Raw genomic sequence first — 55090 nt, 5'->3', positions numbered from 1 at the left:
TTCCTAGGAATTTTATTTCGTTTGTATAGGAAAGATTTTGATTCTCAAGCGTGAGATTTGGTTTATCCTCGATACGTTTTTTTGAAAATATTATACATTCTGTTTTATTAGAACAAAAACTAAAACCGGTGTTTAAGGACCAATTTACTAGTTTATTTAAGTGTTCCTGTAATGTTGACGCCATATGATTTACGTTTTTTCCTTTGATATAAAGAATCAGATCGTCAGCATATAGTCGTGCCTGAACAGGTTTCGCCATGATTTTTACTATATCGTTTATTGCTATTAAAAACAGAGTAGGGCTGATGACTGATCCTTGTGGGATTCCGTTTTGTTGTTCTCTAAGATAGGACATAGCACCATTCGCTCGGACTTGAAATGTTCTTTGAGTTAAAAAATTGTTTATATAGGCTAAAATATTTCCTTGATATCCAAATTTGTTTGGAATGCTCAATATACGATGTTTCCATACTGTATCAAATGCTTTAGTTATGTCAAAGTAAATCGCCATACATTTTTGGTTATTTTTAAAAGCTTCGTGAATAGCGTTTTCCAGATCGATAATGTTGTCGTTTGTAGATCTGCCTGGTCTAAAGCCAGCTTGTTCGATAATCAGTTGATCATTGCGTTCCAGGTTCCACATTAATCTTCTGTTGACTATTTTTTCCATAAGTTTACATGAGGAACACGTTAGTGATATAGGACGATATAATTCTGGGTGTAATTTATCTTTATTTGCTTTAATAATAGGAATAACAATGGCATTTTTCCAGATTTTTGGAAATGATTTTTGTGCGCAAATAATATTGAAAATTTGGAGCAGAAACTCTTTTGCTTCCATGGGAAGTTTTTTAATGAATTGTATTGGTATGTCATCTGGACCTGGTGCAGTGTCTTTTATGGTATTAAGTGCATCTTCAAATTCCCCATAACTGAGAGGTATAATAATAGCGTTAAATTCGTCGGAAATTGTAATAGGTACTGCCTCCTCCTCTTGTTTGTATGTTAGGAACTCGTTACTGTAACTTTGGTTGGATGAGAATTTTTGATAGGTATCAGCCAGTTCATTTACTATATCCTGTAGCTCAGTTAGTAGCGTTTTTTCTTTTTGCAGGCTCACAATTTGTTGGTAGGTATGCTGCCCTGTTATTTTTTTAACTTTTTTCCAAACTGATGATATATTTGTACTACTGTTTATGCTAGATATGTATTTCTGCCATGATTCTTGTTTGCTTTTTTTAACTATTCTTCTTGCTTCAGCTCTACGTTTTTTGTACTCTATTAATAGATCAATATTTTTGTATTTTTTTGTAGCGGTTCCAAATTGTTTTACTTAATTTAATAGCGGCTTCACATTGTGAATTCCACCAGGGAACTGGTTTGCGTTTTTTTAAATTTGAGATTTACCTATGGTTATATTAGCCGCATCCAGTACAAGCTGATTGAAGCTCCTAAGTGTGTCATCAATGGAGTCTGAAATTTTAATCTGATTCATTCTGTTTGATACAATTCTCTCAAATTCAATCCAATTTGCCTTTTTTAGTTTCCATTTTTCAGTTGGTATTGTATTTGTGTTTAAATTTACTATATGCTTTATTAAGATTGGGAAGTGGTCGCTACTATATAAATCTTTTAATGCTGTCCAGTCTAGTTGGGTGATCAATGAGGGTTCACATATGGAGAGATCAATGGCGGAAGAAGTTCCAGTAGCCATATTGAATCTTGTTGGCGAGCCGTCGTTAAGTAGGCATAAGTTCATAATGTTCAAAACGTTTTCTAACATATTTCCCCTCGTTGTTGTTTTATTTGATCCCCATGTAATATTATGGCAATTAAAATCTCCCTTGATTATTCGAGGGGAAGGAATTTGTTGGAGAAGATTAAGTAGTTCGGGTTTAGTCAGAGTCTTGTCTGGTGGAACATAAATGCTGCAAATATTTAACTTTAGAGGGGCAAGTATTGTTACAGCAGCTGCTTCGATATTAGTTGTGAGGTTTATATTTTGAACAGGTTTATTTGACTTTATATATAGAGCTACTTCTTCACTGGCGTAGTTCTGATTGGGTCGATTGGTGTAAAATCCTGTGTAACCTTTCAGGTTGTGTGTTGAGTTATTTTTGAAGTGAGTTTCTTGTAACGAAATAAAATCTGGTGCATATTCTGAGATAAGAAGCTGTAACATGGTTAAATGGGTGTAATACCCATTCAAATTCCATTGTAGTATACTATTGAAAGTGACTTATTGTTTAGTTGAAGCACATGAATCACTATGGGGTTCAGACACTTCATGTTGTAATAGTCTTTCTAGCTTTTTGCGTAGTCGTGTGATTCGATTTTTTAATTTTGAGTCAGTAAAATGAGGATGAGTGTCTACAAGCATTTTAATAAGTAATGGTAAATCTGGTGTATAATCCTTAACAATATTATAGACATCTTTAGCTCCGCATGTCTCATTTAGTAACTCCCGAAGTTCATCGTAATTTAAGACATATGATTTTGAATGTTTATTGATAAATCTTTTAGCAGCTTCTTCGGTTTCTATTGTTTCCTTGGTTATTGTGTTAATTTGATTTTGTAATTTCTGATCATCTTGTATCTGTTGTTTTTGGGGTGAATCTTGAGTGGGTGGTATTATGTTTTTTTCGGGTTCAGAATTGTTGTCGGCTCTTATTTTTTTGGATATAGGACTACTTTTATGACATGCTTCGCTAAATATATTAGATGCTGGTTCTTCTGTTGAAGATGGGGTTTCTGATAAATGTCTTTTGGTTGATGTTGATGTTTCTGTTGTTGAAAGGGATATATTTGACACCTCCATAGAATTTATTGGAAGAAGAGGGCTTGATGAATTATTTATTTGGTTATCTGTTGTAAGAATCTGCGAGGTGATATTTTGAGGTGGATTAAAAGTTGGAATAGTATTTGGCATATTAGAATTGATTAGGGAAGAGGTTTCTGATGAGCATTGTGAGGCAAGATGGCCACTTTGTTTGCATTTGAAACAAAGCGATTGGTCGTTGGACAAAAATATTTTGTAGCTAACATTATCATGATTAACCATGACAAAATCAGGTATGGTTATATTATCTAGGGGTTCAATGTATACTTGACGCCTAAAACTGAGTATGTGGCTATATTCAGGATTTGTAGCTCCAATTCTCAAACATGTTATTGGTGACATCAATTTCAAGCCTAGGTTCTGGAGAATATTAATCAACATTTCCTGCGGTATTGTTGGATGAACATTAGATAAGAGAAGACGTTCCGATGGGGTGACTAATCTACGGGCTAGAAGTACTTCATTATTTATTTTTATGGATCCTGTTTTATTTAGAAAGTCATCAACTACAGCTTTACTTGAAAGATAAACGCATACCCGGTATTAGAGATTCTTGATGAATAAATAATATTTTTTGGTTGGACGAGTGGTCCTAGTTGCAAAAGATAATCTTGCAATTTTGAGCCATTAATTGAACTGAAGATGATGGCTTGTTATTTCACTGGTAATTTTGGAGCAGTTTGTTGAGATGCAATAGTAGAGTACATTGGAGTGTTTTGAGAAGTGGTAGGAGTTTCCATTGTTGATAAAGTATTATTCATCATTTAATTTTACTTGAACGATTTATTATAAACATATTCAAAGTACGGCCCTGGTTTTAATTGTTGTTAATAAAAAACCAGTCCGGTGTGGTGTTGATATGGAGATTTTATGTAGATAGATTTCCAAATGAATATAGTATTTCAATTTAATTAATGTTCTTCTACTCACGTTTTTGGGTCTTCTTATAACACTAACTTTATTGAACAGGTATATCACTTTTGTTAATTTACTATGGTGAAAATACTGGTATAAAATTCCGAGTATATCGGAGCTGAAATTAAACACGCTTTGTGGTTCGGAATCAGGTCCGGTCTCGGATGTGGTCTTCTATCATCTATTCAACAGATTTTTTAAAAACAAAATCGGTTTGTAAATAGTCGAGAAAATATCAGTTTATTTTTTATTTTTGTTATGTGTCCCAGACTAAATTATCCAGGCTATATCTCTTAAACGAATAGAGATTTTTGAATGGGAGAAAAACTGATATATTCCATTTGTAAATTCCACTTTATACGGCTTAGAAAAAATCATCTCCTAAATATTTATCCCTTAGTTACAAACCTAATTTTAATTTTTAATAACTATACCATAATTAACAGAAATTAAAAATAAACAGATATTTTCTTAATTATTTACAAACCGATTTTATTTTTAAAAAATCTGCTAAATAGACGATAGAAGACCACATCCAAAACTATAAAAAAATATACAGGGTGCTATTAAAAACATTAAAGTTAGGGGTTGTGTGACGTTCCGCCCCTTATAGAATCGATTATTGATGGGAAGATATTATTTAACTATCCAAAATATTATTTAATTATTTTCAGAATTATTTTCTTTCAATGTTTATTCAAATAGAACTTAAACCCATCTCAGAATTTTTAAATGCTTGATGACGTCACATTTAAAACGTGGCAACATTGGTTTCCCCACTTTGACAGCCAATGCTTAGTAGAGGGGTACGAAGGATTCAGCTGTGAACGTGAGCCTTGGATTGCCATTGTTTCTCGAGTGTTCGGTCTGAATCGTAGTGTGCGGGGTCATTAGACTCAATTATTCACCTCTAATTCTCAGTTCCAAATTGATTAAATATTACAATAAAAGTATAGTGAAGTTATCCAGCAGCAGTGGATTTGAAGAATTTTAGAGCATACTATATCCAATGAGTTCTACCCCGGTAAATACACATTTTATTAAGTATTTTATTCAGCCATTTTGGAAGTCCTTGACATTTGCTAACTAAGTTTCACATAGTCTATTTTCATGGTTTTTATGTTTTATTTTCATGGATCAAACTCATCTAGAGATAATTCAATATTCGTTGTTAATTTGTGCTTCCAGTTGGAAAATAGAGCTAATTTAAACTCCATTTTTTATATTCCTTTCAAGTCTACAGAACTCCTATCTTTTGAACGATGATCAAATAAGTATCCATCGCTTAGTCTTACTATATTTCATCCTTGTATAATATATCTATATACCGGTGTATATATTATAATAAAATATTCTTTCACAGTAATTATATTTTGTATTTCAATTGGAAATTACTTGTGTTATTTGACCAAGGTCATCTGATAGCAACCTGATAAAAGGTCAAGCTGTCTAGTCATTCAAGTTTTTGGACTTAATGACCTATTTCTTCTTATTCCCACAGGAATAAAAACACCTCCTCGTATCTCTTGCTTCTTTTTTTTTGACATTGGTAGATTGGTAGTAACACCACACTGTGTTTTTTTTAGCACCTACCATGAAATCTTAAAGCCACCCTACAACAACACCAAGGCCAGACCACACAGAGAGAAACAATCAATAGGCGACCAGCCTGGATTATTTCCACATTTTCTTTTTTTGAGTACCTCCAGCTGCTTTCCAACAGTTTTGAGTACCTTCAGCTGCTTTCTACCAGTCTTCCTCTCCTGTACCTCCAGCAGGACAGCTGCTAGCGAGAGTTAGCACCCTTGGGTGCTCATTACATCAACTTCAAGATTAGGAAAGAGTGGTTTGTTTGGGAACATTTACTGTGCTCTTATTAAAGACAGACTGGTTTTGTGATATTTAGTACATTTTTTTTTATAGTTCAATTGCACACACATTTTTCCTGCTTTATATTTTTTATAGGTTTTTTTTTCTTTACAACATAATATTTAATTGATAGCGTTCCCCAACACTCTGCAATCTATAAAGGTATAAATTTCTGAGCTCAGATATTTTCCCTGATAATAGTAGTCGGTACTCTTATCTTGATTATTTTTAGGCTGTGTTCCACTTTTGTATAATTATTTAAACTCATTCCATTATTTTAGTATATGTTTAATTAAATTTTTAAAAATTAACTTCACATATTAGTCAAAATTGTAATTATTAACTTTATTTAACTCGAACTTATTAACTTTACTTAACTTTAACTTATTAACTTTATTTAACTTTAACTTTAATTTATTAAATTCATATGAACTTCTGGATTCTAATCCCTCAGATTAGTTTTTGGTTTCACTTGTTATTATTACTATTATAAACCACGAGTTAGGAAAAGGATCTGTGTATCCACTCGTAGGTTTATTTATTCAATAAGGCTTGTGCCTGTCCCACTCACAGTGAGGTATTTATATGTTATATATAGTATCAGGTAGTATTTAATTAAGGTGTACGTATTATAAACGTACAATTATTATTTGGTGAGGGTTCTACTAACCTAGTTGTAAGTTGTACTTCCTGTATTAGAGGTACCCGTAGTCAGTTTTTCTAACCTTATAAAGAGTATTCTTAGATCATAGTTGTATGATGATTTTGTAATTGACTTTCACTAGTATCACTTTTTCCTGTCATGTTAGAGTTACACACTAGTTACTTGTCCTAACTCAGAGATTGTTAAAAAGATCTAGTAGTTACATTCAATAAATATACATTTATTGTGATTTTTTTTTTCTTATTACTCCTTTATTTTTAGTAGTATATTTTATAATTTAATAATCTTTAATAACTTTTCACATACTTGTACTACAAATTTAACATACTCTATAGCAGCGTAGAATACCTGGAAGAGCGTTAACCTAGTTATCCTTCTTCTGGCGCCCAAAAATTCATTCTATTTTCAGTATATTATTATATTTACTCTATCTATTTTCTGAACATTATCTTCATATCTTCTTTTCGAGCCATCATTGTCACTTCCTTTAATCTATTGTCTGGCCAAAAATAGCCGTGCAAATTGGCCGAATCCTTCCTTGAGTGTCAAGTGGCCCTTCTCATACATATTTAGCTAGCCATTCAAGTTATATCTATCTATTAATGATTTCTCATCTCTAGTCCTGTATCAATTCGATATTCTTTGTCTTGGCATCCTTCCATACAAATACTACTACAAAGTTGTATTTTAGTTACTCCAGCTTCTTCAACGGAGAAGCCACACATTTTTGTCCTTTGGCTACATTAAGTAGATCTTCTTCTTTTTACTACTTCTGTTGGAGTTTACCACTCCCTTTTCATTCACTCCAACAGAAAATCATCAGCTAGTTGTTACATCGGCTTTCCAACGTGGTGGCTTTATTTTTGGTCTGAGACAGTATTCATTTAGGTCAATTCTTCTCTTTTATCTGAAATCTCTTTGTTATTTCCGTTTGGTATCCTATACACATATTGTTACTTATTTATTTTATTTTTAATTTCTGATACATATCAGGTATTCTTAAACGCTGTTTTGATTTTTGTTTATATTTTGGGACCTCATTATAGTATATGTTTGTGCAGCTTACATTCTGGGTTAGATTTTGAATTTTTATTGGGAACTTATATTTAATATTGCTATTAATAATATAATTCATATAACAATTTTATTTCTTCAGTCAATAGTGGTATAGTTGGAGGTACAACTAAGTGTTGATTATTATCATTATTATTATAGATATATATTTTTTCTAGAGTGGTGGTAAGTTACATATAAATAAAAAAATTTACTTCCAGTATTTAGGTAGTAGGTTTACTTGAGTATACAATATTTATTGGATTATTTATCCATTTATTTGATCTTATATATTTATTTGATCTTATTTATTAGATTATATACTGCATTATATATATATTTTTTTTTTGCTGGCTATTTTGATTTTGTTGGTGTGTTGCTGATATTTTCTCGGTTTATATTATATATATTTTGCGTGCAAACTTTCATATTTTCATATTTTTCATATTTCTGTTCTTTGGACTATTTGTCAATAACTTTGCTCTCATCATGTGTGCTTTTAAAGCTGAACATCTTCTGGTGGATGAATTGGATTATGAATTAAAGATTCGGGACATAATGCCAGAGGAGTCGACAACTGTCGATAAAAAACGCAATCTTTTGAGAGGTGCTTTGAAACAAGAAGCTGGCAATAGAAGTTTTCTCCAAATTTCAGCTGTATCCCTTCCTTTTGAGGAACAACAAAAAGGAATCACTGAAACATTGGACAGCTTGTCTAAAAAAATCGAAAAGTTTAGGGGAACTGTAAAGGATACAGAGTATGCGCGATTAACATCTCGTCTAGGCCATATTTCTGCCCGTGTACACTTGCTACACTGTCCTTCTGAAGAACAGGAACCGTTCAAGAGGTCTGTTTCTCTTAAAATATTAACACTAGAGGGTGAACTTGATTCTAGAGTTAACCCCATTGCTACCTCTACTCCTAATGCTTCAGTCAATGTACCTAGCTTTACGTACTCCAAACCTGTTCAAGTACACAAATGGGGTATTTCATTTTCAGGTGAAAAACAGCACACTGATGTGATGTCATTTTTGGAAAGGGTTGAATGTCTTCGAATATCTAGAGGGGTTTCGGAAGAGGATTTGTTTGCTGCTTCTGCTGAGTTGTTCACCGGGACCGCTTTTACATGGTTTATGAATAACAGGGGTAATTTTTCTTGTTGGTCTGATCTGATTAAAAAGTTGAAGTCGGATTTTCTTCCGTATTCATTCCAGGATGATTTATTAGATCAAATTAAGAATCATAAGCAGAAACCTGGGGAATCTGTTACTATGTTTATTAATACTATATTAGGTATGTGTAGTCGTTTAGACACTCCTTTGTCAGATTTAGCTAAAATTAAAATCATCCTTAAATGTCTATTGCCCTTTTATCATCAACAATTAGCTCTTATGGACATTCAGAACATTGATGACCTTACTATAAAATGCAAACGTTTGGAGGAAACGTTATCCTGGTCTTCTCAACCTCCATCCACATCTCGATCCTCTTCTAACTCTTCTTCTCAGCCAACTTCCTTTAGGCAACGTTCTTGGCTAAATAAGGGTCATGAACATAATGTTTCGGTTGTTAGTTCTCTTGTCTGCTGGAATTGTGATCAGCCTGGTCACCCATTTTACAATTGTGGGATTCCTCAAAATCGTATTTTCTGCCATGGTTGTGGCCGAGAGAACACCCTTAAAAGAAACTGTTCTAAGTGTTCGGGAAACGACACGTCGGAGGTCCGTCCCCTGAACGTTTCTCCGTCCAACATCCAATCAGGGAATCAAACCCCATCGTCAAACGAAACTGCTGGACCAAGCACATCCAGCAACCCAAACCCATCTTCACGAAAAGGGAAAGGGGTGTCGTTCAAGAAAGCAGCACACACCACAAAACAAAATTAAACCAGAAATTTATTTCTATAGATAATACGTTAGATTCGCTTGATTCAAATGATCACAGATGGTCATTTACAAACGCTTCTTTGATTGGTAGTGTTCAACGTAACAATAATAATTGTGATAGTAATGTGGTTCCATTATCTATATTAGATTCTAGTTTTGTTAATGATGATGATACGTCTGGGTTAGTTCCATATAACGGTTGTAGACAACCAAATACTTTAGATCTAGATATTAATTCGTTATTAGTTAGGAAACAAAATGATAATAGGCCATATCTTCCTATTCAAATTTTAGGACAATCGTGTTTAGCTTTGTTAGATAGTGGCTCTAATATTTCATTGATAGGGGCACATTCGTTAAATTTATTGAAAAATTCTAGTATTCCCATTATGCCCATTTCATCTTTGCAAGTATCTACTGCAGATGGTACAGTTCAGTCCATTACGGGCAAACTCCAAATTAAAATCACAGTGGCAGATTTATGTAGGGAAATTACATTTTATGTTATTCCTTCCGTGCAGAATTCTATAATTTTAGGTATGGACTTTTTCAATGCTTTCAATAGTACCTTAAGTTGTTCTGATTTTTCTTTTTCCATATCTGAATTTAATTTATCTACCCTTAGTGCTATTCACGATTTTGCTAGTTTATCAAGCTCTGAACAAAGGCAATTAGAGAGTATGATCTCTAAATTTACTACTCTTTCTTCAAAAGACAAACTAGGTCGTACGTCGTTAATCTCTCACACTATCGAAGTGGGAAATCCCACTCCTTTCAGATTATATCAGTACCCCATACCTCAAGCCTGGCAGGCAGATTTAGAAAAGGAAGTAGATTCGATGCTTGCTTTAAATATCATAGAACCTTCAACATCGTCCTACTGTTCTCCGCTCTGGTTAACGAAGAAGAAGGATGGATCCTTCAGGATCTGCTTTGACGGTCGAAAACTAAACAGTATCACAACTAACAGGGATGCTTATCCTATCCCCAGAATAGATGTGATTTTGAGCAAACTTCAGAATGCCAAATACATCTCTTCTATTGATTTGTCTAAGGCCTTCCTACAGATCCCACTGAGTGAAGAGAGCAAGAAGTATACTGCTTTTGCTGTCAGTGGTAAAGGATTATTCCAGTTTGTCACCATGCCTTTCGGTCTTGTTTCTGCTCCTCAGACAATGTGTCGTCTGATGGATTTAGTCATTGGTCCACCGTTAGAGCCCTATGTTTTCTATTATTTAGACGATATTTTGGTTGTCACTCCTGATTTTTCCCTTCATATGGAAATTTTAGATAAGTTATTTTTACGTCTTAAGGAAGCTAATCTAACGGTCAATCTGGATAAATGTCAGTTTGTCGCCCTAGTCTTAAGTTCTTGGGTTATGTTGTGGATAACCAGGGGCTGAGGACTGATCCTGAGAAAATAGTTGCTATCAAAAATTTTCCTATACCAAAGACCACCACCCAAGTCCGTAGGATATTGGGAATGTGTGGCTATTATCGGCGATTTGTACCGTCCTACTCTACTTTGTTGTCACCTCTTACTGATCTTTTGAAGAACAGGAAAAAGGGACAGACCATTACTTGGACTCCTGAGGCTGACGAAGCTTTTAGGCGCGTTAAAGATGCTTTAACGAGCGCTCCGGTTATGATGTCACCTAATTTTGATGAGCATTTTTATCTAATGACAGATTGCTCTAATACAGCTTCTGGAGGCGTATTATTTCAGTTGAAAGATGGCTCCGAACACCCCATAGCGTACACTAGTAAGAAGTTGAACAAGGCCCAGAAAAACTATTCAACTACGGAGAAAGAACTCTTAGCTATCATCCATGGGTTAGAAGCTTTTCGTTATTATCTGGAAGGTCGTAATTTCACTATAATTACTGATCATAGTTCCTTAGTATGGCTTCATAGTATGAAAAACCCTTCACAGAGGCTTTCTCGATGGATATGCAAACTGGCTGCCTATTCATATAAGATTGTCCATAGAAAGGCAAACGGGGTAGTGGTCGCAGATGCTCTTTCACGTGTCCATGATATTAATGTCCTAGATCTGTCCTCTTTAAGTCCTGATATGTGGTATCAGAATATGATTGATAGGGTCACTCAAGACCCACAAAAATATCCTGATTTTAAGGTAGAGAATAATATTCTGTACAAACACATCTTAAGTCCGATAGAGTCCTTATCCAATATGTCGGAGTGGAAAATAGTTGTACCTACGCCAAATAGGGAAAATATTCTGCATATGTTTCATGATGAAGTTACGGCGGGTCATTTTGGTTTTTATAAGACTTATCACCGTATTGCCGAATTATATTATTGGCCTGGTATGCGGAAGTCTATAAAAAGGTACATTTCTAAATGCATGGTTTGTGCTACTTGTAAACCAAGTAACCTACCACAGGCTGGACTTATGGGTTCCTTCAGGAACATAAATTTTCCTTGGCAGATGATCTCAATGGATCTCATTGGACCTTATCCTCGGAGTTACAAGGGTAATACCTATTGCCTGGTAGTTGTGGATTATTTCACTAAATTTCCTTTAGTTTGTCCCCTTCGCCAGGCCACAACTCCAGCAATTTTAAAATATTTGGAGGAACAAGTCTTTTTGGTGTATGGTGTTCCTCAAATTGTGTCATGTGACAACGGTCCTCAGTTTGTATCGAAGGCCTTTAAAGATCTTCTAGCTAAATATAAGGTTCAAAAGACCTTTTATAATGCTGCCTACCATCCACAAGCAAATCATACTGAGAGAGTAAATCGCAGTATTGTCACAGCTCTAAGGTCCTATACTTACCCTGATCACAGAGCTTGGGATCAATATATTCATTCCATAGCTCAAGCCATAAGGACTTCTGTCCATGAAGTTACCCAGTGCTCTCCAGCATATTTGAATTTTGGTAGGAATGTGGCTTTATCAGGTGATTATTTTGGTGTAATTTCAGACAATTCCGAAAATCTTCCTCAAATATCTGAGAAACTTCATCGCTTAGATGATCTCCAGACGTTACCTCATATTTTCGCAGACATTAGGAAGAAGTTAAAAACTTCTTACCTAAGGAACCAGCAGCACTATAATTTGAGGAAACGAGATCTGCGATTCTTTGTTGGTGATCGAGTCTTAAAGCGCAATTTTGTCAAATCCAATAAGGGTGATGCCATTTCTGCAAAGTTTTGCCAGAAATATGTCCCATGTACTGTCTCAAGGGTAATATCTCCTTTGATTTATGAATTAAAGGACAATTCGACTAATAAGCGAATTGGTCAATTTCATGTAAAGGATTTACTGCCTGACAACACCATGGACGATGTGGATTCTTCAACTTCATCGGAAGAAGATTAGCTTAACAGGGTTGTTTAAGCTAATATCTTCCTGTGTTTGCCTTTAATTAGTTTTATTATGGTATAGTATTTTAGTTTAAATTGTTAATCACCAGATAATGCCTGACCATAGCAATTTTTATCCTTCGGCATGGCTTGATGATTTCTCACGTATTAGTTATTAGGTACCGAATTCTTGTGTAATACCGCTTGTATGAGTTTATTATTATTTTTTTGTATTATAGATTGCATTTGAGTCATTATCGACAAATATTCTCAAATACTAATCCAGCCAGTAGTATTACCAAGTTAATAACCTCCACTTGTACTTTTAGTTTTGTACTCAACCTCTCAGAATAAAAGGGCTGTTGATTATTATATATTAAGATATTTGGATGTGTGGGCTCATACAAGTATTCTTGCTTAATATAGATGGAGCTATGTTACACTACCATATCTTAGATTATGTGTTATATCTTGGATATTTGATTACATACCTATTATTTTTTTTTATTGTTTTTATATCATGTCATTGGATTTGCCATATTGGAAAGAAGTTGTGGTTGTTAATTTGTTATTGGGTTACTTTATTGATATTTGTCACAGGTACCTTAAATACTTTATATTAATTCGGATTCTTACTTCCTCCACAGGATGATTCTGGAATGAATTTGGAATTTTGATTTATAAATGAATTCTTGAGTCCTTCATATTTCTTCTTATGAACTAGTCTGTTAATGCTCAAAGTTGGTGAATACGTGGGTTCGAAGTTCAGCAACTGATCACTGCTATCCGATTTCGTAATCCATGTCTTTCTTGTCAGAGTAGGCAGATGTTTATCCATGATAATATTTCTGGTTGGGAAATGGTGTACAACACTTCCTAACCATTCTTGTGCAATTGTTCCAAATATTCCAGGCACATTTTCACACGATAATAGGGAAGTCTAGTTTGCTTATTTTATGTCTCTTAGTTCATAGTATATAGATGCTTGACTTTCCATAGACGTAGAGTCGTAATGTTAGTGATTAACCCACTGGGACAAATTATTGATTTTCTTTTTAGTAGATTCCCTCTTCTTTCCTTAGGCATTAATTGTTGCTTAGATTCAGGAATATCTCCTGGATAATCCTATGTATGTTCACATGAATATACAGTCTTATGAAAGATTGGGAGCTCGTTCCCGTCATATTTTGTATTTACCATGGAGTCATAGAACTTATAAGTTCATCCTTTATTTTTACTATTTAGTTTCGATAGGCTCATATTACCGGATGAGGGTAGATCTAGAGCTAATTTAGTTAGTTATTTAGTATTAGTGAGAATTGGTCCATAAATCTTCCTGATCGTTCTTCTTTGGATATGCTCCTATAAATCTGGTGTCCATTGCTAGTCCGATTTTGGATTAAGTGTCCGATTCTTCACTTATTTTGTTTATTTGGTTGTATAGGTTCGTATTACCGGATGTGGGTGTACGTAGACCTAATTTATTTATATGATTTAGTATGGATGTGAATTGGTCCATAAATCTTCCTGGTCGTTCTTCATTGGATATGCTTTTGTGAATCTGTTGTCCATTGATAGTCTGACTTTGGATTGAGTGTCTGATTCCACATTTATTTTGGTTAATGTGTTTGCATTCCTTTGGTATGTTCACTATTTATATTAGTTGGTATTGGTGAAAATTATTCTATAAATATTCCTAGTTGTTCTTCTCTGGATATGCTATTACGAATCTGGTGTCCATTGCTAGTCCAATTTAGGATTGAGTGTTTGATTCTTCACTTATTATAGTTATTGATTTCATTGGTGACTTTAGTATATGTACTTGCGTTATGGTATGAATTGGCTCTCACCTTTGCCTGGTTGTTCGTCCTTGGATATACTCCTTATAAATCTGATGTCCATGGATAGTTCAACTTTGGATTTACTGCCAATTCGACACTTATTTGTCATTATAAATTATGTCTCATCTTTAGCACTTTTACTAGGACTTCGGGTCATATTTTGCAATTTCCGTTATTTGCTGCAGTGACCATCCTACTTTCCCTTGATTATTAGTGGTGATTATTTGTAATCTTGCGAATCAACGGGGAATGATACACTAAGCACTACTACTCTAGTTTAATATTTTGAAAAAAAAAAAAAAAAATTTTTTTAAATAAAATTTTTTTTCTGGTGGTTGAAAGGGAATGTGACGTTCCGCCCCTTATAGAATCGATTATTGATGGGAAGATATTATTTAACTATCCAAAATATTATTTAATTATTTTCAGAATTATTTTCTTTCAATGTTTATTCAAATAGAACTTAAACCCATCTCAGAATTTTTAAATGCTTGATGACGTCACATTTAAAACGTGGCAACATTGGTTTCCCCACTTTGACAGCCAATGCTTAGTAGAGGGGTACGAAGGATTCAGCTGTGAACGTGAGCCTTGGATTGCCATTGTTTCTCGAGTGTTCGGTCTGAATCGTAGTGTGCGGGGTCATTAGACTCAATTATTCACCTCTAATTCTCAGTTCCAAATTGATTAAATATTACAATAAAAGTATAGTGAAGTTATCCAGCAGCAGTGGATTTGAAGAATTTTAGAGCATACTATATCCAATGAGTTCTACCCCGGTAAATACACATTTTATTAAGTATTTTATTCAGCCATTTTGGAAGTCCTTGACATTTGCTAACTAAGTTTCACATAGTCTATTTTCATGGTTTTTATGTTTTATTTTCATGGATCAAACTCATCTAGAGATAATTCAATATTCGTTGTTAATTTGTGCTTCCAGTTGGAAAATAGAGCTAATTTAAACTCCATTTTTTATATTCCTTTCAAGTCTACAGAACTCCTATCTTTTGAACGATGATCAAATAAGTATCCATCGCTTAGTCTTACTATATTTCATCCTTGTATAATATATCTATATACCGGTGTATATATTATAATAAAATATTCTTTCACAGTAATTATATTTTGTATTTCAATTGGAAATTACTTGTGTTATTTGACCAAGGTCATCTGATAGCAACCTGATAAAAGGTCAAGCTGTCTAGTCATTCAAGTTTTTGGACTTAATGACCTATTTCTTCTTATTCCCACAGGAATAAAAACACCTCCTCGTATCTCTTGCTTCTTTTTTTTTGACATTGGTAGATTGGTAGTAACACCACACTGTGTTTTTTTTAGCACCTACCATGAAATCTTAAAGCCACCCTACAACAACACCAAGGCCAGACCACACAGAGAGAAACAATCAATAGGCGACCAGCCTGGATTATTTCCACATTTTCTTTTTTTGAGTACCTCCAGCTGCTTTCCAACAGTTTTGAGTACCTTCAGCTGCTTTCTACCAGTCTTCCTCTCCTGTACCTCCAGCAGGACAGCTGCTAGCGAGAGTTAGCACCCTTGGGTGCTCATTACATCAACTTCAAGATTAGGAAAGAGTGGTTTGTTTGGGAACATTTACTGTGCTCTTATTAAAGACAGACTGGTTTTGTGATATTTAGTACATTTTTTTTTATAGTTCAATTGCACACACATTTTTCCTGCTTTATATTTTTTATAGGTTTTTTTTTCTTTACAACATAATATTTAATTGATAGCGTTCCCCAACACTCTGCAATCTATAAAGGTATAAATTTCTGAGCTCAGATATTTTCCCTGATAATAGTAGTCGGTACTCTTATCTTGATTATTTTTAGGCTGTGTTCCACTTTTGTATAATTATTTAAACTCATTCCATTATTTTAGTATATGTTTAATTAAATTTTTAAAAATTAACTTCACATATTAGTCAAAATTGTAATTATTAACTTTATTTAACTCGAACTTATTAACTTTACTTAACTTTAACTTATTAACTTTATTTAACTTTAACTTTAATTTATTAAATTCATATGAACTTCTGGATTCTAATCCCTCAGATTAGTTTTTGGTTTCACTTGTTATTATTACTATTATAAACCACGAGTTAGGAAAAGGATCTGTGTATCCACTCGTAGGTTTATTTATTCAATAAGGCTTGTGCCTGTCCCACTCACAGTGAGGTATTTATATGTTATATATAGTATCAGGTAGTATTTAATTAAGGTGTACGTATTATAAACGTACAATTATTATTTGGTGAGGGTTCTACTAACCTAGTTGTAAGTTGTACTTCCTGTATTAGAGGTACCCGTAGTCAGTTTTTCTAACCTTATAAAGAGTATTCTTAGATCATAGTTGTATGATGATTTTGTAATTGACTTTCACTAGTATCACTTTTTCCTGTCATGTTAGAGTTACACACTAGTTACTTGTCCTAACTCAGAGATTGTTAAAAAGATCTAGTAGTTACATTCAATAAATATACATTTATTGTGATTTTTTTTTTCTTATTACTCCTTTATTTTTAGTAGTATATTTTATAATTTAATAATCTTTAATAACTTTTCACATACTTGTACTACAAATTTAACATACTCTATAGCAGCGTAGAATACCTGGAAGAGCGTTAACCTAGTTATCCTTCTTCTGGCGCCCAAAAATTCATTCTATTTTCAGTATATTATTATATTTACTCTATCTATTTTCTGAACATTATCTTCATATCTTCTTTTCGAGCCATCATTGTCACTTCCTTTAATCTATTGTCTGGCCAAAAATAGCCGTGCAAATTGGCCGAATCCTTCCTTGAGTGTCAAGTGGCCCTTCTCATACATATTTAGCTAGCCATTCAAGTTATATCTATCTATTAATGATTTCTCATCTCTAGTCCTGTATCAATTCGATATTCTTTGTCTTGGCATCCTTCCATACAAATACTACTACAAAGTTGTATTTTAGTTACTCCAGCTTCTTCAACGGAGAAGCCACACATTTTTGTCCTTTGGCTACATTAAGTAGATCTTCTTCTTTTTACTACTTCTGTTGGAGTTTACCACTCCCTTTTCATTCACTCCAACAGAAAATCATCAGCTAGTTGTTACAGTTGTAACTAAGGGATGAATATTTATGGGATAATTTTTTCTACGCCATAAAAAAGTGTTATACAAATAGAATATATCAGTTTTGTCCCATTCGAAAATCTCTATTTCTTTAACAGATATAGCCTGGATAAATTAGTCTGAGATACCCTGTATAGTGTCACAACTCAATCTTTTTTTATTTTTAGCAGAATTAATACAATATTTTATATATAATACCCTATTTTATATTTAATTAATTTCTATATAATACACTAAAACCTTTGAAACTGACTAAAATTATTTTTATAAAGTTATACTAATTTTAACAGTTTTAGTACATTCTTTCACGGTTTTGTGGTAAATTTTAAAGAATCGCTTGGATTAAGATGAAATTTGGCATACGCATAGCTAACATATCAAAGAAAAAAGTGATATTGTGCCGATGTGTGCTGTGCACCTGGGGGTTACTTCACCCCCTCTTGGGGGTGAAAAAATATATGTCAATAATAAGTCCGGAAATAGATAAACTACTAATTTTAAGTAACTTTTGTTCTGACATCAATTTCAAGCCTAGGTTCTGGAGAATATTAATCAACATTTCCTGCGGTATTGTTGGATGAACATTAGATAAGAGAAGACGTTCCGATGGGGTGACTAATCTACGTGCTAGAAGTACTTCATTATTTATTTTTATGGATCCTGTTTTATTTAGAAAGTCATCAACTACAGCTTTACTTGAAAGATAAACGCATACCCGGTATTAGAGATTCTTGATGAATAAATAATATTTTTTGGTTGGACGAGTGGTCCTAGTTGCAAAAGATAATCTTGCAATTTTGAGCATTTTGAACAAAATTACCACGTTTTTAGACGGTCACAAAAAGTAAATATTTTGTCGAAAAAAATGTTCTTAGGAAAAATATAGCATGTGAAAAAATAAAAAAAAAATGTACGCTTGAAGTCTCTGGACCTCGTAGACCAGAGTTATAGCCAATGAAAAATAGGTTCATATTCGCCAAATTTCAAATAGGCTATGTCAACGTGAAATATCCAAAAAATAAAGCACTTTTTGGGGAAAACATATTTTAACTTTTTTAAAGTGTTTAAAAAAAGCTTTATTTCTGTTTTTATTAAAGGTTTCTAGCATCAAATTTAAGCAAGTTACGCTCAAAATAAAGTTGCTCCCTTTTGTTTTGGCAAAAAAAAAAATCGGGAAGATCACCCCTTAATTGGCAACCTAACTGAAATTAATCTTTACATCTTTACCGCTCCACAAATTATTTAACTTAAGTTGTGTTTATATGATAATATGTAAGTTTCACTGACTCAAAGTGATTATTTTTGAAATAATTTGGATTAAAAAAAAATTTAAAAATTTTAATTTTGAAAAATATGATTTTTTTCAAAATAACTTAAAAATTGTTAGAGATACCAAAAATCTCAAAAAACAAAGAAGTCAGTATTACTTTTCTGAATATCTTTTACTTTTTGTTTTTCTGTAAGACAAAAATTGATTAAGATTTGGTGTTTCTAAATTTGCATACACTTGTGATCAGTGACTCGTTCAAGCCCTTTTAACTACAGCTCTTGCAAAAATAAGGATTTTGAACCGAAGAAACTTAGTCAATTTATCCATTTCCGGACTTACTTTGGACGTATATTTTTTCACCCTCCAGAAGGGGTGAAAGCCACCCCCATGGCAAAAGCACACATTGGCACAATATCACTTTTTTTCTTTGACTTGTTAGCTATGTGTATGCCAAATTCCATGTCATTCCAAGCGGTCCTTTAAAATTTAGAGGCTTTGCAATATTTTACCGTTAAAGAACGTACTATTTTTAAATTAAACCCGGGAGAGTTTTAGCACAAATTTTAAATATATCAGCTCAATATACAAAAAAGGTGATAAACGTATATGCTCTAATTTATTATAGAGGAGTAACTGTTACCAACTCAGTAGGGAGGTTGTACGGTCGAATAATAAAAGAAAGAATAGAATCAGAATATGAAGACATGGAAGAACAAAGTGGATTTCCTGCAGGAAGATCGTGCACTGATAAATACCTATTCGTTCTGCAGCAGGTAATAGAAAAACGGAAGGCAAGGAATCTATCTACCCACCTATTGTTTGTAGGTTTAGAGGAAGCATACGATACGGTACCTTTGAAAAAACTGTTTCAAACATTGACGAAAGTAGGTCTTAGTAGAGAGTATGTGGATGCTATCGCAAATACAAAAATGCAAGAAGTGTCGTTAAAGAAGGAATAGCTATTTGTATAACAAGGGATGGAATTGCTACTTTTCCTCCCGAGAATGAAGTTTACTGCCCGACGCCTAGCGGAGTGCAGTAATCATTCAAGGGAGGAAAAGACACTTTACTCCCATGTTATACATATGGTTTTTCCACCTTCCTCAAATAACAAGTCATTTTTTCATTTTAACTTAATTAATTTATGTAACTAACCAACAAAATTTATTAGAGCTAAAACTAACAAGTAGGTACAATATAACTGTCAACTGTCAAATATAAGTCAAATTATTAATGTAAACATTGTTAAATCAGAATAACAATTTACTGTTTTTTACCATTCTGCAAAATACAGAGTGTTTTTAAATAAACGTTAAAATGTATAGATACTTGCGTAATAGAAAATAGATATTGTACAGGGCGTCAATAAGTTATATTTCATAATCGAAATACCATGACGTCACAACTTCTTTGCTCCCTACAATCAGGTCCGGAACAGTATACTTTCGGTAGAGGTAGGTGGAAAACTTTATATCTAAATCATGTCCAATAACAAAGGGGATTAAACAAGGATGTTGCCTGTCTCCGACTTTATTTAAAATATATATTCAATCATCGCTAGAGCAGTGGAGAGAACAAGTATCCGGAATGGGAATAGACATAGGCGGTGGTAAATGTCTAAAAACTTTGTTTTTCGCAGATGATCAGGTAGTCGTAGCGAATAATGAGGAAGACGTGGACTATAGGTTTAGAAAACTAAAGAAAGAATATGAAAAATGGGGCCTCAATGTGAACATGTCAAAGACAGAATATCTTAAAATGGGGGATGACGAAGAAGATCCAGATTTAGAAATTAGAACCACTAAACTATGTAAAGCATTTAAAGGTTGGACGCGTTTCCGCGACCCGCGTCATTAACGTATTTACGTTATTGGACTAACGTAACGCGGCTGTAAATTTGTCGAAAAACTCGTATAAGAGATCGACAATATTTATTAATTAAATGTAATTACTTTAAATTGAAAATTAAGAGTTTTGTAGCGCGGTAATTTTTTTATTACAAAACTCTTATTCAATTTAAAGTACTTATAGTTAATTAATAAAAATTGTTGATCTCTTGTCCGACTTTTCAGCCGGGTTTCGTTAATCCGACAACGTAAATATCAACGCAAACGCGTCCAACATGCACTCTAAAATTTTTCAGAAGTGGTAGACTCGGTCAAACGAAGCAGTTAACATTTTTAAGACTTTTGTAATCATCTTTCAAAAAGGACGATGTATTCTTTTTCTCATGATCTTCTTTCAGTGCGTCACAGTTTTTCTATTTCTTTCTAACGCATTAAATTGTATGTGACAGAAAAAAGGCACGTCCGTGATTACAGACATTTACAACATTTATTCTAGTTATTCTAGTTGTCGATAGATGGCGCCATAATAAAAAAAATAATTTTTTTTAATTAGATAATAATATTACAAATATAATCTGTATAATTTATAAGACTATGCAAATCAAAGAAAATACCATTTTATAAATGCAAGAAACACATTTGATTTGTTTTTATTTCAAATTGAAAATAAAATGTGACAACTGTCAGATTTAACTAAAATGTCATGTTAGAATAAATGTCATAAATGTGTATTATCACGGACTTACCCTTTTTCCTATCATTTGTTACGCACTGAAAAATGCTCATGAAAAGGATAATACTGTAGACTATTCTGTTTTAGATAATATAGTCCAAGCTGTGAGTGAAAAATAGGTCGATTTCAGGACATAATTCAGGAATTTTTGAAACATGTCAGGTGTTGTAAAGGACCATGCCAGGAATAACTTCTACTAAAATGTAACCAAAAATTTTGTGCGGTTTTTTATTTATGACGTTTTTCATTTATTAAATTTGCAATTTTTAAAGATTTTTAATTTTGCAGTTTAGGATATTCATTTTAAAGAAAAACTTTTAAATAAAAAATTGTAGTAAATTAAAAAACCTACAATTCGAGCTATGGCAAGTTTAATTTCTTTAATATGTTATTGCAAAACAGCCCGCGATATGTCAAAAATGGCCGTTTTTGCAAGTGCATTATTTATTGTAAAAATAACTTTTATTTATCTTTTAAGGCTTTAAAATGAAGAACTTTCCATACCAAATGTAAAAAAATTTGAAGAGCCCGATTGATGATTTTGTTGCTTATATATTATAACTTGTTTATCAAAAGGGGTCAAATGTCGAAAGCTATAACTTTTTGAAAAAAAATCATAGAGAATTAATACAGATCCAATTTCCTTCTAAATACATATATTTTCATATTCTGCTGTAAATAAATGCGTAAAACATTTTTCAGCCTCTTATTTCGGGTTTGAAAATAAGGGGGCAAATTTCGTTACAAACATTTAGAACTGAAGCCGCCCCTGTACATCCTATGAGTTTCTAACTTGCAGATTATTTTTGCTGAAAACAAAATTAAGATTCAAAACAAAACAAAATTTTTTACGACTAACTGAAGCTGAGATAATTGTTTTTGTTTCTTAAATCGTAGTGACTTTATTTATAACAACTAAGAAATTATTTCACAATCATTGACTAAAGAAAGACTTATAATTATTTTAAAATAAAAATTATTTTAAACGAAAATTACATTTAATTATTAAAAATAATTTTTAAGGTGAAATGGAGATTTATTTTTCTTTTCGAATGTGATTTATTGTGTCGGTTGCCCTTAGCAACGGTTAGCAACTTATAGATTGAATCACGGTTTTTGCTTTATAAAGTAAAGCACCGCTTGTATTGACATGAAATTTGGCAAACACATAGATAACATGTCAAAAGGTAATTAATACTTTTCGAGTTATTTGGGAGTAAATACCTTCATTTTTCAACAAAAAAAACAGGTTTTTAGGCCGTTTTTGACAAATAACTCAAAAACTAGGTATGTTATTGAAAAAAACATTCTTAATAAAAATATAGCACATAAAAATTGAAAAAAATGATGTATGCATGAACTCTCTAGAACCAGTAGAAACAAAATTCTAGTTAATGAAAAATAGGTTCATATCCGTCAAATTTCAAAGTGAAATATTTCAACGTGTAATAATCAAAAAATCGTGCACTTTTTGGAGAAAACTCAGAATACCTTTTTAAAATTTTATTTTTTAAAGTTGTTTAAAAAATGTGTGTATTTGTTTTTTAAAAAAGTTTGTAGCGTCAAAAGTAAGCATGTTAGGCTCAAAATAAAGATGGTCTCCTTTTTTTGTTCAAAAACTCAACTGGGAAATTTCACCCCCTAATTAGCATCAAAAATGAAATTAATCCTTTTTACCTTATAAGTTTTCTTACTCGTGTATGTGTCGTATATGTCTGTAAGTTTCATCGGTTCAAAGTACTTATTTTCGAAGGGCATGTAGTTGAAAAGACTTGAACTAGTCAATAATCACGAGTGTATGCAAATTTAGAACAGCCATATCTTAACCAATTTTTTCCTTACAAAAAAAAAACAAAATATTCAAAATATTCAGAAAAGCAAAGACAACATTTTTTTACTCTTTGTAATATTTTGTCACGCTAATAAATTTTAAGTTATTTTGAAAAAGGAATCTTTCAAAATTAAAAATTAAAACAGATTTACTTTAAAATCAATTTTTTTTTAATAAGATTTTTGAACCAATGATACTTACAGATCATATATATAAATAATACATGGGCAAAGTAACTTGTGAAGCGGTAATGATTAATTTGATTTAAAATGGTAATTATGGGGTGATTTTCCCGAGTTTTTTTGAAAAAAAAATAGAGATTAACGTTATTTTGAGCGTAGCTTGCTTACTTTTGATACTAGAATTTTTTTAAAAAAGAAAAACAAAAAACAAAAAATAATATTTTATTAAACACTTTAAAAAAGTTTTAATGAGTTTTCTCCAAAAAGTGCATCATTTTCGGGTTATTTCACGTTGAAATATCGATATGAACCTATTTTTCATTAGCTAGAACTTTGCTTCTGCTGGGTTTAGTAAGTTCATACATACACCATTTTTTATTAATTTTTAATGGGCTATTATATTTTGCTAAGAATGTTTTTTAATAAAATACTTACATTTTGAGTTACTTGCAAAAAACCGCCTAAAAACTTTTTTTTGTTGAATAATGAACGTATTTACTCGCAAATAATTCGAAAAATATTAACTTAATTAAAAAATGATACAGAATAAAAGTTGCTTAGAATTAGTCGTTTTATCGATTTTCTGACTTATTTTGAACGTATAGGTTTTCAAAACTTATAAGGGGTGTAACTTACCCCAGTGCAAAGCACACAGAGAGCCAATATCATTTTTATTCTTTGACATGTTATCTATGTGTTTGCCAAATTTCATGTCAATATAGGCGGTGCTTAAAAATTTGGAGTAAAGACAATGATTCAATGTACTATAAGTTGCTAACCGTTGCTAAGGGCAACCGACACAATAAATCACATTCGTAAAGGAAAATAAACACTACAATTTAAAAATCATTTTTAAAAATAATATGTAATTATTTTCGTGTAGAATAATTTTTATTTTAAAATAATTTAAGTCTTTCTTTTGTCCAAGACTGTGAAATAATTTCTTAATTGTTATAAATAAAGTCACTACGAGTTAAGCAAACAAAAACAATCATCTCGGCTTCAGTTGGTCGTACAAAATTTGTATTTTTTTTAATCTTTATTTTGTATTTAGCAACAATAATCTGCACGCTAGAAACTCATAGGATGTACAGAGGCGGCTTCAGTTCTAAATGTTTATTACGAAATTTGCCCCCTTATTTTCAAACCAAAAATAAGTGGTTGACAAATGTTTTACGCATTTATTTACATTAGAGTATAAAAATATAATTCTTTAGAAGGTGAGTGGATCTTTACTAAATCTCTACGATTTTTTTTTCAAAAAGTTATAGCCTTCGACATTTGACCCCTTTTGATAAATGAGTTACAATATCTAAGCAACAACTTCACCAATCGGGCACTACAATTTTTTTATGTTTGGCATTGAACGTTCTTCATTTTTAGGCATTAAAAATAAATAAAAAATATTTTCAGAATAAATAATGCAATGGCACAAAACGACCATTTTGGAAATTTTGCGGTCTGTTTTGCAATAACATTATAACGAAATTAAACTTGTCATAGCTCAAATTGTAGGTTTTTCAATTTACTACAATTTTTTATTTAAAAGTTTTTCTCTAAAGTGAATACCGTATGCTGCAAAATTAAAAATCTTAAAACATTGCAAATTTAACAAATGAAAAACGTCATAAATAAACAACCGCACAAATTTGTTGGTTACATTTTAGTAGAAGTTATTCCTGGCGTTGTTCTTTACAACACCTGATAGGCTTCAAAAATTCCTGAATTATATCACGTTTTTTCACCCACAGCCTGGGGTAATAATATATTTCCTGATGTCCTGATGTTCCTCAATTTAACTAGTCTTAGGTCATGTACTTCGCAAATTGAAAGTAGATGTCTCAACCTGCTTTTGACAAAAAGTTCTTAAATTAGCAATATGTTTTTCTAATTGCTCACTTATATCCAACTCCTCTTCTTCGTGAATACCGCGTTAAGGTTCTTTGCACTGCGCTACGTGAATGATGTTTTGGTGTCTTTGTGAGGTGTATTCGTACATTTTCGTAATTTTTTTTCCTTTTATTATTATGATATTTTTCGGCGATCTTTTCTAGATTATTAGTTGATGTTGTTCTGAAGCTATTTTCTTGTGGCATTTTTACAATTTTAACTATTTAGAATGGGAAATAAGCCACAATATTATTAAAAAATGATTTTTATTAACGTTTCGACGCCCAAATCGGGTGCCGTTGTCAAAATACAAAATACTATTAACATAAACAAAAATGTTGTTGCTTAGTAAAAAAATTCTTCTAATAATTTATTTAATTTGTCTCATTTATATCGGCAATTCAGATACATATTATACATTTTAAAGTAGAAGACTTTAAAATGATATTGCCAATATTTATGAGTTGCGTTCCTGGGACGACTTTACTGAAAGATAGTTCATTCGATTACATGAAATCAACCTCAACTCAAGAATATCCGTCACAAAAAAAAATCATAGCATGTGATCTGTCTTTAAAAAGACAACCACATGCAACGGTGACATTAACATTCTCGCGTTAGAGATCTCATAGTAAATCACGAGGGAAAACCAAGAAAAACCTCGTGATACTATCCCGACATCGTAAGTATTTGGTTTTACATTTAATTTACTCTCAAAATTAATATCAAATTCTGACTTTACTATAATTTTGTTTAAATTATAAATAATATCAATAATACATGGATATATAAGTAATACTAAAATATAAAATATGTAATAACTGGACTATTGACTTACTAATTATTGACCAAATACTTACGATGTCGGGATAGTATCACGAGGTTTTTCCTGGATTTCCCTCGTGATTTACTATGAGATCTCTAACGCGAGAATGTTAATGTCACCGTTGCATGTGGTTGTCTTTTTAAAGACAGATCACATGCTATGATTTTTTTTGTGACGGATATTCTTGAGTTGAGGTTGATTTCATGTAATCGAATGAACTATCTTTCAGTAAAGTCGTCCCAGGAACGCAACTCATAAATATTGGCAATATCATTTTAAAGTCTTCTACTTTAAAATGTATTATATGTATCTGAATTGCCGATATAAATGAGTCAAATTAAATAAATTATTAGAAGAATTTTTTTACTAAGCAACAACATTTTTGTTTATGTTAATAGTATTTTGTATTTTGACAACGGCACCCGATTTGGGCGTCGAAACGTTAATAAAAATCATTTTTTAATAATATTGCGGCTTATTTCCCATTCTAAATAGTTAAAATTATTAGTTGATTTTGTCGGTATCTTTGAGACATTTTATTTCTTCGGTGTAACTATCTACACTTCTCCAAGAAATTAACGGACCACCTTAAAAAAGGGTAACATTTAATGTCTTGAATTTCCTAAACCTGTTGTTCGATATAAGTGATTTTTTTATTATGCTATAGCCTTATTCTTTAACAATACTGCTATAGTAATATATTGCTAGACAAGTACATTGTCATTGTATGCCGGGTATAACAATCAAACTGTGATTTTTTCTCGTAACCCTGCGAAGTATTCTAGCATTTATAAAATACTGAAATTAAAGCCTAACAATAGCCTCATATTTTCTTAACATTCTGGTTTTTGATTCATTAGCTTATGTTGAATAATAAAAAAGTTAGGTACTGTAACAACTATGAAATCTGCATAAAACAATAATGATAATGTTTTATAAACGTATGTCCGCAAATGCTCCGTTTTCCGAGATAGGGGGTGTTGCAGTTTGTCTTACAAACTAATGATTTATTTATTGCCCTTAAACCGGTTAAGATATGCAAATGCAATTTGATGGGTTTTAAGTGGTATTTATTGCGCATTTTTGATATACAACTAGGAATCTAATATTCACCAGTGGCGCGCATACGGGTAATATGATCTTCATGTGCGCCAAGGGTAAACATAAAATACTTAATAGTATATCAAAAAATGCACAATAACTACCACTTAAAACCCACCAAATTTCATTTGCATATCTCAAACGGTTTTAGATCAATAGATAAATCGTCAGTTTGTCAGACAAATTTCAACATACCCTAGCTCGGAAACGAAGCATTAGCAGACATACGTTTACAAAGCAAATTGCCATTATTTTTGCATGCGGAATTACCCCGTAAAATTTGCCATACTTATTTAAAACACCCTTTATTGACGAAAAAGAAGGCTACTTGTTAAAGTACCTAACTTTTTTATCATCCAACATAAACGAATAAATAAAAAAAATTGAATAGTAACACGTTGACGGACAGTGCGTCAAATGTATAAGCAACTGTTGTGACAAGTATTTTAGAAAAGTTTTATAGGGAAATTTCTGAATTTCTTTTAGCGCTTATAGTTTATGGAAACAATGAGTTTTTAACACTTTTTTTTGTAAACATATGGACGAGACTACGGACACCGTGTCACATTTAATATGCATCCGTGACATTTTTTGACACCGATTTTTTATCACAACTCGATATTTTAAAAGTGTCGTCTATACACGTTGTGTCACATTAAATCATTGCAAATGAGACGTCTATACAGTTTCTGTCTGTCTACGTGTTAAGAACATATGAGGCTATATTTGGGGTTTACTTTCAGTATTTGATATATGCTAGAATATTCCACAGGGTCACGTGAAAAAATCACAGTTTGATTGGTACATCCGGTATACAATGACAATTTACCTGTCTAGCAAAATATTATTACAGCGATGTCGTTAAAGAATAATTCTATAATATGTTAAAAATCCCTTATATCGGACAACAGATTTAGGAAATTCGATACATTAAAAATTACCAATTTTTAAGGTGGTGTACACTTATCTTAATGTTTTTATTAATTTATGTAATTATTATAGAATATTATTTGTAATATTTAATGTACGGAGTGCTATTTGTACCTAGATAAATATTAAAACCCTTTTTAATTTAATTTAAAATTTATTTTAAACAAGCAGTTCTTTAACTGTCATATAAATATAAAACAAACTAAGATACATTTTGGTTCAAATACGATATTGTTATTTACTGTCTATATTATATGACAACTTTTTACACAAGGTCCATTATCAGACTTTCTTATGTATCCTGGTAGACAAGTACAGCCTGGAAGGCATATTGCAGGGCAAATATCACATCTAGGAGGGAATCTCTGCTGGCAGGTTGGTTCTTTACAACAAGATTTGCATTCTATAAATTGCTGATTTGGACCACAACGATCTAAAAATTAAAATATTTGTTATAAATTTATAACGTCTTTGTCGTAAAGTCAACAATTTGGACAGTCCTAAAATTCCTAATTCCTAGTTTGAAATTTTCTAAACAATTTTGCGTTGGCAGATTGGATCTCTAAAAAATATGTGTGTCGTGTATTAATTTTTGATTTGGACTAAGAAAAAATAAATCCAAAATTAAAACATTTTTTAAGTAAACTTTTAAATTCTTAAAATTTCCGAATCTTTAAAATTTCTTCTAGTTTTCACGATTTTTCTTAGGTATAATGTCTATAGGTACTTCGAACATATTTCGATATAAATAAAATAGAAAAATTGGCCAAATATAAAAGATAAGGGAATATTATTCATGAGATTTATTGAGTGAAATCTTTGTTTTATAACTTATAACTTTACTACCATTCTATTGTTTTTTAGCCGTTGCGTTTTCTAGATTTTGAACAAATCTAATGATAAATCATTACAATCTTTTTACATAAAATGTACGTAAATAAAGCTACACCACATCAACATCGGCTTTCGCCTAGGGCTTAGGATCGACTGACTCGTGTGCAACGGCTGTTCACACGAAACCCTTCTCCACGTCAGTCCTAATCTAATGAATTTTTCGAAAGTCTGTTTATCAAAACAAATACATGCAAAAATTAGTCTAAAAGATCTTTATTGTTTTATATACCAATTTTATTTTAATTATAACAGTTAAATCTTTTAAAAATATTAGTTTCATCAAACATCATCGAATACAAAAAAAAATTGTAGAATTTACTTACCTTTTTGGCACTGGATTTGTGCAATCGCGATAATTAAAAAGGAAAATAAGATTATCGCCTTCATTTTACAGCAGGTGAATTACCTCATAATAATAAACAATTAAAACTGTTGTGCTGCTTATATACACAAAAACATAAAATTATATATTCTGCACACCACGTTGCCGATAAAAAATCCCAAAGGAAAGTATATTCTATATTGCGTTGATAAATAATATCAAGTAAAACCTTGGACGGATGAAAAATAAACTAGGGGAAAACCCTTATTTGTTTTTAACCTTAATTCAGAATATTAAATAATTCCGCGGAAACAAATATACACACATAGAGAAAGTCCAGGAATATTTTTAAAAAGAGACGTAATTTCTTTTTTAATTGTTGTGAAAAAATAATAATCAATTTTTAATTATTAAGTAGTTGTATTTAATATATAACAAAATTTGTTTTTTTTTTTTTTTTTTTTTTTTATTTAGAAATAACCGCATTAACCACGAAGGTCATCAGCGGGGTAACGAGAATACAATTAATGAGTTTACAAAGGTATGAAATTGTGTACAATTAAATCTTACTTACTAGGTTACATTTATTAAGGAATTGGAAAAGAGGTTTACAGTCGGTTTGCAGGTTAAGAATGTCTTTCATATTATTTGAATAACCAGATATAGATTGTTTGTAAGCGGCGAATTCATCACATTCTGTTAGCACATATTTTACTGATACTGGTATATTACATCTTCTGCATTTTGGTGCTTCGGTATGTGTAATGAGATGCTCATGAGTAAGTTTACAGTGTCCTAACCGAAGACGAGATAAGATGACTTGGTTCGATCTGTTGGTTGTATGTGGATTCCATGGACCAGTATCTTCTTTAACGTCTCTTAACTTGCTCGTGGATGTTTTCCATTTTTCACTCCATAAATTGAGAGTCATTGATTTTAGTAATTGTTTTGTATCTGCGGCTGGAATTGATTGTTCTGCCAATGTTGGTAATTGCGCAGCTGTGTAAGCCCAACGATCAGCGTTTTCATTTCCCTCGATTCCAGAATGAGAGGGAACCCATAGAAAAACTATTTTTGAGTCTGTTTGATGCAGACTGTGTAATATTTCTTTGATTAATATGACTATTGGATTTTTCGTAAAGGTTTGTTGTATGAGTCTCAATGAATTGAGTGAGTCAGATATTATTAAGGAGTGTTTGGTTTGTGCATTGGAAATGTGCTTCAACGCTTGTAATATGGCATAAAGTTCACCATTTAAGATGCTGTAGGAGCTGGGAAGCTTAAATAAATATTTGGTTTCATTGTTTATGTATACTGCTGCTCCTACACCTTGGGAAGACTTGGACGAATCAGTGAATAAGTGGGTATAATTTTTATATTTTGCGACTATTTGTTTATAATTTTGATATATAAGACGTGGATTGGTATCGTATTTATTATATTTCGTCAATTGGGTGTTTACATGTGGGGTTCTGATAATCCATGGAGGAATGCTGTGTTCATTCATTAACCACGTTCTGGGGAAATTTTGGAGATTTAACGTTGATATATACCGGTGAATTCTGATATAAAAGGGTGGTGGAGAGGTGCTATGTTGAAAAGTTGATTTGAAACGATTACAGAACGTGTTTTTGCGAGCAGGAATTGATGGTATTGATGCTATTCTGGAGGCATAGGATAAACTAAGAATTTGTCGTCTGAAAGATAGAGCTGGTTCGCCCAGTTCGCAGTATAGGCTTTCTACAGGCGTTGTCCTGTAAGCCCCTAGAATTATTCTTATTGCGGTGTTGTGTATAGTATCTAAGCATTTTAATATTGAAGGACGAGCAGTTGTGTATGCAATACATCCATAATCAATTTTCGATCGAATAAGGCTTCTGTATATTTTTAGCAGCATTAGACCATCAGATCCCCAAGACTTGTTTGCTAAGCATCTTAATAAATTTAAGCCCTTTTGACAAGAAAGAGTTAGTGTTTTAATATGATTTTTCCACGACAGACGTTCGTCGAATATCATGCCCAGAAAATTTATGTGTGGAGTATAGCTTAGTTTCTGGTTGTATAGGAATATTGATGGTCGATGCTGCTCTGGTATGTTTCTTTTTGAGAATAATATGCAATTTGTTTTGTTTGGGGAGAAATTGTACCCAGACATTATAGACCAACGTTCGAAGGATGTTATGCATTGCTGAAGGCTTTGAGCCATGGTGCTAAGACATCTTCCCTTGATAAACACGATCATGTCATCTGCGTAAAGTCTGGCTACAACTGGTTTCTTTAAATCTTTTAAGACATCATTCATAGCAATTAAAAATAAAGTTGGGCTGAGAATTGATCCTTGTGGTGTGCCGTTTAATTGTTTCTTGGTTGATGATATTGTTCCAGAAATTCGGACTTGGAATTCTCTTTGAGATAAAAAATTGCGTATGAAATTTATTATATTGCCTTTCAATCCCCAGTGATGTAGTTTATTTAGGATGATTTTATGGCATGTAGAATCAAAGGCTTTATTAATGTCAAAATAAATTGCTAGACATTTATCTTTAGTAGCAAATGCTTCGTGAATATGACTTTCTAGGTCAATAATGTTATCAAGTGTGCTTCTAGATGGTCGAAATCCGGATTGTTCGGGAATTAATAATTTGTGAGTTTCCAAAAACCATATTAGTCTCTTGTTGATTATTTTTTCTAGCAATTTACTCATGGAGCAGGTTAGGGAGATTGGCCTGTAAGATTCAGGCAAGAGTGAAGATTTGTTAGATTTAAGTATGGGGATGATTGTTGCTTTCTTCCAGATTAAGGGGAAGTCACTATTATTCCACATGTGATTAAAGATATTAAGCAGGATTTGTTTCGCCGTTTCTGGGAGATTTTTTAGAAAAACTGGAGGGATGTCATCGGGACCAGAAGAACTGTCTTTTAGTGATGAGAGAGATTCCTCCATTTCTTCTTTTGTCAGTGGCTTGTTTAGAGAATTAAGGTTTGCCAGCTCTTTGAATTCCGTAGGGAGGGCAATGTTATCATTAGTTATATTTCTGTTTATGGAAAGCTTATGATAATAGTCTGCGAATGCTTCACCTATTTCTTTTGTTTGGTTTATTCGTTTGCCGTCATAATCTAATGCTTTAATGACATGGTAAGTTTTGTTTCCATAAATACCTTGTATCTTCCTCCATGCCGATGATATTGTAGTGTTTCTGTTTATGCTTCCTACGAACTTCTTCCATGACTCTTTTTTACTTTTGTTGGTAATATATCTTGCTTTTGCCCTATGTTTTTTGTATTCAATTATACTTGTTGCGGTTTTCTCCCTCCTACATCTATTTAGAGCAGATTTGCTGTTTTGTATTGCTGCGGCACATTCGTCATTCCACCAAGGCACAGGTTTAAATTTCTTGATATGTTTTGTTTTTCCTATTGAAAATTCAGCGGCTTTTATGATTATTTCGTTAAGTTGAGTTACTGCTGTATTTGCGTCCTTCCACTCATTAATTTTGTATATGTTATTCTCAATGGTTTTTGAGAAAGAGCTCCAGTCGGCTTTCTTTATTTTCCATTTCTGATGGATACTATCTCCGTTTGATATTTTGTCTTTTATAATTGAATTCGTTAATTTTATAGGAAAGTGGTCACTGCCTAGTAAGTCATCCATAACTCTCCATTCAAGGTAAGGACTAATAGTTGGGCTACATAATGAAAGATCGATGCAAGAAGAATTGCCAGTAGCTATATTGAATCTAGTATTGCTGCCATCATTCAGTAAACTTATGTTCATGGTGTTGAATATGTTTGATAGAATTTGTCCCCTTCTGTCTGTTTTTTGAGAACCCCAGGAGTAATTGTGGGCATTAAAATCTCCTAGAAGAATGAAAGGAGTTGGAAGTTGATTAACTAGAGACTCCAGTTCATCCTCAATTAAATAATGGTCAGGAGGAATGTATATGTTGCAGATGGTGTAATTTAGTTGTGCTTTAATTTTTACGGCTATCGCTTCTAGGTTTGTATTTATTCTAATTTGTGTTGCTTGTAGATTCTTTGAGACGTAAATGGCTACGCCGCCACTCGCAACTTGTACATTTCGGTTTTTAACGAATTCATTGTATCCCCTCATTTTGTGGACATTTTCGTCTCGGAAGTGAGTTTCTTGTAGACACAATATGTCCAGAGAATGGAGGGCTATGATATGCTGTAGCATATTTAAACGGGTATAGTACCCATTTAAGTTCCACTGGAGTAATGACTCGAATGTATTTATTGGGTATCTTGAGATGTATTTGAGATATCAGATTGGGTATCACTTAAATCTTGGGATTGCTTTAGTAATTTCTTTTTTAGCCTTGTGACACGAGTTTTTAGCTTCTTAGTGTTTGCGTGAGGATGTAGTTCTTCTAACATATCTATTAGCTTTGGAATATCTTCTGTGAAGTCTTCCGCAATGCTAAGAACATCCCTCGATCCGTATGTATTTTCTAGGAGCTGTTTAAGCTGGTGGCTGTTGATTATGAAGTGAGGAGAATGAGAGTCGATATAGTTTATAATAGATTCAGTAAGTTCTATTTCTGGATCTGATGTATTAGATTTGGGTTTTTTGTTTTTCTGAACGACTGTTTGGGGAAGAGAGAAGGTAGAAGTATTGGGTGGCATTTGTTCTTCTGGAGTGGCTGGGGTCATATCTTCAGCTGTTCGTTTTGTTGCGGATGAAGTTGTTGACTTAGTAGTTTTGTCCGAGGTTGGGATATTTTCAGATTGAGCAGTGTGATCTGGATTTGTTACCAGATTGGATGTGATCAAAGCAGTATTGGCGACGTTTGCACAATTTTCTACTACTGAGGAACTTTCGGGTAGAATATTATTTATTGAGTGGGAATTTAAGTCATTAGGAGATGTTTCATCCGGTTGAGATATTGACGAGATTGGAACATTATGTGTGAGTTGTGATGATTGTTGGGAATGTGGGTTAATATTGCCCGAAGGGCATTGGGATGCAACATGACCCGATAATTTGCAGGTGAAGCAGCGTTGACTGTCTAGGGCTAAAAAGATATGATATGATAGATTATCATGTGTTATTTCTAAGAATTCGGGGATGGTAATATCTGGGGAAGGAGCGATATACACCTGTCTTCTGAAGCTGAGTATGTGTTGGTATTCTGGATTTGATGCACCTATTCTAAGAAAGTTTATTGGAGAAACTAATTTTAATCCAATATTTTCCAGTAAGGTTACAAGAGTTTCGTGTGGGATCGTTGGGCTTACATTCGATACTAGTCTGTCTGCTGGTGAAATTAGACGTCTTGCTTTGATGACTTCATTATTGACAACAATTTGACCATGATTAGTTAAAAACTCATCAACCAGTGATTTATTGGTTAGATAAACACATATTCTGTTGTGTGAAATTCTGCTACAGAAAATTATGTTTATTAGTTTTACCAGAGGTCCCAATTGGAGAAGATAATCTTGAAGTTTTGCTCCCTGAATGGAGCCGAAGATAAGTGCCTGGTCTTTGTTAGGATACTTGTAGATATTTTTTGAGACAGTGCTTGCATAAGATGTGTTGGAGGTATTCATATTATTTAAATTATTATCTGGGTGAGTGTTGGTGGATGAAGATTGATTTGTAAATGTTGGTTGTGACATTTTATTTAAAATATTCAAATTTGCTAAGTTATTTTGTTAAATATAATTATTGTCCAAAACATTTTTCCCAGGCCGACCCTGCCTTTTGTTGTTAAAAATTCTTTATTTCGCTAGGCGAGTTTTTACTAGCTAATTACTTTTCAGTCTTGTGTATCTGATATGTAACTTCAATCAGCCTAACAAAAATCGTCTGGATGCAGTTAATATTAAAAATTTACTCACAGTTGCTGTTCTTGGTATTTTATGTCACTGCACTAGTAAAACTTAACTATTAAAAGCACAAAATTTGTTAAAATGTCAAAATATCGAGAAATACAATTAAAGGAAAATTAGGTCATTACAAAATATGATCAAAATACGAAGATGACTACAACGTCTACTACAAAAATTTAAAATAACCGCCGAAAAGTATAACCTGACACTATTCACAGAGAAAACCCAATCGATGTGGCACCTATGTACGCCGTTTCTCCCGCTTGGCGGCGCTAGTGTAGTTGGAGGTCAACGTTTTGACTATTCGTGAAGATTGTATATGGTGTTTTTGATTACGATTTAATAAATAATAAATTATGGCCGAAATATATGGATCTTGGAGACTGTTTCTGCGTTGAAAAACTAATTGAGAAGGAATGCGAGAGTTACTGGAAAAAGGAAGCCCTTATCGAATCATAAACTATATTAATCATCCTCTCAATGTTTTATTTCTATAGCTCAGAAGAGGGTATTTATTTAGTATTGACTCACTCCCCACACGAGTCTGACAACTGTGAATAATATGATATGTGATCTGCCTTACTTTTTTATCAATTTAAAATTCACAATTAAGTGCGCTCAGCATTAATTTTTGTTTTTATCTCATTTAAAAATGTGATATTTTCAAAATATGGCCGCCATGACAGTTGCGCATTTGGTGTAAATTTGGTTTAAGTATGGGTTGAGCGCAGTCGATTGTGCAATGTTGTCTTATTTAAAAAAAATTATATTTCCTTATGGAAATATAGAATGTGTTAATTTAATTAGGTACAATTATTTAGGTGTTTGTCTACGTGAAAGGCGACCTTAAATTTAAGATGAAATTAGAAAAATTTAGGGTTAGGTTTGATCAGGTTATGTTTTAGTCACTAAAGAATATTTGAATGGTACCTACTAGGTCACTTTAATTTTCAGTCATTAACTTGTTTATATTATTTTCGATTAGGTTAGGTTTGATCAGGACATGTTTTAGTCATTTTAAAGCATATTTTAAAGATAATATGTCACTAAAATTCAGTTATTAACTTTTTTATATTATTTTCGATGACGCTAGGTTAGGTTTGGTCAGGTTATGTTTTAGTCTCTAAAAAATATTGAGAACTTGAGAATTATTTAAAATTAGTATTTCACATTTTTCTATATTATTATTATTGCTTCAAATATAAATTTTTTTATATGTTCACTCCATAAAAAGCGATTGTAGATGTGGCAACAGTGTGAATGTATATAAAATTACATATCTTAATTTGTGCGTTTATAATATATTTTGATCTGAATTTTATAGTGAAGTATTCTATTTTTTACACTCGAATCTAGGGGCAATACGTAATCTGTTTCAATAAAATGTTTATTGCAGATACGTGCGTTTATAGTTTATGTTTATCCCTTCTTATTGCTACAATCCATTTTTTTCTCTTCAGAATATCTTTGAGAAACATATGTCCTGATGTTCTCGATAAGCACAAATGCATAGCACAACATTGAGGGATTTTATTTTCTCGAGTTTAATTCACACAGCGAAACAAATATGCAATATTTACTTGGAAATAGATTGATTTGAAGTGTTAACGTAAGATGACGTGACCTCCAACTACACGAGCGCCACCTACGTTGAGCTTTCCAGATTAGCTGCCGGAAATATCTAGCGACAGACATCTGTGGCATGAAACAAAACAGCAAGCAACGAAAGAAGCGAGAATATCTAGTTTACTGAGGGATATAATCTGGCGGAATAAATATATATGAGCACCGAAAGCAAAGTCCGCATTTATAAAATATGTGTTAGGCCCGGCGCAAATTGAACCTAAGCGAGACACAACCTGCGCCGGCGGGACGGGTGACCCGTGCAGTTATTTTTCTAGCGAACGGCATATTGAACACAAGCCAACCCGACCGTTGTCTGTCGCCGTAACAAATAGAGACGGGCAAAATCAGTGCGGACGTGTAACGGTTACTTTTGATACCGGTTCTCAGTGGTACTGGGTACAAATACTGATTACAAAATACTGATGTATCTGATCCTTGTATTGAATTGAGTAGGCGACTTTAAATCCGTATTTCCGTACTTGTAACGTTTTAAATACCTACCATTCACTAGTACTCGTAGCGGCATGACTTTCGAAAACATCGAATTTGATCATAATAATAGGGCGCATAAAAAGATATCTTATACTGAATATTTTATTTCTGCACACAATATGCAGATATATATAATTATTTAAAATAATATCAGAATTGTTTAATGATCCCTCCGTTAAATTTTTAATTTTATATCTTCAATGTATTTAAAATATTAGTAATATCTCCAATTATGATTTTAACTGTGTAATAAATATACCACACCAATAACGCATTATTTGCATGAGTGCATTTTTCTATAGTCAAAACTGCTTACCTATTATATTTTATATCTCGTCTACATATTTTTTTTTTTGTGGGATCGGTATTCACCGGAGGGACCGCAGACGTTCGGAAACACTTAGCGTCTCTTTGCAAAGACAATGACGTCGACTTTGCAAAGTAACAAGACACTTACTCAACACACACACTACACATTACTCCTCTGACTTAGTGATAAGTCATACAATTACGCGGCTAAAGGTTCTAGTTCTAAACAAAAGCCAGAATCAGAGAAAAAAAATATTTTGTTTTTAAGCATAAACAAAAATGTAGATACCTAATATTATGATGACAAATTTTATTTGAGGGTAATGCGATATTCACAGATATCCTTAACGGTTTTTAAATAATGAATCATTTTTCAATGATAATGTTGTGTAGATTTAAGAAATGCATAATACAAAATGTTTATACCTATATAAAGGGGATTACGCCATCATTTGTGACATTGTATTTCTAGGCCTGGATCCCGCGTACCAAAAAAAAGTTGATTAATAGCAAGCTGAAAATTTGTTACCTAATAGCTTAACGGTGTCCCGTCAAACAAACTTTGATGTATGGGAACACTGGAACAGAGGAAGTTTTAATTGTGGAACAGGTTAAATATTTGAAAGGTCATACTACTAAAACGTCCCATGTATTTTGTCGGACAGAACATCCAATTGATTTGTTACCCTTTCATTAAACTCATATGCAAAAATCAGACTGGTATTTATCACCAACTGTGCATTTTAATAAGTCCGACACGTAGACCATGTCAAATGACAGGAATTATGACAGGTGATAAATAGCAGTCTAATTTTTGCATGAGAGTTTAACGAAAGGGTAAGAAATCAGTTGGAAGTTCTGTCCGATAAAATACATGGGAGGTTTTTGTAGTCTGACGTTCCAAATCTTGTTCCACAGTTGACCTGTTCCACAATTAAAACTTCCCCTGTTCCAGTGTTTCCATACATTAAAGTTTGTCCGACCCGATACCGTTACGCTATTAACAAATTTTCAGCTTGCTATTAATCAACTTTTTTTTGTTACGCGGGATGCAGGCCTATTCGTTTTAAGTAACCTTTTTTCTAATAATGTGTTCTTGTAAAGGCATATCTGGTATCGCCGTTTATTTTGTCTACGAGTACCTAATAAAGTTAGCAGAATTTTAATGACAAAGCGGTGTTGGGTTTTGATTAATATGTACTAATATTTTTATTTATCATAGTAAATTGTATTTACCATTCGTATTCAGTTCGTTTCCTATCTTCTCCCATACCTCGTCTTTTAATTTCGTCCTCATATTCATATAAACGTCGTGGCTGGTATATACGATGGAATAATTTCGAACCAGTTCTATCAGCTTTTCAACGTCCATCTCGCAAACAAAAACACAACTGAGAATTGAGTCACGCGTCCCACGATCCAAGAAAACTGTACGCCGATGACAAACCTTCCCAAGCTAGACCTGCGAACGCATGAACTGATAGTAGGATGCGCAGAACGGTCTACGCAGTTCGCCGATGCAGGTTGTGTCTCGCTTAGGTTCAATTTGCGCCAGGCCTTAGACCCGTACTGACATACGCAGCTGAGACAAGGGCCGAGACAACAAAGACCAAACAAATAATGTCAGATAATGTCAATGTAACAACAGAGATGAAAACCCTGAGATCCATAAGAGGTATCACACTCAGAGATACGAAACGAAGACACATTGAGAGAGTTAGGCGTTCAGGATGTAGTGAGATGGACAAGAGACGACGACACATGTGGAGAGACCACGTAGCTCGGATGAAACCTGAACGTATGGCACAATGGGCGAAGACACAGAAGCCCAACATCAAGCGACCCAAAAAACGATGGTACGAGAGCTGGAGCTCCGGATCGCAGCAGAGACTGTAACAGAAGAAACAGGACATAGTCTTATTACAAACAAGAAGAAGAAGAAGAAGAAAATTTGATTATAATAAACCAAAATTAAATAATACAAGTATGGCACCCCCCTGGTTTATTGCGGCTCTACATCTGTCGTTCATAGCGAAAAATGAGGTGGTCGATATCCTGTTGAGGTACGTTTGCCCATTCTTCTATTAGACATCCTCGAAATCGAAACGGTGTATTTATGTTATCCATAATGTGGAGTAATTCTTCCTTAAAGCATGTCTCATCCATGCTCCATGGGATTCAGGTCGGGAATTGTGCTGAAGAAAGCAAAACATCAATACCTTCGTTGTAAGCCACTCTGTCACTGGGTGTGCGATATATGGACGAGCATTATCATGGATGAATTGGAAGTTTTGACCAACTACATTAGCATACGGACGCTCGATAGGTTGTACAACGGTTTCAAAAGTACTGCTGAGCTATAACGAAACGGTTTGGAAAAGCGAGGTCTGTTTTGCAACCGACTATTATTTCATACTATTACTGTACCACCTCTGTATATGTAAACTCGATTTTTGACCCTTCGCTTCGTTATCGATCATTCGCTATCTGTACACTAAACAGATACGAAGCGAATACGTTCGATAATGAAGCGAAGCGTCAAAATTCGAGGCTCTGGACATGTTTTAAGCGTGCTAAATATCTGAATGAAATCCAAATACAGAATCGTTGGAGAATAAAACTGTAGCTCAATCAATTTTGCAACCCAATTTTGATAATATTCACACCACCTTTATCTTGCAGCCCAATTGCCACTTTAGATAAGTCGACATCTCAATGGCCTTCGATTGTAGATATTGGCTTCATGGAGACGAATACACATATCTATTTTCAAAAATATGTAACCGTTACTCCAACATTCACCTGAATTTTTAAAGGGTTCCCTAATACTTTTGCTAACAACTTGTTTTATAATATATCTTATAACTTCGATGAATGATGATTTAATAAGATACAGTTTTTTAAAGTGATCTTTGGACATGCATGAAATTATTCACGAATTAAAAAATAAAAAATCACTGGGAAAATCCCAATAGTTGGCTGTATACCATAGTTTAAAAAACCAATACAGAAGTAAAAACTTCGAGATGTATTCTGGTATAAAATCGTTTATTTAAAAACTATAAAATGTCATCGATTGCAGAACGTTTTCGTTCTAAACAGAACATCTTCAGTGCATCCTGCCGAGTATTTTGAAACTAGCACACCGTAAATAGTGTTAACATCATCATATATGGTTTACATAATGTAATATGTTAAAATGTTATGACTACAAGTCGATGTTAATGGATAAAGTGGAACACATGCTAAAAGGGTGCCATGGTTCCCTGCTCGAAGATACTAGGTACTTGCCAATTCAATGGGCACAGACCAACTTGGTCTGTTGGTCTGTGCCCATTGAATTGGCAAGTACCTAGTATCTTCGAGCAGGGAACCATGGCACCCTTTTAGCATGTGTTCCACTTTATCCATTAACATCGACTTGTAGTCATAACATTTTAACATATTACATTATGTAAACCATATATGATGATGTTAACACTATTTACGGTGTGCTAGTTTCAAAATACTCGGCAGGATGCACTGAAGATGTTCTGTTTAGAACGAAAACGTTCTGCAATCGATGACATTTTATAGTTTTTAAATAAACGATTTTATACCAGAATACATCACGAATTACTTTTTATACAGTTAAGTCCGCGAGTCTTTACCCGTGCATCATTAATACCTGGCGAGATAAAACACATACTTTTTATCTAGCATCATTCTCTTCCACGCATGAAACTCATGACAAACCAGCTGCCGTTTGTTATTAAGTAAAAACACATGTTATTTTTATGAACCATCTAGACTCAGTGCATTGAAAAGAGATAGGTACAAAAAAAGACGATTCGGTATGTTTTCATATTTTAAGCACAATTTGTTTGACGTTTCTGCTTTGTTTACTTTTTTGGCTGTCAGTCAGTTTAATTTTTTGCGGTTTTTGTCGAATTTTTGCGTTTTGAAGTTTCTTTATATTACACAAACAGTTGTTTTCACAATTAATTATATATTGCGCTTTGAAATTTTAAGGTAAATAATTATATTTTGGCAATTCATATTTAAAACATACAAAGCTAACGTCATTCACACAGTAAAGAAATGATTGTGTTTAGATTTCCGTCAAAGTGAATAAAATAACAAAAATATATGTTATTGAATTTTTTTATAAATTGTTTATTTATTTATTAATCAATAATAATAAAAGAATTTATTAAGCTATTTCAAATGTAGCTGTAATTCTGCACAAAAATTTTGAAGCCAAACTTACATTTGACATTCTATATATTTGATAACGTCAAATTTTATAATAAAACCCGTAATCGGAACAGTAGCCACTTTCTGTCAGTTGTTGTTGCGTGAAATAGATTTCCGACTTATTTCGTATGCTTTAAATGATGACGCACGGGTAAAGACTCGCGGAATGAACTGTACTAGGTATCTTTCTTGCTCACAGAAACTAGTATCGCAAAATTAAGCCATTTTTCCATAGGAACCACATTAAGTTAAATAATGGTAAGCGATACGGCAGGTCTTTGATACATTAACTTTAAGAATTTTGACGTTTCTGATCACGAAACGTCAGACCGCGTATTTTAAATTTAAGAAATATTTTCCAAAAATTTAATATTTCTAAACTAGACATTACGCTTTCGAGGTGTGAACAGTTTCTGTTTTGCAGCAGTTAAAGTTTGCCACTAGTTTAGGGTCTTAACCTAGCTAACAACCGCCGGTGTTGTTGCTTAAGTGTTTGCATATAGGTAAGTTGAGCATTTTTGCTTATATTTTTTTTTTCAAGCGGCTTTCTTTTATGCTGTTTTGCTTGCTCTTTTTATTTCTTTTTGCTTTCTAGTTATTAATACTTCATTGACTGGTTTTTTCTTACAATGAGTGAGGAGAAGGGGGGCTCAGTCCCCCCTTATCCTGATACTTCTTCTCCGGCTAAAATTGCAATGACTAATAATTCCGAAAAAAATCAAAATCAGACTTCCGACAATAATTCTCAGGAAGAAAAAAAGGTTAATACATACTCCGAAAAAGATCATGGACCTTTTGTAGTATATCTTGAATCTACAAATATACCGAATATAAAAATTGGCACATTCAATACAATTAAAATAGCTCGAGATATATTCAACCTCAAACTTAATGACGTTAAAAAAATAGATAGTAAAGGGCTCAATAGAGTTTCAGTTGAATTTGCCAATTTTCACTCGGCTAACATGCTACTTAAGAACACTCAACTTCTAAATCAGGGATACAAGATATATATACCTTTTAACTTCGTAACCTGCAAAGGTATCGTCAGACAGATTGATACAGATATTGATGAAAAAGAACTTCTTCGGTGTTGCGATACAGGAAATGACATTGAAATTTTACATATAAAAAGATTAAATAGAAGAGTAATTAAAGATGGAGTAACTTCTTATGAACCCACAGGTACGACACTATTTACATTTCGAGGCGTTCTTATGCCCAAAACTGTGTTTTTTTATGGCATACCAAGACTAGTGGACACATATATTGCCCCAGTGACACAGTGCTATAACTGTCTTAGATTTGGCCACACAAAAACAAACTGTAAAGGGAAAGAAAGATGTTTTAATTGCGGGGAAAACAAACATGAAGACGTATGCATGACAAAATGTTTTTACTGCAAGGACTCTCACAAATCTATTGACAAGAGCTGCCCAGAATATACAAGACAAAAGAATATTAAAGAACTGATGGCGTATGAAAATTTGACATTTTTTGAGGCAAGTGAAGCTATTCCAAAATCATACATCTCAAATAATAAATTTATTTATAACCCGAGAGATTTTCCAAATTTTAAAAATAACAGCAGGCCATTAGAAAATACTCCAAGTACCAGTACAAATAATTCTAACACCATAGAACCATCGCAACGAAGAACAAACAATTTTAGATCATCTACAGTAAAACGTTCCTTTCAACAGGTGGTTCTGAATTCCGACAACAAACGGAGAGTCGTGCAAAAACGTCAAGATAAGCAACCAAATGAAAAAAGTATATATACACAGCAATTAAGACCAGAAAAGCCAACCTCTTCCCCCACTAGCTCATTTTCTCGTTCAGAACCTTTCAAATCAAGAACCTCAGCTAATTTATCACAAAACTCCAATCAAGCCTGGCAATCCAGTGCATCGCAAAACTTTCAAAATATTGATACCTTTTCTTCAAATGACTTTTTAAACTCATGCTTAAATTTTATTAGTAATACATCATCAGAAAACTTAAATTTACTTAAAAACCATTTATTTTCCCGATTAAACGTAGAGTCCTATATGGACCAAGAGGATAAATCTGATTCTGATTTTAATTAATTAAACATATATCAAATCACATAATCATGAATTCAAAAAAGAAATTAAAAATTATTCAGTGGAATATTAGAAGTATTAAATCAAACAGGGAAAACATAACGAACTTAATTTTCAAAGAAGACCCTGACATAATTGCTATTAATGAAACTTGGCTTAAACAAGATTTTAATTTTTCTTTGAAGTATTATAATGTTGTCAGACAGGACAGAGATGACGGATATGGTGGAGTAGCTACTTGTATCAAGAAATCTATTATTTTTTCTACAATTCAGAAATACAACTCAGACCAAATCCAATACATAACAACAAAAATTGGTAACTTATACATAATAAACATTTACTCCAATACAAATAATGCCATAACTCTTCCTTTCTTGAGCTCAACAATAGAAAACATACCTACAGAAAACTTAATTATACTAGGTGATCTAAACTCTCACCATCCCCTATGGGATAAATGTCCTACCAATAAGGGAGGAAAAAATATTTATGATTTTATTTTTGATAAAGAATTAATTATCCTAAATGATGGGTCAGCAACATTGTTTCAACCTCCTAATAATAATCTTAGCGCTGTAGATCTAGCCATAGCAAGTAATAATATGGCTCTATGTTCTACTTGGGGTGTCATACAAGATTGTGGAAATAGCAACCATTTCCCCACCTTTGTCATAATAAACAACTGTGAGTTTAACAAAAATGATAGCATCTATACACAAACATACAAAATGAGAAATATTAAAAGAGCAGACTGGTATACATTCCACACTGGGATGATAACAGGAATGCTTGATTTACCGGTAAACTCTAATTACAATGAGTTTTTGGAGGTAGTTAATCAAGTAGCAGATAACTCAATTCCCTATAAAAACTGTAGAACACAGGGTAAACCTTCAAATCCGTGGTGGGATGAAGAATGTTCACTTTGGATTAAAAGCCGCAAACAGGCAATTCAAAACTTTAAACAATCTGTTTCCTTAGAGAACTATATAAACGCTAAACGTATAATCGCCCAAACTAAACGAAACCTCAGAATTAAAAAAAGAAATAAATTCATAAACTTCTGTGAATCATTAAATAAGGAATCTAACACTACCTATGTCTGGAATAAAGTTAAAAAATTCTCAAATAACAAAAATTACGGCCAGACATTTCATAACCCAGCAGATAACATTAAAACAGAAATTCTACAGAACATGTCTGCAGTTTTTATTGATCCAAATTTTGAGCTTGACGATATAAACGAGCAAGTTTCCCCTTTTACAATCTGGGAACTTAACAATGCTGTAAATAATAAAAAAAATTCGGCACCAGGTATGGACGACATTCCTTACCTTATGATAAAACATCTACCACTACAAGCTAAACATTTTCTGTTGAATATCTACAATAATTGTCTAAATGGTGACAACCTTCCTGAAGATTGGAAAAACCATAATGTTATAAATATCTTAAAGCCACACAAAAATCCACTCTTGGCCAGTAGTTTCAGACCAATAGTTTTATCCTCATGTGTGCTTAAAACATTAGAAATATTAATCAAGAATCGCCTAGATTGGTCCTTAGAACATAACTGTTCATTCACCAACCATCAGACAGGTTTTAGAAAAGGAAGAGGCACTGCTGACAACTTGACCCTCCTTCATTCCACAATTGTGGAAGCCTTTGAATCCTCCCAATCGGTTTTGGCCATCTTTCTTGATATCAAAGCAGCATATGATAATGTCAATATATACAAACTTTATAGTAAACTAAAACTTCGAAATATTCCATCTGCAATAAATAATATTGTGTTCAAAATTTTACAGAACAGACTTTTATATTCAAGATCTAATGATGGTGACTTTTTGGGACCTTTCATGGCAACCAAGGGGCTACCTCAAGGTTCTCCCTTAAGTACCATTTTGTTTAATATTTATATAGCAGAATTGTTTTGTATTAGCAATAATGAAGTTAAAATATGTGGATATGCAGACGACTTGGTTTTGTATATTAAGGGATATGATATCCAAAGCATGGTAAGTAAAATAAACAAAGAATTGGAAAACACATTACACTGGCTTGCAGAACATAACTTGTCCTTATCCAAAGACAAATGTGAAGCTGTATGGTTCACAAAGGGTAGGCGAAGAGATAATCTAACAGAAATCAAAATCAACAACACAGCCATTCCTCTAAAAAATGAAGTGAAATTTCTAGGCATAATTTTTCATAAGCATCTATCATGGGACTTACATGTTGACAATATTATACTCAAGGCAAAGAAAAATATTAACATCCTACGTGCAATATGTAGAGTCTGGTGGGGAGCTGACCCACGAACACTCCTAATGGTTTTTAATGCCTTGATCAGATCTCATCTCGATTATGGTTCCTTCCTATTCAACCCAATTTCACAAAAATGCAACAACAAACTCAATGCAGTATTTTTTGAGGGACTTAAGATATGTTTGGGGTGCATGAAGTCTACACCAAATTTGGCAATCTTGGCAGAGTCTGCCCAAATGGACCTAGAACATAGAAGATTATTGTTAGCCTCTAAATTTTTAAGTAAAATCATCATTATTGAGAATCATCCCATAATATTACTCCTAATTGAAATACGTAAAAGACTTATAAACAAACCTAATTTTTATATAAGGCATAATGTACCATACTTGGTTTCGGCATTAGAATATTTTTTTCCATATTTTAAAAAAATATACAAAAGCCCAAATTTTCCATGCTATGAATTAGACTATGATACACTAATGAATCCACTTCCAATTCTAAATTGTAATATCAAAAAATATGACCCGATGATTAAAGAAAAATTCCTTATGACTACTGAACAATATGGAAAAGACCATACCTTTATATATACTGATGCCTCAAAAAACAAAGAAAGGGTAGGTTTTGGGATATGCATCCCGAGTATTGAATATAATTTCTCCTCAAGACTTCCTGGAGCTCTAAGCATAAGCAAAGCAGAGAGTATAGCAATACATCAAGCGGTGGAAGTCGCAACTACAAAACATCTAAAGAAAGCTATAATATTTTCTGATTCGCTCAATGCAATAACCAATATTAAAACATGTAACATATCTGCTTCAGCAGATATAAGGGCCCTAAAAACAAAGAAACTTATATCTTCAGCCAATGAGAATGGTACCAAAATTCTCCTTTCCTGGATACCTGGACACTCTAATATATTTGGTAACACCCAGGCTGACATACTGGCAAAAATAGGAAGAGACCTGAATGTACCCATGGAAGTACAACTGAATTCCCAGGATGCCCTATCAGTCATCAGAGGAAAAATTACAAAAGAGTACCAAGAAAAATGGAAATCTTTAGTCCAGAAGAAGACTTCGCAATACAAAACAATTCAAGACTTCTTTCCTACAAAACCTTGGTATTCAAATTTTCCATATAGAAATAGAAGACACACTACCACCATCATTAGAATGCGCACAGGCCATTGTTTAACAAAACAACATCTGTATAAAATGAATATAAAAGATAATCCTTTTTGTGAATGTGGTCGTCTCGAGGATCTAAACCACATCTTTTTTGAATGCCCGATTAATGTGATTCCTAATTTTGATATATACACAAAATTTATTTCCATGAACTTCAAAACACCGCTCTCTATATACAATATTCTAAGTTCCTTAACGGAAGAATCAGTCAATGTAATTATGCGTTTTCTTGCAATTAACCAAATAAGCTTATAAACTGCAATGCGTTTTCTAGCAATTAACAAAATAAGCTTACAAATTGCAAGGCTCAACTGTTTATATGTATCCGTGTTATATTATGTTGCTATTTGTCATTTAATTTATGTTTTAATTTTTAATCATACTTAACCTGACCCAATTAATCTCATTTAATTATAATCATCACACCTCATCAAAAGCTTCGTTACAAGAACATAGTCAGCGATTTTGGTATGGCTTAGAACCAGACTACGTCAAGATCGCTTATAAATCGTGCTGGTAATCGCCTTGCAGCGAAACCAAAAACAAAAAAGAAGAAGAAGAAGAAGACGTTTCTGATTTTCAGTTACATTGGCGCATTTGTTGTGTTTAAAAATGGATTTTCATATTATTTAAACTTTTAGTCTTTGTAAATTTGATTGTAATTTTAATTTTCAAACATAATTGTTAGAACGACTAACTGTTGTTCTCTTTTATTTGATTACTTCCGGTTATTATTGATTTTTAGGCTCATGAGACAAGTAATATTTTTTAACTTAAAAATTGACATTAACTACATGGGTGTGGCTATAGTTCTGTCGAAGGGAAACTTATTTGTTTATTTTCGAGGTGTCTAAATGCTTCGACTGTTTAAATTTTGTTCTTTTTAATTTATTTATTACCGTTATATATTTCTCTTTATATTAGTAATACTCGGTATGATGTTCAAGCTTTTTCATGTTGAGTCTATCGACCTCCTCAATAGTGAAAAAAGATCAAACACTTCAATAAAATAAATGTATCAAATATGTCCACCAGGATAATATTCATTCCCTAATAATTTTATTGAGAGTACCTACATGCGGACGTACGTTTCACTTTTTTTTAATTAACTTGTTCAGTTGGAATAACTGTATTGAATATCAAGAAGCCACCAACATAAAGTTCAATAAAAATTTACATTTTCTATGGATGCTATACTCTCACTATACAAATTCTCTCGCTATACAAATTCTCTCACTACTTACATACATTCAAAACAAACAATTTCTCATGCAGTGAGAAAAGTCTGCCATTGCAGTGAGAAATATTTTTTCTCACTAATTCTCCTACGGTTTTCCATATATGATCGCCGTTTCCATGGTAACATGCACAATACAAACACAATTAATGTTAGTAACAAGCCATTTTTTAAAACACATTAAATGTGATAGTAACAACCCATTTTTTAAAACACGTTAAATGTGATTATTTTATACATTTAACGGTTTTTACCCTGACCAGTGGTTACATCCCTGGGTTAATTTTTAAAATCAGAATGTGTTTGTTCAAAGTTTTCTCTTCATTTGAGATAGTTACAATTATAAGACGATAGCTCTGATGATGGCATTAAAAATGCTGAAAGTACTTAGCTGATTTTAATAAATTTATTTACACACTATCAGTCTTTGAAAACATACACCAGTTCCAGTTTTGATTTATATAGAAGTGTGTACAAGTCAAACAGTCTATTTCTATTCTTTTCTATACAATTAATGTTGTCAAATAAAATGTGTTGAAGCAAAACTTACCAGGAATTACCTTTCAAAACTGTTCGAAAGTAACTGTTAATTAGAATTTTAAATAAATAACGGAAGTATATAAATTTTAAGACTATGAAATACCTACATGTATATGTATTTTATTTCAATTTATGCATATAATATACCTAAAAGCACCTAAATTATTTAATTTTGAAGTTTGAACTCTTGACAAAACTGCATCCATAGAAAAAGTACAGTGTACAACACATGAGAAAATGACATATTTCTCCCTCGCTTGATTTGCGGCACTCGCCTCGTGTCTCGGCTCGTGCCAACAAACTTCTGCGCTCGTGAGTAATATATCTTTTTTCTCACTTGTTGTACAATATACTATTTTTTGCATTGTATGTATGTCGGTTCTGCGGTTAAAAACATAATTTTATAATTTTCAGCACATCAATGCATAATAATAGTTTCCTGGAAGTAATAAAATAAACGAAAACTGTGACATTTTGGTAATAAATACTTTCGGTAGATAAAGATTGGGGTGAGTAACATTTATACGTTAAATTTTTGATACGCCTTATTATAAAAGTTTAGCATGAATGTATTAAAATGTATAAGTAGTATATTCTAGTTACTTTCAACATGAAGTATTTTATGATATCTTTTGTAGTAGCCGTTTTCTTTACAACCGTTTCATGTCAAGCACGTGAGTGTTATTTTCTATTTTTGTTTTGTGTTAATATGCAACTCCAGTATTGTTACTTCGTTTATTATCATTCGAATAATACATATATACGCAAATACAGTGATAATAGCCAAAATAACGCAGAAAATATAATACATAGCTGTCACTGTGACAGTAGAATTTTATAAAATAATCCTGTCACAGACGTCTAAAAGCTGGAAACTATGTAATGTAATGTTAATTGTTTATACGTTTATAACCATAATTTCCACCTCCACTAGTTTCATCTCTTTTTGTTTCGCAAGGTATTATGTTTTCCATCTTTTGCATTATTTTGCCGGTTATTAGCTCGCTCATCACTGTATATCTTTATATTTTATATAATATATTTTTAGTCTTGTGCAATTGTCACTATCTTGACCTTTATGTCTATGTCGTACTCTTTCCTAATTTTATTTCTTAGTATAAGTTGTGTTTAAAGCCAAACAATATTATTTTATTTTATCGGTATAAATTGTTTAATGGACGTGTTTTCCAAAGGTTTCCGTTTTAGTTTTTTTTAATCCTTCTAGAATTCAACACCTATTCATGGTTTTAAGTGATGACAATTTCCTTTTTTTCTTTTTATCTGTGGAATTGGCCTGCCCAGCAATTAGTGTTATATCTACCTATATTTACCTTTTAGTTCTATAGAGAAATTTTCTCTTAGATATATTACATTTTTTTTCTTTGTCGTTCATTGTGCTTAATTATTTTTCCACAAAGTTACAGCCCTTTAAAGTTACAAAATGAAAATCGATTTTTTCCAATATATCGAAAACTATTAGAGATTTTTTATTGAAAATGGACATGTAGCATTCTTATGGCAGGGACATCTTAAAAAAATAACAGTGAAATTTGTGCACTCCAAAAAATTTTGTGGGTGTTTTGTTCCCCCAAACTTGTGTGTACTTCTCAGAAAATTTCTTGTAAGGTAAATTTTTTACGGATATTTTGAAACATATTAAAAAAGAAGCCGCATCTCGATGGACAAAAATAAAAAAAATTAAACTGGAATATGGAAAAAATACTAAACGGCAAAAAAGGTTAAAATCATTGTGTATAACTAATGGTGCCACAATAATAATTTAATTGGAAGGTATACAAACATTTGGGGCGTTTAAGGGAACAAACTCCCACAATTTTTTTATGTAAACATATTAAACAAAAAGCCGAATCTCGATAAAAACTGGATTATCGAAAAAATACTAAGAGGCAAAAAAAGTATTAAAACTTTTTGTTTAACTAATGGTACCACAATAGTAATTAAATTATTGGAAAGTACACAAAAGTTTGGGGGGATTTAAGTGAACAAAACCCCCATAAATTGTTTATGGGGTGTACAAATTTCACTATTATTTTTTTTAAATGTTCCTGCCATAATAATGCCACATGTCCATTTTTAATAAAAAATCTCTAATAGTTTTCGATATATTGGAAAAAATCAATTTTCATTTTGTAATTTCAAAGGGCTGTAACTGTTTTTATGTGCATATTTGCACTAAAGTAAGTTAGGTTTAATAGAACTATTTTTAGTCCCAGAATATGTAATTTATGATTTAATTTATGACCTGCCTCTTTGTTACACCCTGCTTACGGAAAGTGCGAGTCGACCATCAAAAAAGATTGCTAGGCAATGTGAAAGAAAAGGTGGTAAAACAATTGTACCAGACAGCAAAAGACAAATTAAAATAGAAAACCCAACCACTGAAAACTGATATTAGCTGTCATATAATGACAATCGTCATTATAATCTTTGTTATTTGAATACTAACTAGTTGTCTGTGGGATAGTTTTGTTTTTCTAAATATTCCAATACCAATTACAGATCTTCTTTTTTAAATCAGGTTTAATACGGATCAAATTGGCCAAATTATAAATTATTTCACATTATTTTTGATTTTTTCAACGTCATTCGTTTCTTATTTATTTCGAATCGATTGTTGCTTTCTGTCTTTTTTATTACTTTCAGTTCATTATCTAGAGTCTAGAGAATATATTTTTGGATTAAGTTCTACTTATAATTTATAGTAATTAAAAATACGATCATTTATTCATTTATTTTTTGCAGCTTATGTTCCTGGTATGTAGCAATCTTGTTGGTAAGTATTTTAAGTATTCGACCATCGAAGGGAATCTGCGATATATACATATATTAGTATATTATACACTCACCGGCACAAAATTCCGCCACCCCAAATTTTTGATTGAGTTTGACAATTTATAACTTTATTATTTGTATTCCGATTTTCAAGATTCTTGCATCAGTGTGTAGGTACATGTATTGATGTCGTTTTTTATTATTCCGGTAACAAATTTTTTTTGCTTAAATGGCATTATACGGGGTGAATAAAAACGTTGTATTTTCTCCTAATTTTAAAAAATTCTGTAGAAAAAATGGAGGGCTGATTTTGTTTCATACTCCGTTTGTGTTAGCCTGTAGGTATCACTAAGGATTTGTTTTTTGAATTATCCGAATATCTCTTTTCTTGTAAGAGCTGTAAATAAAAACACTGCTTTGAAGGTTTTTTCAATTAAAAATATCGAACGCACTAAAATTAACAAAACAAGACAAAATTAACAACAAAACAAAACAATTCAATAGCGGGTATGTCCATTGTACATCTTTTGCAGCAACGACAGCTCGCAATCTGTTTGGTATTGAAAAAATATGTGTTATCCATGCCTGGGAAATAATAGCCCGATATTCCTTTACCAGGGCCATAACTGTACCAAATTTTCTGGATGCCTAGGATGACGGCGAATAGCCTTTTTTTAATTCATCCCATAAATACTCAATATGATTGAGATCTGGGCTGCATGCGGGCCATTCTAATCTTATCAATTCAACCTCTATTTTATGAGTCCATCAGTGTTTTTATTTACAAAAAATGGTACAGCTCTTACAAGAAAAGAGATATTCGGATAATTCAAAAAACAAAATTTTAGTAATGCCTGCAGGATAATATGACAGGACTATGAAATAAAATCAGCTGTTCCATTTTCCACAGAGTTTTTTTAAGTTAGGAGAAAATACAACGCTTCCTTTCACCACTGTATAATGCTAGGCAAGCAAAATTTTTGTGTTACGGGAATAACATCAAACGATATTATTACATGTAAGTACAAACTGGTGCAAAAATCTTGAAAATCAGAGCACAAATAATAAAGTTATAAATTGTTAAACTTAATCAAAAATTTTGGGTGGCGGAATTTTGTGCCGGTGAGTGTAGTTGGATATACCTACAAATGAAGCAAAAGTAGTTCGAGCTGCGGCATTGTTCCATACGTGTTTCAAGGTTTTCCCTCTTATCAGGAATACTCTCACATCAGCTTAAACTGAAACTAAATTCTCTATTCAATAATTCCCTCTAAATATGGCCGTTATAGTAACATAACATGCCCTAGGACGCTAGTAGCAACCTCTATATGAAGCAGTAAGAAGTAAGGGGACTCCTCTTTTTTGACGAATTAGGTGAACAGAGGTATAACCATTTGTCAATATTTGTATTTGAATTCGTTACACCATTTACAAGTATTCGAATAACACCAAAATAGTAGCGATGTCAAGCTTGTTATTTATAGTTAGACATGTCCAGATATATACAAACTTGCGTGTTTGATAGATACCTATTTGTCCCCTTGTTATCTTATATATTAATAAAATAATAAACCTAAAGGTAATATACCTTAAATATTGTGACCTGGAGTGCATACCTATTAGTCCATCTGTTTGTTGCATATGTTTTGAGATGGACGTTGAGAGGTGACTCAAATTTTTTTGCAGAAATTGCTTGAAAATATCTCAAATAATAATATTTGAGTTATCCTCCCACTCAAAATGGTCCGGAACATTGTTTAAATAATCAAAATGTCAAAATATGAAAGAAAAATTCGATTTTTTATTGGTTTTTTGATTATAACCTTCAAAATTATTCATTTCTGAGAAAAGTTGTACTGACATAAAAGTTGCGTAATTAAATTTCCTACTATATGGAATTCGTTAAAATTTTTAAAAATAGTCACCCGTGTTGTAAAATAGCAATAATTGCGAAAAAAAACATACAAAAACAAGTATTCGCATTTTACGTTTTTTTATTATTATTTACATTTACACATTTATGCTACACTTAGGACCTTCATATTTTACCCAGAAAAACTTTATGATATAGTAAAACAACACTATACATTTCATTAGAATCGGTTTAATAGATTTTGCAAAATAAATTTTGAAAGCCAGCTTTCGCAAAAAAAATTCATTTGTTTTTAAATGTTGCAGGACTGAAAATAAAGCAGATAGCAAGTTGAATTTTTTTGCTTATATAAGTTTACTGTACCTTTCATTTGCAATTTGCAAAATTAAAAACGATTAATCACCACGGCACGGCGTCAGGAAATTTTTTAAATAAACATTAATTTTTGGTGCTACGCGCAGGACAGCGGTGTTTGATTCACACAAGTTGATTTCCACCATCTTCGAATCTTTATCTAATATATTATTGTCTTACTCTATATTTTGTTGTATTTTAATATTTTGATTTCACAAGAATCCAACTAATTTTATTATTGTTTGTGAAATATTGTTTAAATATTTGCATATGTTTAAAAATAATAAACTTTTATTCTCTAAGTTAAAATATATGAACAAAGAAAGTTTTTTCTAGCTAAAAAGCTAAAAAACTGTTATTTCAAAGGAAAGAGTATGGGTTTATATTTTGCAATAAACAAATTTATTTATTTGTATCGAAATGTAATAAAAATTAAAATGTATCAATCATTATCAAAGGTCATTGGAATGCCCAGTCAGAGCAAACTATCCGCTGTCCTGCGCGTAGCACCAATTATTAATGTTTATTTAAAAAAATTCCTGACCCCGTAGTGGTCGATGGTTTTTAGTTTTGCAAATTGCAAATAAAAGGTACAGCACACTCCTATAAGTAAAAAACATTTCAACTTTCTATCTGCTTTATTTTCAGTCCTGTATCATTTTGAAAAAATGAATTTTTTTTGCGAAAGCTGGATTGCAAAATTTATTTTGCAAAATCTATTGAACCGATCTTAATGAAATTTCCAGTATTATTTTAGTCTATCATAAAGTTTTTCTGGGTGAAATATGAAAGTCCTAAGTGTAGCATAAATGGTTGAAAAACGTAAAATACGAATACTTGTTTTTGAATGGTTTTTTTCGCA

General features: G+C 32.6%; 2 protein-coding genes across 2 annotated transcripts; one reads left to right on the top strand and one right to left on the bottom strand.

Annotated features, from left to right (window-relative positions):
* Positions 1-4347: 4347 nt before the first annotated feature.
* On the top strand, positions 4348-9739 carry LOC126888255 (uncharacterized). The gene is made up of 2 exons (XM_050656354.1): positions 4348-4778; positions 5341-9739. The coding sequence occupies exon 2, from the start codon at positions 7830-7832 to the stop codon at positions 9225-9227; it is 1398 nt and encodes a 465-aa protein (XP_050512311.1). The 5' UTR covers positions 4348-4778; positions 5341-7829; the 3' UTR covers positions 9228-9739.
* Positions 9740-28282: 18543 nt separating this feature from the next.
* Positions 28283-29523, bottom strand: LOC114328758 (venom serine protease inhibitor-like). Its single transcript, XM_028277714.2, has 2 exons — positions 29366-29523; positions 28283-28581 (listed from the first exon to the last, which is right to left on the bottom strand). Exons 1-2 carry the CDS (start codon positions 29427-29429, stop codon positions 28394-28396), a joined length of 252 nt encoding a protein of 83 aa, XP_028133515.2. The 5' UTR covers positions 29430-29523; the 3' UTR covers positions 28283-28393.
* Between the last annotated feature and the right edge of the window lie 25567 nt (positions 29524-55090).

Source organism: Diabrotica virgifera, chromosome 1, assembly GCF_917563875.1.
Source record: "Diabrotica virgifera virgifera chromosome 1, PGI_DIABVI_V3a".
Classification (NCBI taxonomy): Eukaryota; Metazoa; Arthropoda; class Insecta; order Coleoptera; family Chrysomelidae; genus Diabrotica; species Diabrotica virgifera.
The sequence above is the reverse complement of the archived record's forward strand: the minus strand, read 5'-3'. Positions and strand labels throughout refer to the sequence as shown.

Coding starts and splice junctions, on each gene's coding strand:
- LOC126888255 (XM_050656354.1), top strand. CDS start 7,830: ATGTGTGCTTTTAAAGCTGAACATCTTCTGGTGGATGAATTGGATTAT.
- LOC114328758 (XM_028277714.2), bottom strand. CDS start 29,429: ATGAAGGCGATAATCTTATTTTCCTTTTTAATTATCGCGATTGCACAA. Junction 28,582..29,365: donor ACAAATCCAGTGCCAAAAAG/GTAAGTAAATTC, acceptor TTTAATTTTTAG/ATCGTTGTGGTCCAAATCAG.